The sequence below is a fragment of the Dermacentor albipictus genome, chromosome 9, assembly GCF_038994185.2.
Source record: "Dermacentor albipictus isolate Rhodes 1998 colony chromosome 9, USDA_Dalb.pri_finalv2, whole genome shotgun sequence".
NCBI lineage: Eukaryota > Metazoa > Arthropoda > Arachnida > Ixodida > Ixodidae > Dermacentor > Dermacentor albipictus.
In genome coordinates this window covers 64660245-64727136 of record NC_091829.1, presented here as the reverse complement: position 1 = coordinate 64727136, position 66892 = coordinate 64660245, and the positions used below count along the sequence as shown (strand labels likewise).

The 66892-nt window shown below is 47.3% G+C and overlaps 2 protein-coding genes and 1 non-coding gene across 3 annotated transcripts; all 3 read right to left on the bottom strand.

Annotated features, from left to right (window-relative positions):
* Positions 1-15122: 15122 nt before the first annotated feature.
* LOC135921871 (U6 spliceosomal RNA) lies at positions 15123-15225 on the bottom strand. The gene has a single exon (XR_010570658.1). It is a non-coding gene; the product is annotated as a U6 spliceosomal RNA (small nuclear RNA).
* Positions 15226-23639: 8414 nt separating this feature from the next.
* Positions 23640-42955, bottom strand: LOC135921869 (thioredoxin-like). The gene is made up of 5 exons (XM_065456267.2): positions 42779-42955; positions 38226-38330; positions 35808-35870; positions 29118-29183; positions 23640-25015 (listed from the first exon to the last, which is right to left on the bottom strand). Exons 1-5 carry the CDS (start codon positions 42803-42805, stop codon positions 24953-24955), a joined length of 324 nt encoding a protein of 107 aa, XP_065312339.1. The 5' UTR covers positions 42806-42955; the 3' UTR covers positions 23640-24952.
* Positions 42956-52185: 9230 nt separating this feature from the next.
* On the bottom strand, positions 52186-58703 carry LOC135921828 (isocitrate dehydrogenase [NAD] subunit gamma, mitochondrial-like). The gene is made up of 3 exons (XM_065456174.1): positions 58212-58703; positions 54707-55003; positions 52186-52871 (listed from the first exon to the last, which is right to left on the bottom strand). Exons 1-3 carry the CDS (start codon positions 58452-58454, stop codon positions 52245-52247), a joined length of 1167 nt encoding a protein of 388 aa, XP_065312246.1. The 5' UTR covers positions 58455-58703; the 3' UTR covers positions 52186-52244.
* Positions 58704-66892: the final 8189 nt, after the last annotated feature.

Here is a 66892-nt window from a genome sequence, read left to right as displayed (position 1 = left end):
GCTTACCGGTGGCAGCTATGAAATATTTTAGTGATAGTGAACGAATGTTACCGGGTAGAGAATTACAAAGCTCTATTGTACGTGGAAAAAGAAAAAACTGTACTTGAATGTGTTATTACGGGCATAAATAGATGTTATGTTCAAGGCGTGTGAGCTATGGGTACAACTTGCGTTAGCAAATGCGATGTAGTTACAATCAGAAAGACCAGAGGTGGAGTTGTTATTTGCATTATTAATTGCATATAGAAGGTTCATGCTGTCACCAAGGTGCGAAGAAACTCTGCCGTAATACCGACTCCGGCTGTGCTTCACGTTTACGAAGCCGCAACCCGCTCGCTCATAACTGCACGAGCGGATAACCCTGTGCTCGCGGACTTTTCCGTGGCAATAAACGGAAAGCTACGGAGCCAAAGCGAGCACAAGTGAGAGCGCTTCTGAAAGTAGTCCCACATTTCGATCGGCGTTAAAAGGATACTAAAGTGAAAAATGAGTTCTTCTGCATCAGTAAATTACCGTTCTACAACACCAAAAACACCACTCTTATGGCGGTAAGACGTTTGGTAAGCCAGAAAAAGCGCAAGAACGAAATACGGGTGGCGACGCCTACTTGAGTTCCCGCACCTGGGGGCTGTGACGTCTTGGATTTTGATGGCATCTTCTAGGGCCTACTAATTATATATAGCGGTACAAATTGACTACATTGTGTTCTAAAGGTACCAGATATTAAACATGGCAAGTTTCGAGAACCTTTACTCAGCCAACGCGGCCCAAATGCGAAAACATACTTTGGAATCCCTGAAGTCACGCTGACGTACCGGCGCTGGGGTTTCGGCGCGAAATTCAAATCGTGATACTTGGACCTTCATTTCCTCCTCTAATAACCATACTATTTTTTTTTTTGAAATGACTGCCACCAGGGTTCTCAAACAATGCTTCATTAGATTTATTGCTTCGCTTTAGTGTCCCTTTAAGCTGGGAAACGGAAAAGATAAGCACCTTATTTACGCACAGCAAAATGAGACAAAAGAACACACCGCCGAGTGTCTAAAAAAGCTGACTTTTTTTTGCGGCTTTTCCGAAACTTCCGCGTCTGGGCAAACGCGAAACCGTCGCACCTGCTGGAAGCTGCGTCGATTCTGCGTCTGTTCCGAGAAACGAAAAAGCGCTGCCGAACGCTGCCGGACTACTTGGCGCAGTAACACATGCGCAGAAGCTCCGCCCCCGCAGCTTTTCCCCAACTTTCGCGTAATTTCCTGCGCCTCGGGAAATTATGCAGAACTGATTTGCCCGGTAATCAGTGTCCCCGCGCATCGTGTTGCCTATTAATTCGCCCTCGCTGCTTTATAGCCTCCTGGCTAGCTCAGATGGTAGTTCAACTGCCCCGGAAAGGCGTTGGTCCCAGGTTCGAACACAGCGCCAGTACGATTTTTTTACTCGACTGCGAAGCCTTTTTTTTTTATGCGAAGCATACTAGCCGCACAACCACGCTCTTCCTTGCTGCGCCGCGCGCGGCCGCGTAGCTACCACATGACGTCATAACAGCTGCAAAAGCGGAGGCTCAACTCGTGCGCTCGCTTGCGGCCGCGTAGCTACATAGCCGGGTCTCAGCTCGTGCGCTCGCCTGCACGAGTTGTTTCTTCGTCTAGCCGAACCAAATATAGCCAAGCAACAGCAGTTCACCAGGCTAAACAGTGGTTCAACAACTAAAATAAAGGCTAGTATGCTTCGCATCCTGGGTTTAACCTTAGCTAAGCCACAGCCATTTTTTTCTTTTGCGTTCGCAAGTAGTATAGTCGTGCAGATTTTTTCGGCCGCTGAGCGGACATGAGGCAACTCCTTTCACTTGACGACTCGCGTGCGGCGCACTTGGCAACACAAGCGACCGCACGTAAACAGCTCGGAGCCACGCGTTTATCGCGCAGATATCGCAGGCAGTCGTCCAATGTGTCGCAATGTATATACAACACGCTCAGCGTGCTGCAACGAAATGCTTGCATCCTTGAGGGCGCCGTTGGACAAATGAGGGGGCGTGATAAAGCTGGCGCACGTCATGACTGCAGGCCGCGTCCACGTGTACATGTATATACCGGGCCGGACTCGAGAGATCGATCGAAGTATACAACAGTTCCGAAACCATCGACGAGGATTGCCAATGTAAGCGAACATAATTAATTAAATTCTAAGAATTCTTAAAAAATAAAAAAAATAAGCAAATAAAGTTTGATGCGCGTTCACAACGCGTCACTCGAAGGTACTCGAATTGGGAAATTTCCGCGTCGAATCGATTACGCACGTTCGAGAAAAACGACTTCCGGATATCGAATCGAATGTCGAATGTATTGTTTCCAAGCACAGTGAAATATAAAGCTTCTGCGGAGTGTTCTATGAGAGCAAGACAGGTGCTCATTGACGCCGTTATGTACACGGGTTATGTAGAGGCACATTTAAATACACGTTATGCCGTTCGAAAAATGGGCAACGCGTAAACTGAGGAGCGCGAAAGCGCGAGAAACTGCCTTCAGCTATCATCTGCATCGCGACAATGCGGCAATGAAATGAATACCAGCATTAGGAAGACGATAAACATTGCAGTTATATAAGTTTAATGTTTCTTCCACGTAACCTCTCACCACTGTAACTCAGTGGCCCATGGCGTAGCGCTGATGAGCTCGATACCTTCTTCCACGATGACTGCCCTACCAGCTAGCTCGACTTTCTGCAGTTTTTGAGCTCGAGGGTTCGATTCCGGCCGAGGCATTTTTGATGGGGACGGTGTGCGCGTACTTAGGTTTAGGTGGAAGGTAATGAATCCCAGGTGGTAAAACTTTGATCCGGAATCCCCCCACGACGGCGTGCCTCGTGGGCATGTTATGTTTCTGGCGCATAAAACCCCAGAATTTTATTAACATTTTTCCCCATATAATTACAGCCGTCTAGGTCAGGGATGTGATCTCATGACTTGGTCGTAAAACACTAGGCCGAGAAAGTCAACGAGAGTCTCTGAGAACGAAACACGATCACAATGCGCATTCGCAAAAAAAAAAAAAAATATCGCCTTTGTTTGACTGTTGTATTTCAGCGGCATTTTAGTCGAGGGCGAATTTTTCATTTCGCTCATACTTCTAGTCATATATATATATATATATATATATATATATATATATATATATATATATATATATATATATATATATATATATATATACACACATATGCTGAGATAAATCTCCTAATTTCACTGGCAAGGTGTTTGGCAATCGTCAAGCATGCTTTACGCTATTTTCTTTCAAAGAAAACTTCACTGCATACCACTTTTGAATGCGAAAATTTTATGTTTAGTTATATCACCATGGCCAGACAATCTCTGTTCAATGCACCTTTAGGTGACCTGAAACCATTCGGAAAGAATAACTTTATAATCGTAAGAGTAAAAATATTATGTTAGAAACGCGGCAAAACCTGCCAACAGAATGGTACGCCTCTGTACGTTCTTTTCATTTTTTTCCTTGTGTTTAGGGCTTCAGCTACTTATTATAAGGTCAAGTACCAGCAAACCCAAACTTCTCAATTTTCCTGCCTTAGTTTCAAATACGTAAGCAAAGCTTGTCGCCCGTTTTTGTTACGCGATAGATCTAATTCTTCTCGCTGGACGAACCTCACCAGCCAATAGTGCCTGCTATCCTATGGTACGAGCAAACAAAGGAAGAGACGGGTTATGCCAACACCACACAGATAGCAAAAGGTCTGTTCCCTCCGATCCATGACCTCATGCTACTTGGCCCGAAATTTCCATTGTCAAGGCTGGTGTCACAAAAGCGGTGACGACAAAATTACCGCGGCTTACCCGGGACCATCCGCATTAGAATCTATGGCAGTCGGGCCAGGTAGTATGACGTCGTGGATTGGAGTGAACAGGCCTTGTGCTATCTAGGTGGTGCTGGTTGGGCTAACCAGACTAACGTGCAAAGGGGAGCTGTGTCACGGTGGAAGTAACCAAGTTTATCTGGCGAAGGTAATAATATTTGGGGTTTTACGTGCCAAAACCACTTTCTGATTATGAGGCACGCCGTAGTGGAGGACTCCGGATATTTCGACCACCTGGGGTTCTTTAACGTGCACCTAAATCTAAGTACACGGGTGTTTTCGCATTTCGCCCCCATCGAAATGCGGCCGCCGTGGCCGGGATTCGATCCCGCGACCTCGTGCTCAGCAGCCCTATACCATAGCCACTGAGCAACCACGGCGGGGACGGCGAAGGTCAGCACTGCCGCATAAGAATACGCAACTTCGCTTTGCCCACTAATGTTGTCCGCTCTGCTACCAGACTTTGCAGACATTTCATAACCTTCGCAAGCCTGTGGATGGGTGGTCGCTGGTACACACTGAAATGTAAACGATAGGGCTTCGATGCGAATGTGACCAATATTACGGTATTGCTGGAACTTGTAGTTACGCCATAGGCAGCTGAAAACCGTTTGCACTGCTCGTAAAACATGCTCAAAATGTTCTTCAACGCTTGCATTCGTAATTTATTGCAAAGGCATGCCGTAATTAAGCCAGACATTCTGAATTTTGCGCACACACTACCCAACACGTTCCACTTGGTTTCCTCGACTATAGGGAAGGTGGCTTGTCTAGTTTATCGAGGACACCGGAGAAACCAAGTACATTTCTTGTATCACTCACGAAAAAAAAATATCGCAACAACAAGGTTTCAGTAATGATTTCCGATGGTTCTATTCAAGTCAAAAACATGGAAATTGTACCGCAAAGTACACTTGAGATTTCCCCTGTTTTCACTGACTTTGAAGTTGGCGTCTTTTGCCGTTGTTTTATGACCCTGGGAAGCATTGTGGACAACCGCAGCGTGACACAATATAAGCGCTCTGCCTCAATTAACCGACGAGACCGGCAAACGCAACTACCTGCATTGTACAACACATAAAATTTGGGTGAAAACGAGTCCTGAGTAATTATTAAATTATGGGGTTTTACGTGCCAAAACCACTTTCTGATTATGAGGCACGCCGTAGTGGAGGACTCCGGAAATTTCGACCACCTGGGGATCTTTAACGTGCGCCTAAATCTAAGCACACGGGTGTTTTCGCATTTCGCCTCCATCGAAATGCGGCCGCCATTTCCGGGATTCGATCCTGCGACCTCGTGCTCAGCAGCCTAACACCGTGTTTGAGCACTGAGCACTGAGCAATGAGCACTGAGCACTGAGCGAACACGGCGGGTAAGACGAATCCTGAGTAATTATTATCAAACCACATAATCAACATACACTTCAAACTTTCGATGCGTGTCGCTCATAGAGTGGCCCCCGACTCCTGGAAGCACATCATCTCTGCTTTCCTTTTTCTTTAGTCCTCTGAGGCATACGGAAAGACTTTGGAACATTTCACATAACGCCTCAAAACGGGTCGAAAACGGGGGTATAGCAATTACCACTAACTCCTAAATGACACAGAAACTTGACAATTTTCCTTCATATTGCCCCTGCTATTAGCCACATTTTTCTTCTCTGAACGTAAGTTTCGTAGGTTATGTATAGTTCTCTCCAGAAACTCGTGAAAGCTGGCACACAGCGTTTTCGAGCGCTTCTTCATGTAACCGCGCCTCAACAGCTTCGCTGTAAAATCTCAGTGTTTCGCTTGGACTGGCTAAGAATCGAGAGCTACGATAGCGAAGTTTAGCGGCGCGCTGAAGGCGTTATGATGACGTTGCAGCGGCGTCTGCGAGCTTCAACTTCCCCTGCGGCACACAAGACGAGAGAGAAGGACAACCATACGCGCTTCTGTCTGCGGCCGCTTGGAGTCGCCCCAAGATGCTGTACGGCCTCGCTACCTAATTAAACTTAGTCACGGTGGACCTCGCTGTCCAGATGGACAACGTGCAGAGAGAGAGGAAAAAACTTTATTTTCATGTTGGCTCGTGTAGGTGTAAAGGCCCTCAGTCCAGAGCATCGACAACATGCAGATGTCTTCGATATAGTGTGCATGTCAAATCAGTTCTGAGGAATTCCGCAGGGGAGGAATGTTCATTAAAGGAAAGTTCATGGAAGGAAAGGGAAAAAGTTCATCGACGATTGCGATGCTCCATAACGCGAAATTTGAGCGCAGCTCTCTGCGTATTTTCATTTCGCGACATATATTGGTTGGCGCGGAATCTGTCTCGTGCGGCACATTGCAAACGGAGCCAAGTGAGGCTCGACTGCCTCGCTAATCGAGAGATCGCGAGAGGCAGCGCGTGGGCGACGCAAGGGGGACAGACCTCCGCTCATGCGTGAGGTCTGTATGCAAGGCCGAGCGTGAAAGAAGCCAGCGAATAGACGCGAAGTGCCTCAAGCCGCCAGTCGCGCGGCAATTTTGCGTGTATTCGCGGGCTGCTTTCACGCTCGGAAAAACACTTTTATGTAGCACGTATTGAACAACAGAATGCGGTATTATCGGGAGCTTCTCGTGCTGCTCTGCAATTTTCTCATTTGCACTTTTCACATATGAATATATTATTTCAGAAGCTGAATAATTAATTAAGACTAATTATGTAATTAGGCGGGATGCAACACATAATAGTGAGTATCTCCAAGCGACGGCAAACAACATTACCTTGGTTCTGTTCAGCTGCGTGGCATTTCCATATATTTAAAGTAGGCTCAACTTACGTGTAACACCCCGTAGGATTGCGTATACGGTGAACAACGGCAACAGACCCTTCGCGATAGAGAGCTCTAAATTTGGATCATCCATTAGCATGTTGCATAATACCTTAGCCCCACTGTGCGTGTACCTGTTACACCACTGACTAAAGGATCAACTCACCATGATTGCGTAACAACATGGCGTCGCTCAGGCCAGTCCAGATGGTCCAGACCGGCCGCTTCAGTTCGAATTCGCGCCCATACGCTATTCGTCGTGACGGCAAGAAGTAAATGGTAAAACTCGGATGTCGCTTTGTCCCACCTCAAGCTGAGGTCAAAGTGCTAACGATGTTTTTTTGTCGTTAATATTCGGGTAAGTCAGCTGTTTGTTTTAACGGGAGGTGGCAGCAGTGCTGGTATGCGAATGTGTTTTTATGCGAACCATACTATAGCCGCACAACCACGCTCTTCCTTGCTGCGCCGCGCGCGGCCGCGTAGCTACCATATGACGTCATAACAGCTGCAAAGCGGACGCTTAAGCTTCGCCTTCAAGAGTGGAACGCGACAGCGTTCCCGTCGACCCGCCAAGGGGTGTAAGACAATGGGCTACGGCGCAGCGACTACGCGCCCCGCATCGGACGCGGTGAGCGTCGAGGAACGCAGCGTTCGGCGCGGCAACGAAATGTGCGCCTGAGCAAGCGACGCACGCCTGAGCCTTAGAAACAGCTCGTTTCTAAGGCAACACCGCGTTCAATAGAGGCGCTTTTGTATCGCTTTGAAGCATCGAACTCGTGGCTCAGTGGTAACGTCTCCGGTGTCCGCAGAAGTAACGTCTCCGGTGTCGCAGAAAAGCCGGTAGTAACACCGGCTTTTCTGCGACACGAGCTCCTTAACGCTGTCGCGTTAAAATAAAGGCTAGTATGCTTCGCATCCTGGGCTTAACCTTAGCTAAGCCACAGCCATTTTTTTTTGAGACCGAATCGAATACTAACCGAGTAGTGCCATAGGCGAATCGAATATTGAATAATTGTCGAATATTTTCCGAATAATGAACAGCCGCTATCACAATTATTATAAGACGATGATCCCATGCCCGTATTCTTAAGGTTAACTAGCTTTTGTCACTATATGGTGCGCTATGAAGCATCGTTTATTGAAGACACAAATGGAGCACTAGGAGCAAACAAGTGCGAATTCTCGCCCCTGTAAAGTATGGCTACCTAAGTGACATAGCCTGCTCCACTGTGCGATCTGATGTTTTATGTCTATCCAATGCCCGGAGAGCGAAAATTTATCGTACTTTTGCTCCAATTTGACGTTTTTTTTTGGGCGCAGTTGACGTTCTGAAATACTCGAAAAGTATTCGAAAAATGGACCGCACCTACGGATAGGGATCGTTCGATTCGAAAACCGAATAGGACGCTAGTCGATTCGCTATTCGAAAGTTTGGAATATTCGCACACCCCTATACGAATGTGCCGTTTGTTCCTGTTCTGTGTAGGGGCTGCTCTATTGATTCCATAACACGTGTTTGTACGTAAAAGTGTTAGTGCCACCCGCTGCTGTTGCGACCCGGGGCCGACTCATAATGTGAATCTGAAACAATAAAAAATAATAAACACTGCCACGTTTCTCTTTTTTTTCTCGAGTTTTAGCGACATTAGCAAAAATACTCCAATTAATGTCGAACGTACGGCACATCGCCGTGTCTCCCTAAATAGAGCGAGTGGCGCTCTTTCTTTTCAGTGAGGTTAGCCTGCAAGCTTCCATTGATTGACTCAGTTCAGGCTAAACTGTCAAGCAAAAAGAGATTTTCAGTTAAAACGCGGCAGCCAGTTTGTCTACGAAACTCAGTATACAAAAATTCCCCGAAAATGTTAATTTACGCGCAATACAGCATTTTGGCCGAAATCAGTAGAACTTGAATTAAACCTCTGCAGACATCCTTGTTAGCGATTACGCAACGCTAAATATCTGTAATAATTAATTGATGAGAGCGCAGTACATTTAAATGTTACGCGAAGTGCATCTCGGAGCTACAGGTTGCAGCCCGCCGCGGAAAGAGTGGACCAATGAAACGCAGACGCCATAGTCACGTGGAGAAGCGTCACTGGGAAATGCGGCGCCTGACGCGGCTAGGTATCACCAGAGAGCGCGCTAATATCGAAGGCGTCAATGGTCGCATCGACGGATAAGGAACCGACCAACGCTGTCGTGCAGCGCGTCTTCCCCTTTCCACAGTGCGGGAGGAGTTTCCCGCGCCTACAGCCCAGAAAGTACAGGACATACATCCGTGTGAAAGGACACATCCAATCGGTATACTCAACCGACAACTACACACTCTTAAAACGGTTGCACCCTTTGGGTGTATGTCCCACAACGATAATCGTCATCTGCCTTGCTTGCGTTTCCTTTCTTGAAAACTCGGCGCTCGCTACTTTCCTGTTGAGAATGCTACCTCACAGTGATAATGCGCATGCCGTTCGTGACTGGGAAGTACCGGGCTCGCAGCGTTAAAGAAAGGAAATGCGGACAAGACAGAAGACGTTTATTGTTGTGTGGCAAGATACGACTCAAAGGGTGGAAACTTTCCTTAGAGTGTACACCAGCAAAGTGCAAGCTCAGAATCTACTCGTTACCCGCCGTGGTTGCTCAGTGGCTATGGTGTTAGGCTGCTGAGCACGAGGTCGCGGGATCGAATCCCGGCGACGGCGGCCGCATTTCGATGGGGGCGAAATGCGAAAACACCCGCGTACCTAGATTTAGGTGCACGTTAAAGAACCCCAGGTGGTCAAAATTTCCGGAGTCCTCTACTACGGCGTGCCTCATAATCAGAAAGTAGTTTTGGCACGTAACACCCCATAATTTAATTTAATCGGTATACTCAACCGACAACTACACAAGCAAAGTGCAAGCTCAGAATCTACTCGTTAAGCCTTGCCAAGTGCTATACGTTTGTAGCAACAGATTTCAGTGCGAAAACAAGAAGCGATTTTGCTGTAATGAATGTGCGCCGATCAAGCGTTCCCTTTTATAATCGTTCCAACTGCATCTGATAATTAATGGCTGCCACAAGGAAGAAGGAAAAGAAATGAAAGAAAGAAATTTACGCAACCGCGGCTCACGCGATATCGCCGAAGACGTCAATGACCGCTCATCGGCTCCACTGGCCTCGTAAGCCGTAGCCGCCGGGGTAGCGCAAGAATGGCTCCTGGCACCGCGCGGATCGTTTATCTAGGCGCAAACACGCACGATACGAGGAACAGCGCGAGATAACGCGATCGCGTGGCCCGAGCCAACCTTGACAGAGACGCGCTGGCTTCGCGCGCGGTTCGACATATCGCGCAAGTCATGCCACGCTGTCTCTGATCGGGGATGAGGGCACCCGATAAGAAAGTAGGTGGGAAAAAAGAAAGATAGAAAATTGTGGTCGTCTGCTCATAAGATATCGAGCTAGACGCTGTGGCATGCTAGCTGCGCTTGTAGTGTATATACGTGGACGTCTGCTCGGGGCGCACCTTGGCATCTCCAATCTACGAGACGCTTCTTGAACGAGCTGGACGCCCGTGCACGTGCGACGTCATCATCACGGAGCGCCTTATCGCAGCGCCGGAGATGGTGTTCCGTTCCCATTTTTGCTCGGCAGGAATTCAGGGCCACCCAAGAGCTGTTGCTTGGGTGGCCCACACACACACATGCACTCATACACACAATCACAGACTCGTACAAACACCCACCCACCCACCCACCCACACACACACACACACACACACACACACACACACACACACACACACACACACACACACACACACACACACACACACACACACACACACACACACACACACACGCATGAGCACAACACACAGAGACAAGCGCGCGCGCAACACACAATAACACACGCTTGGAAGGTCCAATCTGTCGGCTTTCGGCGACACGGTTTTATTGTATGGCCTTCAATCACCGCAGCAGGGTGACTGGCGGGCTCTCCATTAGGTTGTTTGTGATACCACGTGACCGCCAACTCCACCGTCGGTGGTGACGTGACGAGTCCTTTTTCACGCCCAAAGCCGCGCTACACTTGACCCGCGTTAATTATTTGTGGCATATTCGAGGAATCGAGGCTCCGCACCGCACTTATGGAGTCGATCGACAGATACCTAAAAAAAAAACAAAGAAAAGGAAGAAAGAAGAAGAAACGGAAAGGAAAGCGGGACAAAATTCTTGTGGCATGCAAGAAGAGAGTGCTCTGGTTAGTATAGTTACTGAAGCGTAAATAAACGCAATTGCTCATATAATGCTCGCCGAATGCTTACATCCAACGCGCCGGGGAGTACGGTATGCCGGGAAGTAAGTCTATCAGCACTTTTGTACGGTTTGACGTTACACCGGTGCGAACCCATGTGTGTATGCCAAACGCGTCACAACAGATGCCGGCGACTTCGCGCAAACTCCAAGCGAGTCTGAATTCACAAGCGCTGTCACCGTAACACTGCGCGTACTTCCACTCTCTCGCTATATCGTCCGTCGTGCTAAGACCGCCGATGTAAACGGACGTGGGCGGATTCGCAGAAAGTGTGCGAAGCAGCAGATGTATACTTGGGCGGGAAACAGCTGGTCTCCATCATGACTCGTACCAAAACGGCAACTTTAACGTTCAATAAAATCAGTTATGAACGCTACGAAGAGGACGGCGAAGTCAAGGCGAATGCAAGTCAGGACTATACTATGGCACAAGAATCTTTCGAACGAGTGCATCTGGTCCACTTAGGATGGCGCTGAGACAGCCTATAGTTCCAACTCCTCATGCATTATACCGCGGAATTAAGAGAAATGGACGATACACATAAGCTAGAGTTTTTCGCAGGCGACACTGAGGCAGCAACTTCGGAGCCACTAGCAATAACCATAAGCTATGTTTAAATTATGGCGTTATGTACGTGCAAAAACCAGGATTTGATTCAACCTCGGAGTCACTAGCAATAACCATAAGCAATGTTTAAATTATGGCGTTATATATGTGCAAAAACCAGGATTTGATTATGAGGCACGCCTTAGTGGGTATTATTTCCGACGACCAGAAGGCATGTAACTGTCGTAGTTACAGATTATCTATCGGTATGTGTGTCGCTTTCCACGGCAACGAATACAGCTATCTACCCGCCGCGGTTGCTCAGTGGCTGTTTGCAGGAAACCGGGCGCGCCGCTTTACGGCCTCTGAGATTTGCGCGCGCCGGCACGCGCCAATCTCGGTGGCCATAGTTGCTCTAGGAATGGTAGAAATGCTGGATAAAGGGTTCGTGCTTGAGTTTTCGCGCAACACGATTGTTTCCTGCTATCTTCAAGTTATAATCACACGCTATCCTGTCTGTAGGTTGTGGTTAGGTTGTATTTTATGATTTTCTTGACGCATGTTGCTTTGAAGGCTAAATGCCAAACACCATGAGCGCGATTTTGTGCGCGACAGCGACGAGCGACGGATCGGGCCGTCGCGTGAACAGATCGCTCGGTCCTGTCGCGCGATCGCTCGGTTCTGCAAATATAGAATTCGTCGCTCGTCGCCCGCAAGTACTATGGGCGACTATCCAATAGCGCGAAGCCGGAACTGAATGTACATAACTCCAGTACTTCCGATTGCCGCACGGAACGAGCAAATGACTGAATTTTTATACGTGCAAGGATAAGAACCTACTGCAAGACTTTCGGAAATATTTTATGCTGCTTTTTATAGTAAAACACATCAACTTAAGTTAATAAAGCACGCGTCGCGCTAGTTTTGGGCGCTTATATTGCTGCTCTCATACCGGCAACACTGGGGAGACGCCGCTCGAAGTATAGTAGTATTCTAGTTCACTATAGTATTCTAGTTCACTATAGCTCGAAGTCATCGCTCGCATGGGGTAAGACTTGCAGGCGACAAGCGAACGCGAAAGCCATCTCCATCGCATCGCTTGTCGCTGTCGCGTGCACGATCGCTTGCATGGGCCTTTCGCGCCACGCGGAGAGCCTGGGTGGTTGTGGACTCGAATGATTTTTCGCCAAGCGATAGAGGACAGGCAAAGCAGCGGGTGAAGATCTCCGGGGAAGGCACAAGGAGGAAGGAGGAATAAAGTTTTCACTCACTCCCTCACACACTCGCCAAGCCATAGGTTGAATTTCTTTCTCTATGGCCAAGAGTCGTCCGACGCCAACATCGGATTTTTCGCAACACGGGGCCCTTAACGCCATCCCTTTAAAATCGTAAAGTACAACCTACAGACATTACAGCGTCGGATTGTAATTTGCATATACCAGAATATATCATTCTGTTACGCGGAGAGTAAAACGCAAACCCATTTTCCATCGCTTCTATTCATAGAGCAGCGTGGCCCGCTCGGTTCCTCGCAACACCATCCAGATGGCGCTCGCCTCGGCGCATCCGAAAAAAAAATCGAAAATTTTCAGAAAACGAAGCTACGAAGTATACAACTCTGTAACTCAGCAACGAAAAATGATAATACAATTCTGTGAATTGCATATAATACATAGTATGCACGTGACGTCACATCAGCTGCTGTCGTCTGCTTCCGCTACCTTCCGCCATCTTGGGGTACCTTATCAACAGGCGCGCGCATATGCTTATAGGTTCCTCAAGATGGCGCTGCCGTAAACCGGAAATGCGGTTGTTTGCTTTAAATCAGAGGTACAATCAGGACTCGACGGGAACCAAAGGTCAGTGGGTCGCCTCGCATTGGGCGCTCACGGGAAGACTACAAATGAAGCTGTGCAAGGGGATATGGGCTGGACTAGTTTTGAAGTGAGGGAAGCTCGCAGTAAAATTGAGTATGAAGAACGGCTGAGGAATATGGAGGAAAGTAAATGGGCTGGGAGAGTGTTCAGGTATCTGTACAGGCAAAACATTGATTCACAGTGGAGGAAAAGAACTAGGAAGCTTACCAGCAAGTATGCGGCCTGTGGGGTGGGCAACACAGCAACAAAGAAGGTCAAGCGGAAAGTCAGAGAGGCTGAATTAATCTCATGGGTGGCGGCAATGGAAAATAAACCTGCCATGAGTAACTACTTAAGGGGAAAAAACGAAATTAGGAAAGAAACCATTTATGATAACTCAAAGGGAAGCTCGTTACTTTTCGAAGCGAGATCGGGATGCCTTAGAACACGCACGTATAAAGCGAGATATAAGAAGGAAGAAGAAGCATGTGCTTGCTGCGGTAAAGCTAGGGAAACGACGGAGCATATTTTATTAGAATGTGAAGACATCTATCCAGCGGTCGATTTAGGCACCACTGGCCTCCTTGAAGCCCTTGGGTTCAGCGGGAGCAGTGGTAAAGCAAACAGGTCCGCAATAGACATCAGTAAGAGGCGATTGGAGGATTGGTGGAAGAAAAGTAGGGAAACGACAAAGGACGGAGACGTACAAAAGCACAGTTCGCAATAGGGTATCAGAAAATTTGGACGTGGTAGTTCATAGTGTGTTTTTTTTTCTCATGGGTTAACCTAGGTAGGATATTAGGCAGCATAGTAGCAAGAGCTTGGTGGCGCAAGCCACCGCCCCGTTCCAAAGGGGACGCTCATAACATCCATCCATCCATCCAGTCACGGTGTATCATTGAATGACGTACGTGCATACTATGCATAGCACCGTTCATAAAGCTTTCTATAAACGGTAATGTATAGTACATCTAAAGCGGACAAAATTGATATGTTACACATGAATATAAAAAAATTTAATAGTGTGGAAATACAGCTTTTGCAGAGCCCTAGTAACCAACGTGACAAATTCATGTAAGATGTAAAATGATATATCGAATTTGTCCGCTTTGGATGGTCTAACGGATGCCGTTTACAGAACCGCGATATCTGTTCTTGATGCAAAGCTATGAATTCGTAAAGTTCGTGCTTCTACTTTTTTTTCAGACTGTCGAATATTTAAAAATCTTTTTAACAATATTCAAGCCCTAAATCGAAATTCCGCTTCCAACAGTCTCAAGAATTTCACTTTCTCTCTCAAGTGCAACCCAATTCATTATAATCGGTCCAGGAGTTATCTCAGAAAAACGTTTTTGCGTTTTACATGTATTTGAATAGGCCGCGTCGGAGTTCCACCCAAGCAGAAGCTTAAGCCCCCTCCAAATTTTCGCGTCAGTATTCGACAGTAACGCATCAGAAGACTCCATGTACGTGGGTAGCTCTGACGTGAACAGGTTCACGTATAATTAGAACTCCCGCAAGTGCGTCAAAAATTGGCAGAGCACGAAATTTTATGAACGATAACAACTACAAGAAATGGAAACAGAAGTACCTGTAAAGGGAAAGTGATGGCTTACTTGGTACGACAGGCAGCGGACCGACAGCTGCAAAGCGCAAAACGGACGGGAAGAAGTCCGCAGAACTCAGAATCAGGTTTGACAGGCCGCAGACCAACAGCTGCAATACGGAAGACGGGAAGATTCATTATCGAAGTCCACAAAATTCACGAAAAAATGTGGAACGCTTCACGATTTTGCGTGTCATCCTTGCGCAGGGGCCATGCTAATCTTCTCTGTATCGTTCCAATTTTAGTATATGTACTTTGGAAGTACAATCCAGCAACTTGCCTTCCTGTATATATAGCCATACCGTTAAACCCCCCTACACGCTGGTGCCGAAAGCCAGGTTGAACAAAGTTTTGAAAACGTCTATCGACAGACAAGTTTAATCTTTGGACCATTATGTACAGGAAATGAATTCACGTTAACTTTTTTATGTAAATTAAGAAATGAAGTTATCATTACTTTATACATTGCGTTTACGTTCCCACATAAAACTGCTCCAATGTCTTCGGCGGTCAAGTCAGCTAGTGCCACCTAGCGAACTTCACGACAAACAAACTTGGCTGGAGTATGGCTTCCGTGATTGGTACGGACGGCGCAATTTTAGAGGCTGGGGCCCGCGCCGTTTAAAAATTCAGAGTTGTAGGGCGTAGTGTTCGTGTTGTCTGTTATGCACCGTTTTCTCGAGCACAATAAACAGGTTATTCAGCGGCTTTTCGTTTCGTCCTATGAATAAACATATAGTTCAGGTGGTGTTTCGTGCAACGTTGATTTCATGCATATCGATCCACCGACCTTTCGAGATATTGCTGCATTCGTCTCAGTTATCTAATCCGAATTTAAAGCGCAATAAATAAAAGAAATAAACAATGAGACCTGGCCTAGACGAGCACTCAGAGCCCACGCACATCTTTGCCGGGCTTCTCACGTTCCGTACAAATTAGGACCGTAGGATGTGTAAGAATGCAGCGGTAAATGCACCTGTTCCGCCTTTAGGTTATTTCCATGGCGTCATGGTGAAGCCGGACGTCCTTTTCGGCGTCTCCTGGGTACATGAAGGAAACAACTAATGGTACATTCTATCGGTTCCTACCTCGCTCCAACTCGGTTTGCAGCGATGCGGTTTGCAGCGAGATTGGGGCCAAAAAAGTCTGCCCCATTCGAACGTGCTAGCTAGCAGGTGATCCCAGTTCCAGTACACTCTACTACAATTACAATAAGAGTAGCCACGGGATCGAGTTCCTGTCGGATCTCGGTCGCACTCCCAGCTCGAAGGTAATTTCGCCCGGAGAGCACTCTGAATGAACCTGCTGAATGTGTGCTGAGCGCTCGATTTAGACCAACCAAATGTAAACCGCACCGCGAGAGCGATCTCGAGCACTCAAATGTGACCTGCCAAATATGTACCATAATGCTGGAGTGTCATGTGAAGGAAGTGAAACGGGAAAAGGGCCACCCAGCACGTTGACCGTGCATGTATGTCGCGGTCGGTTTTTGTGTTTTCCACCAGCCGCGCTCAGTGAAAAGACAATAAACCCACCGTGGTTGCTTAGTGGCTATATATATGGTGTTGACTTGCTATAAGCACGAGGTCGCGGGATCGTATTCCGGTAACCGCGGCCGCATTTCGAGGGGGCGAAATGCGAAAACACCCGTGTGCTTTAGGTGCACGTTAAAAACCCCAGGTGGTCCGCATTTCCGGAGCCCCCCACTACGGCGTGCCTCATAATCAGATCGCGGTTTGGCATGAATAACCCCGTAATTGAATTTTTAATTGTTGAAAAGACAATACATGCATGCCCCTCCACCAACTAGTACACCTTGAAAAAAAAAAATTCTGGCAACGCCACTAAGATGGACGAGCGAAATTTCTGGCGAAGAGTGTTTTTTTTTTTTTCATAAAGCCTAACACAACAATCGTACATACTGGTAGAACAAGCCCAAATTAGCAAACTTTACAGAAATTTGTCAGTTTGCAGGCACACAATTGAGACGGCATGTTGTGCATTTATGAACTTGGAAATAGTATCACAGTGCAATTTATATACGTACACCTATAAATATTCACCAATACCTACCTGTCTTGAGCTACAGGGCAAGATCAAAGAATGCGATTCCGTTTTTTTGTAGGATATATCTTGCTATGTTTTAAGCAAGTAAGTCTGCAAAGCTTTGATATTCACGTATAGATGTGTTGTGTTGTAAATACCACGTGCTTAAGTTAGTTCATTCGATTCCAAAACGGCAGCTGGGCTCTTCAACGTGGAAAACACTGCTGACACGAACAGATTAACACAAGATGAGCACTATCTAACAAATAAAGTTTATTAAGAGAAACATACATATACGCTCACACAAAAATATAAAGTTCAGGTATTAGACAGTGTTCGTCTTGCCCTTTTTGTGTTTCCGTCACCTTCGGTGCTGATTTCAAGTGTGCCTGTATATTTCAACTAGCCCAACTTTCTACCTTAGGGCAATTAGTCTCGATGCTCATGTGAGACATGACTGTTTGCACACTCAAGGGGCATAAAAAAAAAAAAAGTCGGCATAAGAAGCTGCGTTTGTGCATCTATCCCCTTCAAGTCATCGATGATTTGATGCTTCCCGTGAAGAATGAGGAGCCTGTCATGCTTTTTTCTATGAAATTGTGGACACTTGCAGGGAACCCAACAAGGAAATATTACAAAGGTGGGCGACTGTTCTTGGCCACACGTTTTGGTGCAAAAGTTTGGGGCGGTTTAGTAGATGAACAGATGCTGTGTGCAGTCTTATGCTGAAAAAGGCACACCTTGATCCATTTTATGCCCTCTTCTCTACATCCTCCACCTTATTTGGTGGTCACACAAACAAAGAACAACTTGAGATGCATGGCACCTCATCTTCACTGCCCCCGTAGACTTGAATTAAGGCCAACTGCAACGAAATTAGTAGCTGCGCAATGTATAGTTTCAGAGTATACAGATATAGCGCAGCCTGTGCACAAAATCTTACATTTGAAATATGAGTGAACGCGTCACGAAAGGTTCGCAAAGTAAATGTTTTTGAAAGCGAAACTTAAAAGCTAGAACACTGGATTTACCACCAGCTGGAAATGATGCACAAGTAACGCACGAGCAACTTCCCGGCATGGTCTCCACGATTACGTAGGTGCTGCCTGCAGCGCGAAGAAAAATACGAGGCCACATTCTGGCACTTTTGTCCCATCTGCTAGCCACCAGGTGCGCGCATCGTCTGCTTAGGCACCTTACTAATTTATTATCAATTTACTCAAAGTAAAATTTTGTTGCCATTTGCCTTTAAAGGGACGCAATGGGAATATTATTTATTCAGATTTGTGCACCTAAATGTCCCAGCTACAGCGTTCGGCTAGGGGGGCAACTTAGTTGATGGGAAAATTGTGCAAAAAGCCTTTCATCCTTAAAGGCAAATTACTTAATTAAGAACAGAAAAAAATTTCATGTGCAGTGCAGGCCCCTGTGCAGTGCTGATAATCTCGGATGTCATGTGCTCTGCCAGGCTCTCGCAAACGTAATAAGTCAGAGGGAAGGCACGCAGGAGTGTGCCACATGACCTTGATTACCAAGTACTACATGGGTACCTTAGCAAACAATACTAATTAAATTGTGAAAATTAGCACTAGTGGAGCCATGAGTGGGGTTCCCAAGCATGAACAGGATCAGAGTCCAACACAATAAAGACGGCCGTTCAGTGTGAAAGGTGGCAAAAGCTGACACCGTAGTTTTTGCCAGGAAGGATCAGCTAGAGTAAAACAGATAACTTTTTTACACGGCACAAAACGTCTTTGTCCCATTTCCAATGCAAGGTGGCTTACCCTGTACAATGACTTTGGACATTTCCCAGAGAAGGACGATAAGTACACCGCTGTGCAGTAAAATGGTATGGGCAATACATGCGATGGAAGAGAATCATTGTGAGCAGTGTGGACTGGCGTATATTGTACAACAGAAGTGAACATGTCACATGAATTACTGCGCTGTAACTGCTCACTGGCATTTTCTAGTAAAGGTAAAACTATGGAACCAAAGATCACACTGTAGCATCGCTGCTGGAATTGTAAATTTACTAATTTGTTTTCCAATGCAACCCAGCAATGCGCAAATGTGACTTGTACTGCATTGGTTGAACAACATGCAAGTGTCCTACGCCACCTAATTTCAGACATCATATCAAGGCCATTGAAAAAAATATTGTTATTTCAGTGCGCCTGGTTTCTAAACCTTTGTTTGTGATTGTACGGAAAGTCTCTCAAGTCTCTATAGACACATTTTGATCTGGCTCTTTTGAGGTTCAGCATGTGTGCGGTTGTTGCAGATTTATCAAAAGAAACATGGCATTCACATAGTGTGGCGACCCTTCATCATGTACTGGCTTGCCCAAAGACTCGTGGCCTTATGACAAGCACCAGTAACAAATGACTCGAATGTGCAATTTAACATGGCGGCTACCTCAGTAAATGCTACACAAGCCACTCAAATGAAAAGGAACTGAAAGTAACCTTAAACTCGCCAAACTACTTGATGCAGCCGCACACCAGCCGAAGCTGTGCTCTGTAGCTTCATCCTGATAGCCAAAAAATCTTGTCCAAGTGTAGTAAGGCTACATTTGAACACCTGCAAGTACAGTACTCTTATAAAAAATAGAGAGTTTTGGCTCGTCTGCTCTTTACAGAAATACTGGCTTACGGTAAACGCAGACGGCAGCAACAATGTTGGTCGCGACATCTTGTGATGCTTTCTTCAACAACACGTGAAACGCTTGTGTCACTCGAGCGTTCTCATCCAAGCAATCATAAAACAAATGGGACCACGTGTCAACTGCATGGCTGCCAACACTTTACACCAGCAGATAAACTGTGCCACAAGATGGCGCCAACCAGACTGCTCGCGCTTATGGCCACAGTAACCCAGCATTCCATGAACGATAACTATGTATATTAGTAGGTACAAGCTAATAATCTCTAATAATGGAGTCAGAGGCAAAAGCGAGAACGCAGACGCATGCAACTTTTCAACTGACACACAAAAGAAAACTCCATTACAAGCACACATAGCCACAGTGATGCTCTTCCTCCTTTGGTCGTTGGCAGCTAAAGTTATGCTGGCCTATGTAGGTACCGTGTGTGCAGCTTTCAATTGCACTATTGTTTGGCATAGGGGAATTTACAGAGTAGTATCCAATATTTCCAGGTTTTTCGTCACAATTTTGATGAAAGTTTTCTTATGACCCCTAGCACTTAGTTTCTAGGAAAAGAGAAATGATGCTTTTGCCTCTGCAAGTTGCCAAGTAACAGTTCCTTGCATACCGTCATAAATGCAGGCTAAAAGCAAACCTTGAATCCAACTACAATGTCCGGTTGCCCATCAAGAAGCGTCATGCTTTTCAAAGTTAACTTTAATTACAGTAAACTAAATTCTGGAGTTCTACGTGGCAAAACCACAGCCTGTTTATGAGGCACACCGTAGTAGGGGACTCCGGAATTATTTTGACCACCTGAGGTTCTTTAATGTGCACCCAACGTACGGCACATGGACATTTCTTTCATTTTGCCCTCATCGAAATGCTATCACCATGGCCGGGATATGATCCCGCAATCTCGTGCTTAGCAGCGCAACACCAAAGCCACTAAGCAACCACAGCTGGTCCAGAGATGACTTGTTTGCAGAAAATACTTGAATTCTGGGCTTTTACGTGCCACAACCACAATTTGATTATGAGGCACGCCGTAGTGGGGTTCTCTGGATTAATTTGGACCACCAGAGGAGCTTTAGCGTGCCTCCAATGTATGGGACACAGGCGATGTTGCATTTAGCCCCCATCGAAACGGGCCCACCGCGGCTGGGATTCGATCTCACGACTTTGTGCTTACAGCACAACACCATAGCTGCTCAAACACCGCAGGGGTGCAGAAAATACTTAGCTCCTTCCATGCCACGCTACTATCCCGAATTCTAAGCAAAATTGGCCAATTTGTTTTTAATGATTCTGGTTGCCAACACGTTTTCCTTCCACAGAAATAATAAATTTGCTTCTGCTTGCAGTCCTCAATGGATTCTGTGCTGCCATCTACCAAAAACACGACGAAGCACTGAGATGAACCTAGGCTCAGCCATGTCACTGGTAAACAAGTGAAAAGTACCATGGATGAGCTGAGCCCATCCTTGGCCGTTTCAACAAGACAAGTGGACGAACCCAGCTCGTCTAAGGAATGGGGAGGGTTAAGTTGCGACATCAAACATACTTTGCAACACACTACTGCCTGCGTTAAGCCGGAGCCCCATACAGGAGCCACCACTGTTTTTAATTGTGTTAGCAGCTGCATAAACTGGTAGCACCAGTGTTCTGAAAAAAAAAAAAAAAAACGATGAGCCACATGGCTTTTTTTTTCCTGTGCTGAAATAACATCCACTCTGTGGTTAACTAAAATTCACCAACTATGAACAAAGCATGTTATGCCACGAGAGTGCATACATTTTTAGAAATGGTGTCAAACTTGTCCTACACTTACATATTCTCACTTACAAAAACTGCTCTCAGTAGAAATATCCCTCTCAACACCTTTTAATTAGTTAAACCTCGATATAACGAAGTATTTACATTTTCATAACGCCTTGTCCATAAAACACCATGTAATTAGAACCTCAATATAATGAGGTGCATTTGTATGCGGTTTCAATATAATGAAATTTCACTTCTGCAGCAAAGGAATGCGAGACAATAGATTGACACTTCGCGGACGCAGATAGTTAAATGATTGAATTACAAGCAGCTGCTTGCCAACGCACCTCTCTAGTCGGGCATGCCGCGACAAGAGCAACCGCCAAAGTGAAGCCGCATCATGCTCCGCATAAAGTCCAAGTGTGATAAGATCCTATCGCGCCCTGCGTACTTTGTGCATTAGGCACGAGTGAAAGTGTGCGAGAAAGAAATATGGTGGCTTCGTGGCACGAGTACCGCCTCCATGCACGAGCAACGGGAAAGAGTGGGAGGGGAGCGAGATCGCGATAACATGATCAAGTGCGCACGTCTCGGCTGTGGCTGAGCGCATACGCAGCCGCGCACCCTGCTTTAGAGGTAATCTGCCGCTTGTGTAAAGTGTGGACATGCCGAGACGGCGTGGAATCGTGTAAGCTGTCTTCCCGCGCATTTAGTACTGAAAGTTGCATGATCTCGAGTTTCGGCGTCTCGTTGGGAGAGGCAGACGAAGCATTTGCTCTTTGCTGCCGGCGCTTTTCATGATAGCGTCGTCCCAGCGCGGGCGATGCCGTCAGCCGTGGGGGCCGAGTGCACGCGAAAGCGTGGCTCGTTTCACTTAATTCGTACCGCCTATGTGAAGATATATTGACGCGGCATGAAACCGTATCCTTCGTCGCAGACTCACAAATTTGCCAAGATACATTTTCTCATTCAAATTTGCTTTTTCCGATTGCCCAATAACTAGGAAAATTCTGCGGCCCCTTTCGGTGCAACAAAAATCGATCGGCTAGTGTACTTATATGCGTAAAAGGTCGAATTTCAATACAGCAAAATTTCGTTATAACGAAGCAAATTGCAGATTTTACCTACTCGGTTATGTCGAGGTTTAACTGTACTTGCACTTCGTGCCCCTTTAAGCTGGGTTGCGTGCACGAATTGGTGTTGGATTGAACGCCTACATTTGATATATCCAAACCCTTTCACAGGATTTGGTACACATCCTAGAACCTCGCTGACACATTCCCGTTTGTTAGGTTTGCATGGCTCTAGCACTGAAAAACTAGTCTCATTTTCCATAGGGTCGCGAGTGTTAGCTTCCCGTTTACCTTGCCATTCCTGGTCGTTGCATAAAAAACTGCAACAGCAAACCAGTGATGAGGTGTTGTAAGGCGGCGGTTCATAAGTTGACTGCTATATGTTAACCTCTGCACATTGCCGAGAAAAATGATCACTAGGCTCAATAAAATAGTCATAGCTAGAGATCACCGATGGACTCAACACAGCTCCCATTGGAAGCAAAGTGTGTCTGAAGGCACAGACGGTCATCCCCCACCCAGGTCTAAATGTGATGACCTTAAATACCTTGCACACTTCGATACACACAGCTGCATGGAAACTTAATGCTTCAAGTGCTTGAAAAGAGGCCGTCATTCAACCCGAGCGCCAGATGAAAAACATGATTTATCGTAATGCACAGCTACAACTGCTTCAAAAGAGTTGAATGTTCAGTCGAACCACTACATTGACCTTAATTAGCAGAATTCAATAGACCGGTGGCTTTCTATCAGATTTAAATTTTTCTGCCAGAGTAGCTTTCTGCCTCGTCTGCAGGGCTGCTGCAAGTGTTATCGTGCATATGTAATACTGGATCATGCTTTTCCTGTGGCAACCTTAATGTAACAGGGTTTTGTTGTACTACTTTCTAAGCCAGAAGACCAGATCAAGCAGGTTTCATCTGGACTTTATTTCGTTCTTTTATCTCTCAAGAGCCTCATTGCGTTTAGAAAAAGTTACTCTGGGAACTAACGTGGCCACTCCTTTTTCTGACATTTCTCAGACTAAAATTTTGTGACAGTGTAAAGGTTTTCCACAACAGCACACTGTTGCACTCCTATCCATTAGTAGTTGCTTTTATCTCAACTTGGTAATCTGCATGAGCCTCACATTAAAAACAGCAGTAAATACAGTTTCAAGTGCAAAAAACTGCTTTTTATTAACAGTACAAAAAGTAAATCAATGCCAACACACATCACAGCCCAGCCACATAAAATATGGTGGAAAAGAAATGCTTTGCAAATTAACCAGTCGAATCACAGCACCAGAGAAGTTCTCATCAAAAATTCATGTAAAATCCATAAAATTGCATCACAAGAAACTTTTGCGATTTACAACCACTGCGATTAACTGCGAACCTCGAATAAGTAAAAAATCGCCCGAGGCTGCTGCATAATGCCGTCACTTTTCGAGCCAGTAATACTTCAGGCGATGCTAGCTAAACCTTGCCACTAGCGGATAGCAGTCGGAACATCGAAACTGTAAAACTGGTCCAAAATGGAACACTATGTGAAGTAGAAACAGAACAAAATGCAGCCAAGCGACGTCGTGGCCGTTGCAAAGTGACCTACACGGGAGCACTGCTCAACCAAAGCTGAACTGTCGTTCTTGCATGGCATAAATATAAAGCAAGTTGAAGGCTACGTCAGTTGCAAAGTGCACGTAGAACTGCTGTGATTACGTCGCTGGAGATCTACAAAACTACCCGTCGCATGACAAGCCCGCAGCAATCACTAATACTAGCATTACAAGAGGCTATGCAGTGTTTAAAAAACAATGTAACAATGGGCTCGTTTTTAAGCAACATTCCAATGCTTCACAATGTAGCCACATTAATGTGGCTAATTACATTAGATTAATTACATTAACGTAATTTCACTCAGGCACTCTGAATGAGGTGAGGATGCGCAATCGAAGTTGACTAAAGCTGAAAAAGAGTCGGGATTAAAGGATCATTGCTCAGCCATAGGTGCAGTGACAAGTCTGAAGAATTCCAAGAACAAGTTAATTCTAACAGGTGACAAACAAACAGGTGAATGTACAAGGAGCAAGTATCTGCATCAGCCATCATTGCATGCTGACAGACAGCAGCGAATTTGAGGGTTGGCGTGACACCGTCAACAGGCGCTGCTGAAAGCACGTTAAAGGCAAGTCACTATTGTGGACGGCAGCAGAGGCAAGCGCAATGCACTTACTGCATGTACGAGTGAAAGCTAAAGCATTTTCCTTATATAAGCAGACATATCTGACTGTACGAGTTTTGGCTGGACCTTTCTTTAAATGGTGCAGGCCGCACAGGTATAAATTTGAAGGGCTGGCATATGAAACAAGGAAGCCGTCGCTGAGCTAAACGAAGAAAAAGGCAGTTGGAGCACGCTCGTGAAAAAGCGACCGGGCTTCTCCCTTTTCCTCTTCAACCCGTGGACCAATGGTGTTGAGAGCTTGTTTACTTGTGCTTCGCAAGCATCTCCTTGATCATATCTTGGTTGGCCCCAGAGATTTCATCAAGCTTAAAGAAAAAGAGATAAGTGCACATCAGTTTAGATAACAATCAAGAAGTCAGCATAACTATTAACAGTTCCTGGTCCAATGATTCCTGTAGGAATCAGTGTTTCGCAGGAAATTTCCAACATTGGGAAAATCAAAACAATTTCCAGAAATGTAAATGTCAGCAAATTACATACTTAAGATAGTTGTAAGCGCTTTGACGAGGACAAGCGAGTGGACACACGCAAGCGCTTGTGTGCATCCACTTGCTTGTCCTGGTTGTTAGTGCGCTTGCCAACAAGGCCATACATCAACGTTTGTCTAATACGTAATTTGTAGACTGAACCACAGATAAATATGGCTGTCCTTGAAATTTCACTAATGTCCATGCTTGCATCACGCAGTGGTTAGGCCTTTGCTCTCCATTTTTCGGAGCTTGTTGCTGAATGCATATAACCTGCTGTGGATGATAAAAACTGGGATACATAGCACAAGAAATGACAAGGACGAAGCAGGAAGATGGGACGAGCGCTAGAGGAATAGCATAGGGAAGGCCCAAAGTACTACAAATGTACTTCAGCAGGGAAGAAGTTTGGGCGTGTTGGTAGTTCAATCGTAAACTGGGATACATAGTGCATTAGCGCTCGTCCTGTGTTCCTGCTTCATCCTTGTGTCTTTTTTTTCGCCATGTATCCCAGTTTACAATTGAACTACCAACACGTCCAAACTTCTTCCCTGCTGTGGATGACACAAACGGTTTTTAAATAATTCCTGGCTGTATTTCAGATCATTAAGATTGCGAATTAGGATGTCTGAAGAACTACATGCTGCTTACAACTCTGTTCATCACCAGACGCTCCAATGGGAACTTACTGACCTTCATGCTGCCTCTTGCTGCAATGGAAGATAAGTGGTAAGAACACAGCGCACACGAAGCTATCGGCACTCCACACACACTGTCTCCATCGCAGATCGCTTTCAAAATAGGGCCCGCGTGGCCAGGCCATACGCAGCCGCCGCCAGTGTACGGTTGAACATGGCTCATAATGAATGATAGTGGCTCATAATCATCGGAATGTCATCAGTGCAACTGAAGCCGCCACCTGCAGTACCGAGTCTGTGCAGCACTTTGCCTGTGTCACCTTGCGCCGCCGTCCGCAGCAGTTCGTGTTGCCACAGCGCTGTCGTTTGTACTGGTCGGTTCAAATTTGATAACACTGATGATGACAACGGGCTGTGTGGAGATAAATAAGTGGCACAATGCTTACGGCACTGCACTTCTCCGTTTCACAATTCTTTCACGGTGTGTCGCAATTATACCAAACACAGCAGCATATGACGAAACAGCAGGTTATTGATTACAGTCGAATACCGGCACAACGAAGTCCACTTCAACGAAATTTTTGCCGCAAAGATTTTTTCGTTCTCCGTCAGTGTCTCATAGAACATAATGCATCAAAATTCTCTCCAAAACGAACTGCTTCGCGTCACTCTTTTTTGGCGATATTGCTGCGGCGCACCAAGTATGAAAACCTTTGGTAGTGACTTTTCCCCATTTTCATCGTCGCGATTGAGATATCCAGTGTGTGGTGCAAAAGCATCTTGAAGTAGGTGAAAAACAGTTGACGCCAAGGCAGAAGAAAATTTCGACTTGACCGATATATCAAGATACAGTAAACCCTCGTTAACTCGAAGTTGTAAAATCCGGGAAAAATTTCGAGATAAGCAGAGTTTCGAGTTAAGCAAAATGCCGAAAATTTCAGTGACCGGGTCACTGAAGAAACCAGTGACAACCAGCACTGCTAACAAACGCTCCACACCACGAGGGGAGCTTTTGCAATAAACGCTGAATTCCCAGAAAAACTGAATTTTATTGTTTTGGAAAGAACTGGGCGATGCTTGCCTGCTTGGCGTTGGCATTCGGCGCGAGAAAAGCGTCCTCGAGCTGCTGAACGCACCGCATGAGCCGTTGTTCACTGCCGCTGCATTCAACTTTGTTGCGGAGCAAACGTAGCAAGTTCCTTGTTTCTGCAGTTGTCGGCACTTCTCTAGGTGGTTCTTTGTCAGCGTGATCACCATCGTTCACTGCCATTTCAACAATGTCGACGTCGGACAACATTCCGGTAACGGGCACGTCAGATTTGTAGAGCGCGTACTCTTCAAAAGTGATTTCGCCGTCTTCGGCATCGCTGGTGCAGCCGGCAGCTTTGCGGACTTCGTCGCAAAGTTCATCGCCATCACTGAACTCGTCAGTGTCTGGCTCGAGCGATTTCTCGGCGCGCGAAAATCCTGCGTGCGCGAAACAATTGGCAATCATCAATGGACGCACTTGTCGCCAGGCTTCGGCGATCAGGTGGACTGCACGCAGCAAATCTATTTCATACTTCTTACCACTGTTGTAAGAGCACAAAATGCGGTGCAGGAGACTCTTCCTGTAAAACCTGTGAGCAACCTCAATGACTCCTTGGTCCATCGGCTGGAGCACGGACGTCATATTAGCAGGCAGGAACTCCAGCGTGACCGCCTCCAAGTTGATTTTTCTGTGGCCGGGGCAGTTGTCCACAACGAACAACACTTTCCGGCCGTCCCTTGCCATTTTGCGGTCAAGAGCATGTACATACTCTTCAAAGAGCGCTGCAGTCATCCAGGCCGTTTTATTGGCGCGGTAAGTCGCACCTCTCGGGAGCCGTACATTTTGGAAGCACCTTGGATTGAGCGACTTACCGATAACAAGCAGCGGCAGTTTTTCATCGCCGGTGGAGTTGGCTCCGAAAAGTATCGTCACTCGATCTTTGCGCTGCTTAGCGCCTGAGCACGCTTCTCCCTTCGGCGTGTATGTGCGGCTAGGCAGCATCTTGTAGAACAGTGCTGCTTCATCGAGGTTGAAAATGTCCTTGTCCGCGTAAGCCTTTTGCAGCTCAGCGAGGCGGTGGTTGCGCCAGGCGTCTGCAGCCCCTTCATCAACAGTGCTGCTTTCGCCGTGGATAGGCTTCGAGGCTACGTTATTTCTTTTTTTAAATCGTTCAAACCAGCCATTGCTGTAACTGAAGTCTGTGTGGCCCATCTGCAATGCCAGAGCGTCTGCCTTCATCATTTGGGTTGTCACGGGAAGGTTGGCTGCCCTGACATTCCCGAGCCACAGCATGAGTGCTGCTTCGACGTCCGGGAATTTCGAGACCCGAATCCGCTTCCGCTTGCTGGAAAAACTTTGCTCGAAGCCATCGAAGATCTTCTGCCGATTTTTTAAAACTGTTGATAGCGTCGACAAGGGGATGCCGAATTCTTTGGCGATGCTCGTTTTGGATCTTCCTGCTTTCTCCAGTTCCTTGATTAACGCGACTTTTTTCTCCAGTGTCAGAGACTTGCACTGCTTGGGGAGGGACATCGTCGTCGTCCGTTGACCACACACCACACACACACACACACAAAAAAAAAAAATCGCAGTCAACGCGTCGTGCGCATAGCGCGACGAAACAAAGAACAGAATCGCACACGCACAATTACGTTCGCACGTGCGAAATGCGGTGGTAATTATATCCGTAATTTGGCTAAAAACAAATAGGGGAAAAGACTTTCTGATTCACCCTTGTATTTAGATAGAAGCTCCTGAGGTAAGGATTCCTTTTAATCAGATACATTAATAAGAGTTTTAGCTAGTCCATAAACTTCTTGCTGCTTCCGATTCAGTGGGTGACCGGAGAGGTGCATGGCAGCAACAAGGCTGGTAGCGACGTCTTCTGCCAATATTCCGACTACCATTGCTGGTGTCAGTTTTTTTGCCTGGCACAAAGCTTTCCCATTTTTCTCTACCTCACGTAATATGCTCTTCGGCAGCCATGGCGATGTGCTTGACTAGACAGCAGTGCCCTTGGAGCAGATGTAAGTGGCACGCTGCCAGACTGCGTGCTTTGTGCAGGAACGAGAAAGTAAGAAAGTCATGTGGTGCAAGAAAAGTGGCACACCGGCAAAAATTAGGAGGACTCATTCCTGGCATAATGTTGCTCCAGACGGCAAGTGTCGCACCACTAGGTAGCATGAAGAGGCAGTTTGGCACGAGCTCGTGCAATACTCAAGCTGTTGTCGACTGTGTGATCATAACAAGAGAGCTTTCAAAGTTGTCTCACCTTTTCCTTATTCTTGATGAACAGGAACGTTGGCATGCATGAGATGTCATATCGGGATGCAACCTCCTGGAAAAAGGAAAAGAAAAACGAGAGAAGCTTGAGTTAGGACTATAATCCAGACAAGACCACAATTGGCAAGACTGTTACATGGATGAAAGCCATCAGAAACGCATACAGAAACAAAACAGACAAATGTTCTTCTGCACATACGTCTGTTCCTATTGTGAATTCAGAAATAATAATTTTGGAAATAGCGCACCTAAACGTCTTTGCCTACGCAAAGATTCATGCCCAGATTGTATTCTCTCGTGTGCCTTTTCATTGTTTAGTATGCCCGGCGGTTTGCCTCAAGCTAAAGTTCTCCAATGTTTCAACAACTATCCAAGCTAGAAATATTTCCAGTACTGGTTCATGTCTTAAAAAAAAAAAAAAAACAACAACACAACACCTGTGTGTGAACCTCGTGGACTGCTATGAAGTGCGCATGGTGCCTCTCAAGGAATGTATTGTCAATAGATGTTCACGGAAGTATCAAGCGTGAATGTATATATTAAAACAACATTGTTATTTATGTCCTGCTTCTATGACTCACTGGGACCCGTTCAGCAGGGATAGTGCTGGCAGCGTTTCCCCACATATGCCTTGTCACCAATGTAAAACTTGCTTTGTATCTGTGGAATGCTAATGGCAACAGCTGCATTTCCATTTCACAAGTAACCAGAGCCACAATGCTGTGAGAGAGTCCACTGGTATGGCTCCCACTCACACTGGCAATCAGGGGTCCAGCAAGCCATCAGCCTTCACTAAACGGTGGCGTGTTTCAAATCGGGCCGCTGACTGACAGCCTGATGCGCCAAGTGTGCCTTCCTTTTGATGTGCATTGAAGGGTGTACAGCAATGCGAATGCTTGTGCGACTAATCGGACGTCAAAACTCTGAAATGTTACTGCTGCATGCCAATAAAGAATGCAGCCTAAGTTTCGTACAAGTGGTGGCAATCTTAAACAGGTGACAGCCTCTCTGTGGAATGTTAGAATATGTGGCCCCCTGATTTAGCAACTCTCGTAGGGGCTAGACAATGCTCTCGAACACCTGAGCCAAACATTCGTATACGCACAGCAGCAAGTCGAAGTTAACTCAGAAACTTGCCCTCTCCCTCAACTTCTCAAGATCTCTGTTATCCATGTTCAATGTGCCATACCAATAAACAAAACCGCTAGTTGCCAGATTTGCTTGATTTCATGACTATCAGCACGAAAGAAATGACACCTTCGACCTTTGGCAGGACCAGGAATGGCAAAGTCTCATGAATGACAAGACGGTCGTGACATCGTTTTCTTCCCATTTTTATTTGCTGTGTCATCATCCATGCAAATGAATAAGTTTATACGGTAATTTCTTGTTGTCCTATTTGTTTATTACAGCGAAGCTGGCAATGGCTGGACGCAATCTGGCGGATTGCGTCCGCGCATGGACTAAAAATTTTTCATACGTGGGCCGATCCCGAAGACAGTACAATGCTAGGCCGACCAACGGTGGAGAAGCAGGAATTCAGCACTCCCCATACGTGGGCCAATCCCGAAAATAGCACAATGCCAGGCCAACTTACAGTGGAGGTGAAGCAGGCATTAAGCGCTCCTATACGTGGGCCGATCCTTATGATAGTGCAACGCCGGGCCAACCCAGGGCAGAGGTGAAGCAGGCATTAAGCATTTCCCATACGTGGGCTGATCCCGAACATAGTGCAATACCGGGCCGACCCGCGGCGGAGGTGCAGTGCGCCATTAAGGGGCCCACATACACAGCTTCGCTGGTCATCCTTCATAGAGTGGAAGGGCGCTTAATTTTTTGTTCTTGTTGCTTTTTTGTACAATTAGGATTTTTTAAAAACGCATCTTTATTTTTTCATTTTGGCTCATCCGCGATCTTTACAGTGTTTAAAGTGTCAGGAATATTTCTAAACAATTGTGAGCACCTTTCTTGCCAATAGTACCTCTCTTGCTTTGGCTACTAAAGGGCATCTGGCAGTATCACCTAAATAAAATGTAGATGAATCTGGTAGTCAACCATGTGATTATGTCAATACAGTTGACTTCTGTTAATTTGAGCTAAATTTGAATGCACTGGAAAGTCCTGGCAAGAAACGATAATATGGAACTATGGAAAGGAAAATTCTTTAGTTTGAATGCAAAAGCATGCTACTTCGGTTATTTCAATCCCTCAGTGACTACAACTTGAAAAAGCTTCAAACATGAACTTAGCACACTGCAGCAATGATGACAGCGGTGCCGACGATGTTGCCAACAATGCCTCGCTGGAGTAACTGAGTGCAGCTGATGTTGAGGCTGGGTTCAACGCTACTAAATTTCACTATTCAGTTCACCGCTGAGGTAGGTACTGTAAAAACCGGACTATAGGTCGGACCGGAATATAGGTCGATCCCCCAACTAACGAATTCTCAAAATGAAAAAAAAAATCTTTTTCAATGGCAAAAGTACCGAAAGACATGACACCCTTACCTTGAAACAAATGCGACTTGGGGGGTTGCACAATGGTGACAGTATTTATTTAAATGCTGCTCGCATGTGCACCTGGCCAAGTTTTCAGCGGTATCGCGCGACCATCGACACGCGTGCTTGTCAACACCTTATTAATGGCGCTGAACAGCGAAACAAACGAGATACGCGCATGTGTACACATGCCCTTACTTTCGCTATTTCACCGCTCCGTGCCGTGACGATAAGGTGCTGACAAACGCGCGGGTCGATGGTCGCGCCATACTGTTAAAAATTGGCAGGGTGTACAGTACACAGAAGGGCACGAAGTGCGCAAGCGCTACTCTGAATCAGAGCAACGCCTTTGATCAGAGTCGGATGACGAGTGCTTCTCGCTGCCCAGTCCATAGGCGCGTGCGATCTCTACCGCTTTCAAACGGATGCATTCGGCAGTCACAGGCAGCGATCTTACATGCAGCTGGCGGACGGACTCCGCAACCTTGCCTTCCAGTTCTGCAGTCCGCTGAGATCCGGCACGAAATGACGTTTTCTTTTGGTTGCTGCAAGTTGTAATAGGTTGCTTTTGCCTCCGCCACTACCGAATGCTCTTTTTGGATACTGCAAGTTCGCGCTGTTCCTCCAGGTTGTCGTGGGCTTCCGCGTACTCAATCGCCTTTTTCTTGAAGGCGACGGTGAATTGTCGTCGGCTTCCGCACTTGCTCATTTTGAAACAAAATGAAAGTGCAGCCTTTAATTAATACAACTTTGCGACAATGGAAACGCAAAATGCCGGTGCCACAGCGTCGCCACGCCACCATAGACGCCGCGCTGATGGCCACGGCTGTTTACTTTATCTGCCCATTGTTGCAAGACTTCCGTAGTTTTTCCGCCAATGTCCGGTATATAAGTCGAGGATCGACTTTTCGCGATGGTTTTTTGAAAAAAGTTCGACCTATATTCCGGTTTTTACAGTAGCATTTAGATATCAGGGCTCTTTGCCGCATGCTGGTTGTGTTGTGCTTGAGGAGCAAGAATCGAAATGACATTACAGACTACTCCAACGAAATACAGTCGCCGACCGTTTATTCGGACCTCACGGGGACTGTGAAAATGTCTGAATAAACAGATGTCCGAAAAAAGCAGATTAAGAAAAAAAAAAAAGAGGAAAAGAAAAGAAAAAACAAACAAACAAACAAACAAAACAAAAGAAGGAAATCCTTTATTTCCACGCACTTATTCCGGCTCGGCAGTAGGCTTGAAGAAATCGTGAATGCGCCGTTGCATGCTGTTCTGTTTACGTGCAATCAGATAAGCCTGAATCTCGGAGAGGGCCATACGGTCACTATAGGCGGCTGAAAGCACAGTGACTGCTTGTACAGGCTCCGCATGCGATGGCAGTGTAGCACATGGTGCGTCATCTTCCGACTCGGAGTCATAATCCGGCGATGCAGCAGAAACCTGACGATTATCTCGCCGTCATCGAGTTCTGCACATGTCAGTACAGCATGTCAGCATCTGTGAAACTGTCAAATGAGACAGTGTCCGGAATTGCAATGCAACCGCTGCGCAGGTCTCCACAGAACATTTTCGCCGTCAGTAGAGAGCACATCAGTAGGCGACAAATCCTAGGCCTCCCGGCACCCACTTGCCGGCTTGCCCCACCGCAGTCTGCGCAGGCACTGTCGGCGCCATTAGACACTTGACGCAATGTTTGTGTATGCCGCATTGGATCACCGCAACCTCGACACAGCACACAAAGCAAACACCACCACGCCGTCACGCCGACAGTCGTACAAACGAAAAATGTAGCCTACTCGCAGCGTCGTGCACGAAGAAACAAACAAATCAGCTGCTGGATTGTCTTGACATGGCTTACTAAGCTGAGACCGAACTGCTGTAGCTATGAACCAGGCAGAAATGATGATGAGCGGCAATTTCCAGTAGCGCCACTTTGTGGGGCAGCAAGGAGGCTCCGTTCAAAACAAAAATGGTGCTCAGCTAGTCGAACCATGCGCCGGTCAAAGTCGGTGCATGGTGCTCTCGATCGAGTTGGCTCAAGGAGTGTCCGAAAAATCAGACAACAGGTTGCAAGGTGTCCGAACTTTTGGCAGTTGTTATACATTATGGTCGATGGGGAGAATGGCGGTGCCGCGAAGCAGACAAAATAATCTAGCATATCCGAATTTTTGGAGTCCAGAAAATCAGCGGGCGACTGTACTTTGATTTGGTCATTTCGTTGCAGTTGATTAAATCAACCTTTTTAGACAATTCAACCATGCCGTGAAAGGATTGAATTCACGGGAGTTACCTGTATTGTGGCTTCTGAGGTCAGGCAGCACAAGGAGCCTTTGCTTATGCCAAAGCCAAGCACAATGATGCACTCTAAAAAAAGTTTGCACCCTTTCGGTTGTATATTTGCCACAGAACTATAACAGTCATCTGCCTTGCTTGCGTTTCCTTTCTTGAAAATGCTGCGCTCGCTACTTTCCTGTCGAGAATGCTCTGTCATGCTGATAACTCGCATGCCGTTCGTGACTTGTAAGTACTGAGCTCCCAAGAAAGGAAATGTGGGCAAGACAGATGACGATTACAGTGAAATCTCGGTACAACGAACTTCAGGGGACCGCGGGAAAATGTTCGTTATTCTGAAAGGTCGTTATAGTGAAAGCCCAAAAATTAGCCATAACAATAGCATTTCAGTAACGCAAGCGTCCTACCTTTGAAACGGTACCTCCTTGAACTCGTTTCTCACACAATGCACACGTGATCGTCAGACAAGGCACATTTATTTGAAATAGTCCGTGATCGTCTTCTGACGGGTGCAGCACAGACTCTACAGCACGAACAATTCCAGACCGTCCGCATTCTTATGCATGCCTTCGGTCGCTGTGCCGCTTTTGGCTATAAATATGCGGAGTTTTCGCAAGCAGTCCAACGCATCTGTGGCCAACACGGACTCGTCGCGGTCTTCGGGTGCTTCCGTAACGTGCAGCAAGATTCTTGCTGGTGCTTAAAGATTTTCTCCTTATCTTTCAGAATCGTGGCGATCGTCGACCGCGCCACTCCACGTTCTTTAGCCACGACGGATTGTTTCTTCCCATCTTCTATCTCGCGAAGAATCTCTACTCTCTCGCTCAAAGAAAACTGCTTTCGCTTCTTCGCCGTGGTTAGAGTTGTTGAGCTCATGGCAACGCGAACGCCGGCACGCACTTCTAACACAATAATATAACCAGAAGAAAAACAAGATGGACAGGCCTGATACGGGTGACACGTGCGGGTGACAGCACGCGAACAACTGAGAAAACAAGCAAGAAAAACGTGATGCGTCGTCACCTCCGCAACAGGGGAAAAAAAAAAAAACACTTCAGCGTTAATTACTACTTTTTTTTTTCTTCTGCCGCACCATCTCAGGTTTTACCCGCCTCTCCACTCACAAAACCTGGTGCGTCGTTGCCTCCACAACGGAGAAGGAAAAAAAAAAAGTCTCCGCCCGCATCTTTCTCCTTCCGCGCCATCTCAGGTTTTTGCGGGAAGCAAGTTGCAGGGCGGCCCGCTCTTCGCGCTGCGTCGTCTGCTAGCTTAGAGCTCCGACTGCCGTGACAGATACACTGAAATCTAAGAATCCTCGCATTTCGGGATATGAGTTCGTAGTACTGAGGCGTTGTTAAGATGACACGGAAATTAAATAACGATCGTTATTCTGAAATGTTCGTTATTCTGAAGTTCGTAGTAGTGAAATATTTTTACATTGAAACTATAAGCAGTCGGCACGGGATTTCATAAAAGTTCGTTAATCTGAAATGTTCGTTAATGTGGTGTTCGTTGTAACGGGGTTTGTTGTGTGGCAAGATGTGACCCAAAGGGCGTAATTTGTTTAACAGTGTAGGTGGAGCGCTGCAAACACCTTGAGGGCAGTTGAAACATAAAAAAGGCAGCTGCCAAAATGTACCACAGGCACAATTTGATTGTAATGAATTCTGGGGTTATATGTGCCAAAATGGACTCCAGATTAACTCCGACCACTTGGGTACATCCCTTAATGCACACTTGAATGTAAGGCCACGGGCATTTATGCATTTCACCCTCTGTTGAAATGCAGTCGCCGCAGCCGGGATCAAACTCTCGACCTCGAGCTTAAAGGTGCAACACCATAGCCACTGGGCTACCTTGCCGGATTTGTGCAAGAACTTGCTTACCTCATTCTCATCAACGTCCACTTTGAGGAAGATGACCACGTCGCTGAGGATTTCTGACTGTTGCTGCAAGTACAAAAACAAAAAAAGGTGTTAGGCACATTATGCAGAAAGCACAGTGAACACCATGCCTGTTTGCATAAGTACAAGCACAGATACAAATTATGTGAGAAGTGACCGGAGGATCTCAAGATAAAAGAAAGCTATCATTTTATGCAGACTAAGAAACAGCAGTTTCACCCGAAGGAAGCATTGACAGCGATGGCAACGTCTAGCGCTGTACTCCTTGAATGGTGTTCCGACTATACGCGGGTGTGGCATGTTGGCATGACGCAGCACGCAGCTCTTGCTGGGAAGAACAGACAGCACTCTGGCAAATATGAGGTGTCTCACAATGCTGGCGTTGCAAGCGGCCCCAGCGGCATCGCACCTTGATGGCGCATGAAATTGACAGAAAACCGTCAGTGCTCGTGCACAGGAAATATTAAAGAACATTAGCTTGACGTTTACTGCTCAAACCAGAGCATACACATCGCAGCTCAGCAGAAACGCTAGTGCTTCTAGTGTGCTTATGCACAACGGTCAGGGCAGCAGAGCAGGGCAGAACACTAAGCAGTATGTTGACGGTGTGTCCACTTCACCTAATTGTTTTTTTGCAGCCAAACGCATTCTGTGCATCTGAAGACCCTGCGTGAGCTACGCAGCGTCACAAGTAGCACAACACGAAAACAATAGCAACACGCCCGACAGCGAGAATTCGCCTCAAGCGTCTGTATGAGTGCTATTGTAATAAAATGCCCAACATTACTATAGCTGTAAGCTTGTTACGGGTGTCGTTAGGCACTATGTTAGAACGTTCAAGCAGAACCACGGTCCCGGATAGTTGAGTAGGTAACTGGTGAATTGGGAGGGTTTAAGAAACACTGTAGACAAAGGCACTCAGCTTAGACTGATAAAGTATCCTTTCTGCACTGTTTACCCAATTTTACGGCAATAGGCTGGTCCAAAGAAGAGAACGCAAAGGTCGAAGTTCCATTTTATAGGTTTCGCGCTAAAACCACATCGCTGGTATGTCAGGATGATGCTGTAGATTTCGAAGTATCTTGTATTCGAAGTATCTGTGTAGTTGAATTGTGCGCGGCAAAGCATAATATCAGAAGAGCTCAGCTATAAATATCACTTACTTGTTGCTTCAACGTGGCATTAATAAATTAAATCAAGATTATTGTTTGATTTTACTTTGCAATTTCACGAAAATATGCACAGTCGACCTTCAAGGCTGGTGTTCAGAATACCCACGTTATCTCGGTGCGATGGACCACCACTGTCGATTATCACAAGATTGCTGGATCTTGCCATGATACAGCAAAAAACTCTTGAAGCGGCCTATGCTAAACACCGGCGACACAAATAAAGATGATGCAGAGATGAAACTTGTACCGCCTGCAGTTTAGTTGATGATGACGATGCAAGATGCTTCAACCTTGCAACGTTGTAGCTTGTAGCACCTTGTAAGCATGGCAGCGGAACTAAGACAATGCATTTGGCTCCATCACATCACTCTGCCGTTCACCATTTCACCACATCTCTTTTTTAGAGAATTGGGTGCTGTGCAGTGACATTTTTTATTATAGGGTGCTGCACATCTGCTGCATGTCCTGCAATGGGCTGTTACACCTGTTACAGGGCCGGTTTCAAACTGGAAGTTGTAGAGCATGCCCTAGAGCATGAGAACTGTGCCACAGGATGGCATTTCACCCAGTGAGTGTGTGCTACTAGAGAAAACAAGTTGTTGAGCTTAGAGCTACAACGAAAAAAAAATATATGGGCACCTCGAACTGCCTGGATGGCACGGAAGACGATGTGCTATGGGCCGATGATGACCCTGACTTAAGTGGCCAGCGGCATGAACACTTCCAATTAAGATAGAGACCGATAGAGACCGGCAGCATGTCATGAATAAAAATACATTTTTGATTCACATCGCGTACGTGTATTTACTATAAAGGTAAGGTTGAGATACCAATTTTCTGTTCATGTCGCACTCGCAGCTATCACTGCCAACCCTACTGTGATAAGCACGCCGAATTTTTCAGTGACCTCAGAACATATGTTTTATCTGTTGGTACATTTCTGAAATTTTTTTCTTGGAACGTATGAATGAGGTTCTGCTGTATATCTAGCAGTGGTCCCACATGAGCACTTTGGTTCCACAGCCTTACCTGCATAGCCACAGTCTGTGAGCATAGACATCTACAAGTGTCAAATAAAGCTGACTTGATCCGAGTTTATGCCCACCGCATACCACCTCTTTCATTTTAAGATTACCACCTGCCATGACTATGCATATGTTAAACCAATGGAAGAATGTTGCCAAAGAAACTTGGAAGTGAGGCGAAACTCTGAAGTGAGGCAACAGACCTTTAGGAAGGGCTCGATCATCTTGCATGGCCCGCACCAGGTGGCGTAAAAGTCCACCACCACCAGCTTGTCACCGGCCTCCTCGAGCTTCTTGTCAAAGTCCTCCTGCAATGTGCAAATTGAAGGTGTAAGGTCAAAAAAGAAAACTTACTCGCATGGGTCATATACACACCAAAGCTGTCACTACATCTCTTCGGAAACAACAATTTATTCAGCCGAGAGCATACGAGCGTCCTAGACTTCTGCTCTGTGCCAAAGGCTGTCATGGTTGGGCACAACAATAAATGGTATCTAATGTGTCCAGAACAACGAGGTTCCACTGGCTATAGTTTAAAGACGAACTGATTAGTGGAAGACCACGTCTTGAAGAAAGGACTAGTAATCTGAAAGGCATCTTCAAAAAGTGGCTCAATGCCACTTTCAATTGTGCAGTTTGCTTTACATATTGCAAAGGAATACTCTCCCTTCCCACTGTAGAATAATGTGGCCCCATAATAAAGTTATGCAACTTTTCCCACAAGAGCCTGTTAGCAATGACAAACAGTCATTTACCAGGTGCATGTTCGTTAAGAAAGACAGTGCTGCATTACAGAGTGCAGGAAGGGACACTTGCACACAAAAGCATAATGTGTGCTACTTATATGGCTACTTATGCATTGACCTAGTTATGAGTTTGTTCCCATGTTCAACACTTTGTAGCATCTTCTGAGACACTGATGACAATGCGACAGCCCAGATGCTGTTGTTTGTCTAGTGAAAGAAGAAAGCTATGTGCACACCTGCCGCCATGTGAACTACAATTCCTAAAAGTTTCATGGTCATAACACCGTAAGGAGGATCTGTGTTTTCTAAACGTTTGCCCTGAGCGCACACTTTTAGTGGGATACACGCATGCTTCATTAACGGTGCTTTATATTTATCTTTGGATGCAGCACGAAAGATGCAGCAATCTTGGAACAGCACAAAGTGAGAAACACGCTGTTCTTCGATTGCAACAGTTTTTTTTAACAGCTGCTGTTGCTGATTTGGCCTGTTTCAGGAGCTCGTCTGAATAAACTGGCTCTAAGCAGGCACCCCTCTGGTGTCCTTTTACAATCAGAATTCCAAGACTATGGTCAGAGATTGACCACTCGCACATTTCCCACAAAGAACTTTTGCAAAACCTGACAGATGATTAGTAAAAGAAAGCCTTAGAATGGGCCCAAATTAATAAAATTTACAAAAAATTCATGAGAGTTGACATGTAACTTAGATCGTGGTCGCAATGCTGGAGAGCTTAGGTCTCCTTAATCTCCTTAATCTTTATTTTCTTCCTTAAAATTCTCTATTTAACTTGTACAACGACCTTCGACTGTAATCTCTTCCCTGCCTTTTCTTTCCACCAATAGACTGCTGACCAGTTGATGCTTCCATCCAATTTAAATCCAAGTGCTTCTGCAAGGTTACTTTACCTGCAAGTCTCACTGGGTGAATTTCTTCGCATTCCACTAAATAAGCGGCCAATATATAGAATGCAGGTTGCACCAAAGCGGGATATATTACCACATGATTGCATTAAAGCTTGAGCTGATGGACAGCACCTGTGATAGTTTCTTCTTTTTCATCCTTGTCTAGTTGCGCTGACAGATCACAAACATTCTAACTCACCAAGTTCTTGCTACTTATGCAGAATTTTTTTGTAAGACTAAAGCAACTTTTGTTAAATCGTAGAATGAGCCCAATTTCACAAACTATGAAACATTCTGGAGATTTGGCAAGCATGCTACTCGTAAGCAACGTCTCTCAGATCAAGCAACAGGGCAATAATGTCTGCTTTGCAGTTCACTAATACACTAAACGAAGCACAGACATCTGAACCACAGCTGCTGTATGCATGCTGTCAGACTTACCACTACTGCCACTTTCGAGAAGACCATAAAAGAATACAGGTCGGCAGAATAAGTGGATACTCATTCACAAATATTTTTGCAGGCTCTGTGCCGATTTACACTCGCTGGCACTCGCATTCCTACCCGTTCCCACTCGGACAATTACGCGAGTGGCAAGATGTGCGGCCAAGCCCATCACAGTCCTCACTCGACACAAACACCCCCTCCCACCCTTTCTCTCTTGTGGAACCCAGTACTAAGCGCACACCAGTCAGGCAAGACTATCCGAGAGGATGGCAGAGTTTGTCCTAGGGCCAATGCCAGTCACCTGCAACATTATTGCCTAGCCTGTCGTACCCTATCCCTCACTGCATGCGAAAGTCTCTCGCGATGAGGAGGTAGTTTGGAGTCATCTTAGAATAAGCACCTATCTTCATCTTAGTCTGCACCCTCATTTCAATTCTCTACCTATACCCTACTCTCATTCCTGCCCACACTGCAATGAATGCACTTATACCATACAGTCTGGGCAAGTCTCAATGCTCCCAAACTACCACCCCTTCTTACTCATACCCTACACCAGTGACAAGCAGCACTGTCCTGGTTGAGCAGGCACGACGGGTGTTTACTGCTGCTGAACTTCTTGACAAGGAGCGTACTCGCCATCAGGTGAAGCAAGAACAGCTTTCTCCCTTGTACTCCAGAACAGCTAATGACTCATTTAGTGTTACTTTCCGTCATACACTTTTTTCTACTCCTTGGCCATTGGCAAGCACTTACTGCAACAGATATTTGTGCTCGTATAGATCGAAGGGCATGAACCGACTAGATCCCAGATGATTATGATATAATCTTCAATACAGCTTATAAGAGATTTGCCAGTTCGGACACCAATTCAAGCCTTTTTTTTCACTGCAACCGAGGCTTCATTTACACTTAGCACCTAAGCACTACTACGTTTAAGTAATCTCCATTACGTTGCAGCGCAGCACAGCTATAAAACACTAAATGCCTGAAAAGTATTAGAAGAGAATGATTTCAACATGTGTGACTAAGCTAACCGAAAGGACTGACATTGAAGAAAATAACACTACTGCATTGCTGTCTGACAGGCACCGAGATTGTTGAAAATGCCTGGAAGAGACCCAAGCATGGCAGCATGGGCTACAGAGGAGAGAACATGGGGAATCGCCCGACGACAAGGCATGCCATACTGCTTGCATATTTGTCAGATGTTTTATTATTTTCAGGCTACAGCGGTTAATTCATTGGCCATTTCGATTCAGGCTGCACACCAACGCAGCTTACAGAGTGTTGCTAATGGCGCAACTTGGTTAACAGGAAGTGAAGGCTAGCTTTGAATGCAAGAAAATGAATAAAAAAAAAACATGCATGAATGGATGGCTGTATGGCCTGGCTGAGGTAGGAGGTGTGGTGGGACAACACACACACCTAAAGTGAGTGGTACCCGAGTTGCCGAAAGGTTTATGCGCAAACGGATGCTTCAAAGAGTCGGTGCCCGGTGAGCACTTCAGGAAAGGTGCCGGGGTGCAGCGCAAACACGGGACACTAAAGATAGGACAGTCGTCTGCAAGCTGAAGAGACGCGCGGCGCCCAGTCGGACGGCCCGGGTTGTGCGGTCAGCGCGATAAAAGCTGCCAGCAGATAGCGTTGTTTCCATTAATTCCTTGCGCGACCAAAATCGGAACGTACCGCGGCCAAGTTCACTTAACGCAGTCTGACGTCGCTCCGCGATGGCTCAATTTTCAAGCGATTTCACTAAACATGCGTATCCGGGCGCAAACGCCCACGGTGGCCGCTGAAGCAACAGAACGCGCCACGTAAGGCAAAACGCATGTGCTTGACCATTGCACACGAGACTGACACCGAGGAAACACGGAACGAACCAAGCGGATACATATATATATATATATATATATATATATATAGAAAGCAGTTAACGGAGTGTGCTAAGGAAGCAGCCGGAGAACCGTCGCCGGTAACGTCACATCCGAGCGACAGATGGGTGTGAACGGTTAAAAGCAAAAAAACGCTGGCGGGCACAAGAGCGCAGCTGGCAAGGCCAGCGTTTTTCTTTTCGATGGCTTTCTGTTCCGGTTTTCCTTTCGCTCGATTCGTTCCATCGCATCTCTCGCGGCGCCAACGGGGCGATCCCAAGAAAGACCTCGCGTAGCGCCAACTGTAGGCACAGATACTATCGAATAAACGCATAAGCCTGCCACGAATCAAACGCGTACGGCTCTGAATGGGTGCGAAAACAGAAAGGGCGGTCGTGCGGCCGGCGAAAACGCGCGCTTTCAAGAAGGTATGAATGAACGCCGCCCCCACCCCCTCGCCCGTCCCTCAACGGCCTCAGGGCGCAGCTATCAGATTTCTCGTGGAAAATAACGTTCCGGGCGTTATTCAAAAGAGAGCACGCTCATCTCGTGGAAAGCCAAACCAACGACTCTGCGCGCGTCACGACGTTTTCGCAGTCAGCGCAAGTCTTGAACGAGCCGCACGAAGACGAACTGCACGCAGGAAAAGTCCGCGCGCATTTAGGCCTACGCACCGACATCGGCACCGGAAGAAACAACCGAATCTTGCAAGCGCCGACGTGTTTTTGTTTGCTTTCCCGGCTGGACCAAACCGCGGAACAAGTCACTCGACTTCGGGGGCTCTCACCGTGCTCTCGACGACTTGGATGACCATATTGGCGGCGAGTCTAGCAGAGAGACCGACGACTTTTAACAAACGCAACACGTAGTCGTGCTCACGAGCTGCACACCAGCCAGCGAAGTCTACGGGAAGGCGCGCGGTTTTTTTTTGTCGTTTCCTTCGCGAAGGGCGGGAAGGATGTACGGAGGACTGTGGCGACGTCGCGATTGGCCCGGTTTTGGTCACGCGGTTCCGGCTTTCTCTTGGCCGGTTGCCACAGCAACAGACGCAGCCGATCATCCGGGTCAAGCACAAAATCGATCCGCTCGAAACCGAAGCTAGAGCACTGCAAGCGTACGCTTCCTTATTCCCTGCAACGAGTAAAAAGATGCACAAATTGCGGCTGACCGTAAATCAATCCGGCATGTCCACTTATTTCTCTTGCTCCTTGGACACGCGAAATTCGCCTTGTCTCTCCAATGCGGTGACATTAATCTTTGAAGAGGTCAGCGCACGGTCGCTCGGCTACCGGTTATATTTGTCATTTCCGCGTGCTTCTCTCACCAGTTTTCCTCCACGTTACAAATGCACGGATGTAATGTAACAAATAAGTATCGCCCTGAAGCATGGTCACATAATGCTACTAAAGCTTTCCGGCCTAAAATAGAGTAACAACGTCCAGAGCCTGAATACTCGACTCGCGTATAAGCCGCAAAACTATGGTTGAACGCAAGTGTAGTATTCTAGTGCTATAGTCGCGGCAAGGTTTAGAGACGGACACTACATTTTCGTTAAGGGAGAGCGCCTTTATTTCAACCTTGGCGCGTCGGCAAAACTAGCAGCACGATTTTTAACATGTACATAGACTTCCTGGATAGTTGGCCCACTGTGTTGAATCGCTTGCTTTCCCGGTAAATATTACGTGTAAATTAATAAGGCTGAAGAAAGAAAAATAGAGGATACTAAATTTATAAAATCTCAGGAAAGTGGCGAAAGATTTTAGAGCGGAAATATGAAAGTTGAAAGCGCGCGAAATTTAAATCTGTTCCTTCCCATGCCTAGGCGCAATTGAATCCGCAGATTGCAGTTCTTGGGGCTCTGTGAGGGGTTGGAAGTTGGAGCGCATATATTTTGTGTATAGTTGGTACCCAACTATCAGCTCACTTAAATTCATTTCTTACAGAACCTGAAATGGGCTTCAAACTAAAGCAGCAATCTTGACAGAGCCCCAATAACTTCTCAGCAGTGTACTACATATCCGACCAACAATTCTCTTTCTCTCTGTTAGGAGAGAAAGAGAATCTGTAAGCGACGCTCCCTTCATTAGAAAATCATAACTTGATTTTCCATTAGAAAATCAAGTTATGTATGCATAGAATATCTCTTAGAGTTGACAGAGCAAAAGCACCCTAAATAAAAGCTTATTAGTAGACTAGAAAAACAGCAGTGGACGCGTATGATGAACAATGGTAGCATATTTGCAAAAATACAGCTTTAAGTGGGCCCAAGATAGTCTCACAATTAACTGCGTACAGCCAGTACTTTTTCAAAACATAAGAGCGTATTCAGTGTGTCAAAGAACTTAAAAGGACAGTGAAAAAAAAAAGAACGCACCCTAATTCGATTTAGACCACAAAACATTCTTTCCAAGTAACATGTCGATGAAGGAAGTCGCCAGTCACTAAATGAAAAAAAAAATGTCCTTGAAGACACCAAAAGGTCGCTAAATCTAGCGACAAAATCACTAAAATGGCAACGCCCAGTAGCCATGGTTTCTTAGTGCAAAAGTACACTGGAGGCTATGCTTAGTGGCTTCGGCGTTGCACGAGGTCGCGGCAAGCCACCCTTACCGAGAGAGGAGGTTCAGCAAGCTAGAAAAGTAGCAGACTACAGACAGGTAGCGACGCCGCCTTGAATTTCCCGCAACAGGTAGCCATGACGTCATGGCATTTGATGTCGTCTGCCTGGGCATAGGTAACTTTTTATCACTAAAGCTGGGCTATACAGTGGGTTGTAGAGGCACCAATGGGTGAACTGAGAGAGTTTCAAAAACTTTCAGAGAGCCACCAAATACAATACATCATTATCATCACCACCTCCACCATCATCATCCTCCTCCTCCTTCTCCTCCTATTTTATATCCACCGCAGGATGAAGGCATCTCCCTGCAATCTTCAATTACCTTTGTCCTGCAATAACCGGTTCCAACTTGCCACAGCAAATTTCTCAATTTCATTATCCCACCTAGTCTTCTGTCGTCCTCGACTGTGCTTCCCTTCTCTTGGCACCCACTCTATAGCCCTGACTGTCCACCGGTTATCTAAGCTACACATTACATATCCGGCCCAGTTCCATTCTTTCTCTTATTGTGAATTAGAATATTGGCTATCCCCGTTTTCTCTCTGATCCATACCGATCTCTTCCCGTCTCTTAACGTTATGCCTAACATTCTTCGTTCCCTCGCTCTTTGGTCGGTCCTTAACTTAATCTTGAGCTTCTTTGTCGATGTCCAAGTTTCTGCCCCATATGCTAGCACCTATAGCATACATTGATTGTACACCTTTATTTTGAATGGTAGTGGTAAGCTCAGTGGCGTAGCTAGGTCGTCTGGCACCCGGGGCCCATAGGTCTTCTGTCACCCCACTCTCCGGGTGTAGCCGGCGGATAGAGGAGTGCCTTCAGACGTATATGACACCCCCGCCCCCCCCCCCCCCCCCTCACTGGCCCCTTGCACCCGGGGCCCACGGCCCCCCGGCCCCCCCTGTTGCTACGCCACTGGGTAAGCTCCCAGTCAGGATCTAGCAATGCCTGCCGTATGGCACTCCAATCCTTTTTTATTCTTCCGTAAGTTTCCTTCTCATGATCAGGGTACCCTGGTAATTGACCTAGGTAAACGTACCCCTTCACAAACTGTTGAGGATGACTGGCGATTTTGAACTCTTGTTCCCTTGCCAGGCTGTTGATCATTGTCTTCTGCATATTACTCTCAATCCTACTCTTAAGATTTCTCTGTTAAGGTCCTCAATCATTGTTCTAACTCGACTCCCGTGTTGCTGAACAGGACAATGTTATCTATAAACCGAAGGTTGCTGAGTGATTCGCCGTTGATAGTCACTCTAAGTCTTCCCAGTTTAGTAGCTTGAATACTTCTCCCAAGCAAGTAGGCTAACGGGTCTATAATTTTTCGATTCTTTAACGTCTCCCTTTTTGTGGTTTAGTATAATGTTGGCATTCCACCAGTTTTCTGGGGCCCCTGCCGTCGATAGACACTTGGTATAGAGAGTAGCCAGTTTTCTAAGCATTATGCCTCCTCCACCTTTGATTAAATCGAATGTTATTCCGTCTTCCCCAGCCGCTCTTTTCCGTTTAATGTCTCGCAAGGCCCTTCTGACCTCATCGCTAGTTATAGGAGTTTCTGTATCCTGTTTCTTACCTTTTTGAATGGAGTTATTTGGAGTCCTCTCGGTACTGTACAGGTCAGTATAGAATTCTTCTGCTGCTTTTACTATACGTTCCAAATTACTGATTACATTACCCTGCTTGTCTTTCAGTGCACACATCTTGGCTTGTATTATGCCACGTTTTCTTCTCACTGATTTCATGCTGCGTACATTTTTTACCTCTTCCTCAGTTTTTCTCACGTTATAGTTTCGAATATCCTTTACTTTCTCCTTGTTGATCAGTTTTGACAGTTCCGCGAATTATGTCCGATCTCTTGAGTTGGACACTTCCATTCTTTGCCGTTTTTTTATGAGGTATGTCGTTACTTGGGAGCGCTTACCTACTGAATGCTTTGGTGCCTTGCCTCCTATTTCAATTGATGCTTCAAAAGCCAGTCTAGTTATTTCATTACTTCTATGTCATCTTAATCCCTCTGTTCTAAGGCTGAATATTTGTTTGCAAGCACCAGCCTAACCTGGTCTGCTTTTACCCTTACTGCGTCTACGTTGGCCTGTTTCTTCTTAACCAATTTTACTCTTTATCTCTTCATATTGAGGTGAATCCTAGACCTCACTAAACTATGATCATTGCACTTTACCCTACCTAACACTTCTACATTCTGCACTATGCTGGGATCTGCAGAAAGTTTGAAATCTATTTCACTTCTTGTTTCACCTTCAGGGCTTTTGCAGGTAAACTTTCTGTTGCTGCGCTTCCTGATGGTGTTCATTATTCGCAGCTTATTCCTTTCCGCAAATTCTGCCAACATCTCTCCTCTAGTGTTTCTAGAATCGATGCCTTAGTTACCAATTGCTTGTTCTCCAGTCTACTTTTCCCCCACTTTCGTATTGAAGTCGCCCATGACTACAGCATAATGAGTTTGTACTTTTCTCATCAGTGATTCATCTTCATAAAACTGTTCTATTTCATTATCATCATGATGGAGGTTGGAGCGTAGGCTTGTACCACCTTTATTCTATACCTCCTATTTAGTTTTATTATGACTGCTACGACCGTCTCATTAATTATTGCTGTGGAATTCGTCAATGTTCCCCGTTATGTCCTTATGGATTAGGAATTCTACCCTGTATTGCTTCTTATCCGGGAGTCCTCTATAGCAGAGGACGTGTCCGTTAGTCAGCACTGTATAAGCCTCACCAGTTCTTTCAACTTGCAAGAACTGGCCAATGATAACCCAAAAAGTACCTGATAGTTCCTCAATGAGTCCTGCTAAGCTAGCTTCACTCGAGAGCGTTCGTGTATTGTAGTTTGCCAGGGTCAGTTTCCAACGGTGGCACGTCCGGGTCCAGAGATTCTTAGCACCCTCCGCTGCGTTACAGGTCTGACCGCCACTTGGCTCAGGTGCTCCGCAGCTGCTGAGCACTGAGGGCCATTAGTTGATTGAAGGAGTCATCAGAGAGGGAGTGGCCGAATGCTGCACCAGGGAGGCCAATTCATGTTCTGGTGAGAGAGTGCCTTTTGTTGAAGCGTAGTGGGTCATCTTAATGTGCTTACAATAGTATAGCCTCACTGCATATCAGCATTTTGTGCCGGTGACAGGCGCCACTCCAAGCCTCCAGATGTAGTTTACGTACTGGAGGTAAATTCAGAATAAGAAAAAAAAGAAAAACCAAGATAGCTTAGTAAAATTACCCTGTAGGAGGCGAGGACAACCTATGGCGGAGAAGTCCAGCCCAGAGGTTCTTAGATGCCTAAAAGCTCCCTTGATTTATCGGCGATAGACAGGTTTTATGGATAAATCAACTGGGTGTTATATAATCATTTTTTCAAATTCATGACGTCACACTGACGCATCGGCACCGATACTACGGCTTAGAATTCGAGAATTCTTTAATTTCTCTTCTAATAATCAAGATATCCACGCGAAATTAAGAAATATAGCTTTGACATTATACCCTATAGATCTGTAAACTGACATTGATGTTCTTCATAGTGTCACTTTTCAGCGTTTCTCTTGTTCTCTCTCAAAGATCTTAGGCTGCATAGCGCAAGCAACTGTACATGATTTTTGTCTTCGGCCTCAACGAAGCCTTTGGCTATGTGGCGTCAAGACAACGGGTGCCCCGAAAACTGGCAACGAATGCAACTGAACTGAATCGAGTTGGATCTTTCTCTTTCTTTCTTTCTTTCTTTCTCAGCTTCGAGACCGGAGTTTCTTTCCGGCGAGTCGCGGTCCTGGTTTTCAGCCCGCTACCTTCTTTCGAAAGTTGGCGAGCGAACCATGCGGCAGTTTTGTCTCAGTCAGAAGCATATAGCTCGCTTTGGGCACAGACGTAACGCGGAGCCTGAACCGCGCGACTACGACCGCGGCTTCAGCGAAGCGTGCAATGTTTGTCACCGGCCGTGGTTAATGAGGCACAGCGGGCAAATCGATTGAGCAAACCGCGGTTAGAGTCCCACGGAGCCGCTTCCAAAGATCCATACATATACGAACCTTCATGACTGCTCCGTTTCATGAATGCTTAGTGGAAGCTGCGCAGGTTGTGCTGTGTCGTCCGGCGGTGGTTTTGCAGTCCAGTTTTTTTTTGTGGGATTATCAGCCTTAGGGTACTTCACGCGCTTTCCGGGGTCTCACTGTCTATCTGTCTATGCCACTTACCATTTTCCCACCAATTTTGGGCACTCGGTAGTCTATGGTCTATTCGGTAGCGCATGATGCTGCTGTGTCGAGGTAACAGGGTTCGCAACCAACCGCAGGACCAACTTGTGTCCCAGGGCGTGTGCTGCTCGACAACGAAACCTTGGTGACACCGACTGGGTCACTCGGACAGGCCGCCATTGGAATATGAACCCGGCAATGTTTAACGCTAGAACGTTAGCTAGTGAGGCGAGTCTAGCAGTGCTATTGGAGGAGTTAGAGGGCAGTAAATGGGATATAATAGGGCTGAGTGAGGTTAGGAGGACGAAAGAAGCATATACAGTACTAAAAAGCGGGCACGTCCTGTGCTACCGGGGCTTAGCGGAGAGACGAGAACTAGGAGTCGGATTCCTGATTAATAAGAATATAGCTGGTAACATACAGGAATCCTATAGCATTAACAAGAGGGTGGCAGGTCTTCTTGTGAAACTTAATAAGAGGTACAAAATGAAGGTTGTACAGGTCTACGCCCCTACATCCAGTCATGACGACCAGGAAGTCGAAAGCTTCTATGAAGACGTGGAATCGGCGATGGGTAGAGTGAAAACAAAATACACTATACTGATGGGCGACTTCAATGCCAAGATAGGCAAGAAGCAGGCTGCAGACAAGGCAGTGGGGGAATATGGCTTAGGCACTAGGAATAGCAGGGGAGAGTTAATAGTAGAGTTTGCGGAGCAGAATACTATGCGGATAATGAATACTTTCTTCCGCAAGCGGGATAGCCGAAAATGGATGTGGAGGAGCCCGAACGGCGAGACTAGAAATGAAATAGACTGCATACTCTGCGCTAACCCTGGCATCATACAAGATGTGGACGTGTTCAGCAAGGTGCGCTGCAGTGACCATAGGATGGTAAGAACTCGAATTAGCCTAGACCTGAGGAGGGAACGGAAGAAACTGGTACATAAGAAGCCGATCAATGAGTTAGCGTTAAGAGGGAAAATAGAGGAATTCCAGATCAAGCTACAGAACAGGTATTCGGATTTAACTCGGGAAGAGGACCTTAGTGTTGAAGCAATGAACGATAATCTTGTGGGCATCATTAAGGAGTGTGCAATAGAAGTCGGTGGTAACTCCGTTAGACAGGATACCAGTAAGCTATCGTAGGAGACGAAAGATCTGATCAAGAAACGCCAATGTATGAAAGCCTCTAACCCTACAGCTAGAATAGAACTGACAGAACTTTCGAAGTTAATCAACAAGCGTAAGACAGCTGACATAAGGAAGCATAATGTGGATATATTTGAACATGCTTTCAAGAACGGAGGAAGCCTAAAAGCAGTGAAGAAGAAACTAGGAATTGGTAAGGATCAGATGTATGCGTTAAGAGACAAAGCCGGCAATATCGTTTCTAATATGGATGAGATAGTTCAAGTGGCTGAGGAGTTCTACAGAGATTTATATAGTACCAGTGGCACCCACGACGATCGTGGAAGAGAGAATAGCCTAGAGGAATTCGAAATCCCACAGGTAACGCCAGAAGAAGTAAAGAAAGCCTAAGGAGCTATGCAAAGGGGGAAGGCAGCTGGGGAGGATCAGGTAACAGCAGATTTGTTGAAGGATGATGGGCAGATTGTTCTAGAGAAACTGGCCACCCTGTATACGCAATGCCTCATGACCTCGAGCGTACCAGAATCTTGGAAGAACGCTAACATAATCCTAATGCATAAGAAAGGAAACGCCAGACTTGAAAAATTATAGACCGATCAGCTTACTGTCAGTTGCCTACAAACTATTTACTAAGGTAATCGCAAATAGAATCAGGAACACCTTAGACTTCTGTCAAGCAAAGGACCAGGCAGGATTCCGTAAAGAATACTCAACAATAGACCATATTCACACTATCAATCAGGTGATAGAGAAAAGTGCGGAATATGACCAACTGGGTATGTACTACTCTTCAATGAACATGTTAGAGACGCCGATTTGGGTTAGTGGGTATGTAACCCAGGTTATGTACTGGTATGCACTGGAAAGGAGATACACAGCCCATCTTTCACGACTCGTGACGTCATAGCTTGCGCGCTGTCACGGTCAGCACGTGGTCTTCTAGTTTCGCTAGACCAAGGCTTTTGACCGACTAGAACACGCGTATATATGCAGTGTCCTCAATGCTTTTGGCTTTCCACAATCATTCGTTGATTTACTCAGAAATGCCTGCACTGGCGTACACCAGCACAGTGGCCCTTGCTGGGTGGAAAAGCGCCCCCTTTCCGTGGACTTCGTCAGGGATGTCCTTAATCTCCTGTACTATTTGTCCTCACGCCGTCTTGGAACAGCTTTTACGTGCTTTAGAACGAGAGCGAGAGCGAGCGAGAGAGAGAGAGAGAGAGAGAGAGAGAGAGAGAGAGAGAGAGAGAGAGAGACGTGTGTGGGTGCTTGCGCTTCCAGGCAAGGTTGCCAAGGCGACAGCATTCGCTGATGACATTACATTGTACGTTGCCGATGAAGATAGCCTGTCACATAGTTCACGTCTGCTCGTTGAGTATGGTACAATATCGGGCACTGCTCCCGATTTTTCAAGATGCCGAAATTTGTTCAATGGCTTTCCGGAATCTAGATTGAGCTCACTTCTTCCTTATAAACAGACACAAGTTTTCATAGTTTAGGTTTGTGCATAATCATTGAGACACATCTGACTGCATTTTGTTGACGGCTCTTGAAGAAATAAGGCAAAACATTGACAAGGCAGAACGTTTCGGCTATAATTTTCCTGCAGAAATTTCTAGACGGGAGCCCCGTTCACGACGGCATTCTTCGTAACGTACTACGCAGTTTCAAGACTACGAAAACTCACAACTTTCAAGTACTTTGAAATTTGATTTTATGTTACGACGAAAGTGAAAACATTGTGACCGCCGTCGCTTTTCTTTGTGCCCCGTGTGCTGCAATTTTCTGCATTATCACCATTCATCGCAACATACCCTTTATTCCGAATGCGCAGCACCGATGAAAACTTGCTCAGATTGGGCTTCCCCGCTTGGCGCCGAGCTTGGCATTCCCGCAGAGCTTTTGGCATGTCAGAACATGCAGCCTTTGTGCCAGTGCTATCTCCCTAGCTGGTTCTCCTCTACTAGTGACGCGTCAAGGCGTTTTGGACGTGTCTGGTCATGCGCACTTCGTGTCTTCCTCCTCCTTCCAAGGACGTGGCGACTATAGACTGGTACATTTGGTGTGCGGTGTTCGCTCGTGAGTTTTAATTAACTGCTCAGCTATGTTGTTACCTCCTGCACCATCACTGCACCATCGCTGCAGCGAGCCCTCCAGGCCCGGACCTAGAGTCGCGCCACACCATTGAGGTCCTGGTGGCTAACCCCATGAAAGAAGAACGTAGGTAACTGACTTGTATTTAATGCTTTCGCACGCGGATCATCGCCCGGCACTGTCCGTCTACCGGGTGTTCTTCCGCACTTCCTCCACGATGCTGTCTACGACGTCAATCGTGGTGGCCGAGCCGCCGATGTCCCGCGTGTGCACCTTGTGCTCGTTGATCGTCTTGAGGATGGCGTCCCGGATGACGTACGCGTGCTCCATGAGCCCCAGGTGCTTGAGCATGTCGACCGCCGCGTACAGCGTGGCCACCGGGTTGGCCAGGTTCTTGCCGACCAGCGGCGTGCCCGTGTTCCTGGTGGCCGTCTCGAAGACGGCGAACTCGTCGCCGTAATTGCGGCCCGAGGTGACGCCGGCTCCGCCCACCAGGCCGCACGTCAGGTTGACGACGATGTTGCCGTACAGGTTGGGGACGAGCACGACGTCGAACTGGGACGGGTTGGAGACGAGCTGCATGGAGCAGTTGTCGACGATCATGTCGTTCATCTCGATGTCCGGGTAGTCGCGCGCCACCTGCCGGCACGTCTCCAGGAAGAGGCCGTCCGAGAGCTTCATGATGTTGGCCTTGTGCACCACGGTGACCTTCTTGCGGCGGCGGCTGCGGGCGTACTCGAAGCCGTAGCGCGCGATCTGCTCGCTCTTGGTGCGAGTGATGACCTTGATGCTTTCGACCACGCCCTGGGTCACCTGCGCGCGTTCAGAAATTAAAAAAAAAAGATACAAGACGCAGTGCTGAAAGGTGTTTTGCGACCTGAACCCCGGAATAATGAAACTAAAGTGCGACTAGAGAAATTTAGTAAATATTTCTGTTCTTAGTATTACCACCACATAAATTTTCCTGTTCGCCACTGCTGTGAATTTTGGCCAGAGAAAATAATTTGACCAGCATCCCAGTCATAAGATCGATTTTTCACAGTCGCAAGTTGTATGCGGCGGTCTAGTGCATGGTTAAGCAAGCTTCTCGTAAGAGAGACGTCCTGGGCTCGAATCCCATGCAGTGCCGCCGGAAACCCACCGTTTTTTCTAATGGGTAGAAATGTCCCGTGGCCTGGTGGTTAGCTGCTTGTGGGGGTTCATATCTCGAAAGGGGCCCACAGATATTTGTAGGCGCGGCTCTGGGCGCCCCTTGTCCTACAACTGCTATAGACATCGGTCCTCTCTGCTTACGCTCACATACAAGCGCGCTGTATGTATATTATGATGACCCATGTGTGGACCGGAGCCACCGAAGACCCGAGCCACCGGTTCTTCGAAATGGGTTGAAGATTCTACACAATGGGGAACTGCATCGAGTCACTGATTCTTTACTGTGTTGCATGCGTTCTGCGAAATAGTGGGTTGTTCATTACTGAAATGGTTCTTGTGTGCCATTTTCATGCTGCCTATATGCTTTTTAGTACCAGTTTCCGTGAAGGCTGACGAGAATATGCGATATAATCACTTACTTTTCAAAACACATAACTCAGAAATTGTGAGCGGACTACTTGTACACACATACATCAAATAATCAAAGTAATCAACATATTATTTAAAGAAGCGTGATGTACTCAAAAGAGTGGCTTCGAAGCCAGTAAGTTCTTAACCCAGCCTCCTTACAAGTGTTCCCGAGATTAGCACAGTCTCGAGGTGTCAGTAGCCGTAATACAAGGCGAATCAGTGTCCTAGTCGCTATACTGTTTCTCGGTGTCCGTGCGGCCGTGGTGACACGGTCTACCTGCAAGACTAATTCATTTCGCCGCACATGTCCAATACGGACATATCAAAGTTCGTGCTTGTGCTAGGGTCGCCAGCATACAAACTCATTGAACAGGCGCTGGCTGCGACTCGTCGATCGCGACATGTAGATACAGACATTACTTCAAAGTGTGCGCTATAAAAAACCGGAGCCTATATAATTAGGAATCGGCCCACGTGATAACAATACATTTCTTCGTATCCGCCGTTGAAAATAATGCGCTGACTAAAGGAATTGCATTGTCGCTCATACACTCGTACGAAAGCGCAACCCTAAGGTGATAAAGGGTGCTGTCGTGAGGTAATCACGACCATTACCACAACGGCAAGGACTTCAGCAGGGGTTTATTCTAAATGCTCGCGGCGCCCCACCACCACCACCACCACCACCACCATCATCATCATCATCTGGTTAATGTCTCGTACTAGCCTTACTTTGTCGCACGGCATTTTATGGCGATATCTTTAGGCCTAGTTTTTGGAGGATACACGAACAGTCGAAAATCCGTAACTACAACCTATACTAATTGCCTTATTGTGCCGATTGGAGCATAATATCGTGGAAGCAACAACGTTGCAGTAATGCAATCAACGTTTAATTTTTGCAGCTTTCAGCACGACGTCGTTAGCGTCCGTGCTTGCGCGCATGCGCACAAACCTACCTCGTGTTCGAGGCAGCTGTACTCTCCCTAGGTGTTCGGGCGTATGATGACAATAATGCCATCAAGATTTAATTTTTTTGCAGCCTTCGGCGCGACGCTCGTTAGCACCCGTGCGCACAAACCTACCTCGTGCTCGAGGCAGCTGTACTCTCCCTCGGTGTTCTGGCGTATGATGACCACGTCGACGTTCGGGTGTCGCGTCTTGATGGCCGGGTGGTTGCGGCAGTGCACCACGTTCACGTACAAGCCCAGCCGGTTGCGCAGCACCAGGTTGCGCGGCTCGACGCTGGGGCTGTACGAGCGCGTCTCCACGTTGCCCTTGATGGCGACGCCCGTGCGCCGGATGGACGCGATGGCGTAGTCCATGGACGCCGCGTCCTCAGTGTCCGTGGCTACAATCACCTTCTCGAAGTCCACCGGCACCTGCGGCAAGGCGGGGTTCGTGGAAATGACCGATCGTGGCCGAGAGGGTTTGTTTCGAAACGTTAGACGGTCAAATCAGTCATTTCGTTAACGAACAGCGCGACGCCCCGCAGCCGACGGACAAACATTCAGATAACGGGAGCGCTGACTCACAACTAAACGTTTTTTTTTTGCGCTGATATGATCACACATGCACACACACACACAGCCACTTGGTGCATGCCAAACATGCAAGGAAATCAATGCAAATATGCGTGAGGAAATCGTGCCATTATATCGGCTGGAAATCACGCCATGTATGTTTGTATCACTGTGCCGGTGCAATAAAGCATTTCCTTCTTTGTCAGCACTCCTGCCCTCTGAACCTTCGTCTGTTTCACGCTGTTCGTTTTCGATGAGGTTGCCTTGCCGGCCCACTCAGCTTGCTTTATTGATCTAGAATCAATCAGTCATTCCAGTGCTTCCAATTAAGTTTTTTATTGGGGGAAACCCGGATGAAAAGAAACTGTATAAGGCACCTTGGAGCTGCTTGAGTGGTCTCCTCACAAAGCAGCACGATAACTATATTAAGAATGAAATGCTTTTAGCTACCGTTGTAGGCTACCTTCAAGTGAACTTGAGCCAAATGCTGGCACTCAAACGAAAACAGAACAAGATCATGCGGACAACCAGTTAAAACGTAAGAAAATGTGGTCTCTGGCTCCCAACCCTTTGTACAGTACCGAATTACATGCACTATTTACGGTCCAAACAAGCTACAAAAAATATTAATTCTGAGTTCCTCCTAATGTTTGTTCACAATATCACTCAAGCCATAACTTCTTGTACGCTGAAGTTTTCTTTGTTATTTCCAATAGCGACGTTGCAAAGGCATGCAGATACAGGACACTATACACTTCACTGTCATCTTTTGGTGCTGAGACAGGGTTGCCTGTGCTCGGTTGAACGCCAGCGATGCTTGAGTTCCGCGGCGCGGGTTTTGTATCACCTTGACAGATGGCGCCACGCTGCATGGCGTCTCCTTCAGGCGTTTTTATGCGAAGCATATTACTAGAGCTCAACCCAGCTCCTCAGGCGCGGCGGTGTCGCCTGCAATACCACGTGACACCGTGACGTCACGACAGAGGAGAAACGGGGCTCCAACTCGCGCCGTCGCTCGCGGCGTCGCCCCCCCGCATCGGACGCGGTGAGCGTCGAGCAACGCAGCGTTCGCGCGACAACGAGATGTGCGCCTGAGCAAGCGCCGCACGCCTGAGCCGACGCCGACGACACCGGCTTTTCTGCGACACGAGCTCCTTAACGCTGTCGCGTTAAAATAAAGGCTAGTATGCTTCGCATCCTGGGCTTAACCTTAGCTAAGCCACAGCCAGTTTTTTCTTCTAGCTGCGCAATGTGCCCTCTCTCCCTGAGGTCTTTCGCTGCCTGTGGTGACGCCTTCAGCTGGTTTTTTTCTTCTAGGTGGACAGCGTCCATATGGACCAGCGCACAGTATGGCCTGGTGTGGTGGGATATGCCGTTGCGAACATGTACTACACCCATCTTAAGATTGCGACCAGTATCATCTTTAAACAATCTGCTTTGTCGGTTGCCATTTCATGGTTACATCTAATCTCAATTATGGGAGAGGCAGCAATTTTTTTTCGTACATGTATTTCATTTGTCTAACAGTACTACACTATAGGTATACCAATCATTCTATTATTCTTCCAACAGATTCTTTGAAATTCGCCTACGGCTGGCAGCGCAGTTCGGTCTTTTTCATGTCCAAGAATCGGGCATTACTTTAATCGCAACTTCCTTTGCTCTTATCACAATTTCATTTGCTGAATAACGAGGATTTCTAAGCGAAATAATGAATACTAAGTTTGTACAGCATAGGGGAAATTATTTGTACTTATTAAGTGAATTAAAGAAATGATGAATTAATAGAAATAAAAGTGGGTGAAAAAAATTACGGATGGGATACGAACTTGAACGTTGCGAATCAAATCAAATCGCGATTCGCTCTTTAGTGTGAATGCAGTTTTACATTCTCTCAAGTGGAGCATGGAACACGGACCCAACTTCTTCTCCCCTATGTTTCGCGAGGGACCTCTCACAACACATATGGGGCGCGAAGACGCGAGTGACAGCGGTGAAGTCAGCGTGGAAGAGCTCGGGGAAAAAAAGAACTATGGTGTGGTAGAGCTGTTTCCTTTTTTTTACGTCGCAAGTGACATTCCTACTGTTCAGTGTTACAGTAAAGGACATTTACCAGCGCATCAATTTGGAGGCGAAATCGATCATTGAACATGAAGCAGTGGCGGTCATTCGTGTTGTTCGAGGCAAAAAAACAAACAAAGAAACAAACAAAAGAAGCCAACGTAATTCATTCTCCCGCACTGTATGCTTGTACACAAGCAATATGTCCATCACACACATGACATCAACATAACATTTACACAAAGTATAACACGGCATCTACATCACCTAACATACTAATAAAATTAATATAGAATCTCATAAACATCAACAAAAATAAATTTTGTTTTACGTGCCGAAACCACTATCTGATTATGAAGCAAGCCGTAGTCTGGAGGACTTCGGAAATTTCGGCCACCTGGGGTTCTTTAACGCGCACCTAAATCTAAGTACACGGGTGTTTTCGCATTTCGCCCCCATCGAAATGCGGTCGCCGTGGCCAGAATTCGATCCCGTCACCTCGTGCTCAGCAGGCCAGCACCACAGCCACTGAGCAACCACGGCGGGTATAAACATCTACACATATAGCATTAACGCAAGTGTTTCTATCGAAGAACATTCGTGTGCACCAATTCCCACCCTGCGCGCGATCAGCATACTTTTTTTCGAAAGGAAAAAAGAAAAAGAAAAAAAATTGGCTGTGGCTTAGCTAAGGTTAAGCCCAGGATGCGAAGCATACTAGCCTTTATTTTAGTTGTTGAACCACTGTTTAGCCTGGTGAACTGCTGTTGCTTGGCTATATTTGGTTCGGCTAGACGAAGAAACAACTCATGCAGGCGAGCGCACGAGCTGAGACCCGGCTATGTAGCTACGCGGCCGCAAGCGAGCGCACGAGTTGAGCCTCCGCTTTTGCAGCTGTTATGACGTCGTATGGTAGCTACGCGGCCGCGCGCGGCGCAGCAAGGAAGAGCGTGGTTGTGCGGCTAGTATGCTTCGCATAAAAAGAACGTCTCCGAGATTCACCGACCTTCCCGTGGAAGAAGACGGTCTCGACGTGGTTCATCATCTCGGGCCCGATGCCGTGGCCGGGCAGCATGGTCACGAAGTAGCGGCCCCCGTACTTGGTCATCCTGTACGAGCGCTCCGACGCGAAGCGCGTCGACGACCGGAATCCACGCTGCTCGCCGTCGACGCCGGCGGCCAGCAGCCGACGTCGACACGCCGACCAGGACGACGACGCGCGGAGTCTTTGCAGGCGGGACATCGCCATCTCTGCGGGCGTCCGGTCGGTTCGCTCCGTTCCCCGCCGTCGTCTTCCTCTTCCTTAGCGACTCGTCCGTCGATACGGCGGCAGGTTTCGCAACGCGCTCCACCACAGGAACCGCTACTGCGTCATATAGTTTCCTACGAAAATTTTTGTAGGAAACGCTATGTACTGCGTGGCCCCTTTGCGTGTGACGTAAGGCGGCGTCGTTCGTGTTCCGGGGTTTCTCGAGAGGGAACGCTTGTCAGCGTCGTCCTTCAGACGCCAGCTCCGGCTTCTTCAAAGCGCGTGCCCCGGGTTCACCTGTTTTGCCGCTGCGACGCGTTCTCTAAAGATCCTATATTTTCTGCTCTAGAAAGCGAAAAAAAAAAAATGGCTGTGGCTTAGCTAAGGGTAAGCCCAGAATGCGAAGCATACTAGCCTTTATTCTAACGCGACAGCGTTAAGGAGCTCGTGTCGCAGAAAAGCCGGCGTCGTCGGCGTCGGCTCAGGCGTGCGGCGCTTGCTCAGGCGCACATTTCGTTGTCGCGCCGAACGCTGCGTTGCTCGACGCTCACCGCGTCCGATGCGGGGCGCGTAGTCGCTGCGCCGTAGCAAAGCCACCTAGAAACAGTCTCTGTAGCACGCCGCAACCTTCGCTTCTCATTCCAACGAGCAGCTCTGTCTCCAGGAGGCATCTCACCTCGTGAGTGTCTAGCAGAGGCAAGCGCAGCTGCTTATATACCGCCGCGACGCCGCGAGCGACGGCGCGAGTTGGAGCCCCGTTTCTACTCTGTCGTGACGTCATGGTGTCACGTGGTATTGAAGGCGACACCGCCGCGCCTGAGGAGCTGAGTTGTGCTCTAGTAATATGCTTCGCATAAAAAAAAAAAAACATTGGCAAGGGCTTAGCTCGGCTATGCCAGGGCATACGTAGCGAAAGCTAAGGCATAGCATGGTTAGCCTTGGTTAATCTTGATTGCGAGTCCAGGTTTGTCTGGTTGTCTAGCTATGTTGCGGCGTTTGGCCAGTCGTTCGGCGCGCTGTTCGTCTGTTTCCTGGGCGATTCGTTTCTTCTTCATCTCGTTCCGATGTCAATTCCAGGCATCCTCCTGCTTATCAGAATTGTCGGCGTCCATACTGCAGCCTCAACTGTGGTTGCGGTGCACGCGAGCTCTCCTTTTCAATCCTCCGACACGTTATCAGGCATGCGACGCAGCTGGCGAAGCGAGCGGAGGCGATCTCAACGACGAGGAACGCGGTGTGACGTCATGTGCCTCCTCGGAGCACGCCCACGGCGAAATAGCAAATACGCGGCCAGTAAAGCTTTCGCTTTAAAAAATATCTAGGTAGTTTAGCTGTGCTCACCTAGTCAGAGCACTGTGCAGTGGCTTGATCATGGCGCGTTGCTGCTCGAGATTGCCTCAAGACATACGACAACGCGCTCGGACTTGTGGCCCCTGCCTGCAGGCGGGCGAAAGAGCGAGCGCAGACACGCTAGGCGTCTCGGCGTAGTCTTAGTGATGATGATGATAGTGATCTAAAGAAAGGAAAGACCCTTGAGTAGTGTGCCTGTTTTGAAGACAATGTCTTCCTTAGCGAGGCACTACCCCTTTCCCAACCGGGTGTATCCGATTCTAGCCTTGTGGGCCGATATTGAACACTGCGCATGCAGTTCAAAGTTTTGACAAATGTGATCATGACGACTGATGATGATGACGTGATGTTTATGACGAGGACGACGAGGATGATGATGACAACTGGTGACAAAAATCCTGGAAAGCGATTCGACCTTTAGCTGACGTCGACCAAACGTCGCACGATCTTGCTCTCAGGGTAAATTATGCGTTTCACACGGTCCATTCTCACCCCTAATTCGCCGCGGGAGACTTTGTATCTCGGTCGACTTCGACTGGAACTTGAATCGCCATTCAACGTTTTTTCCTTTCCTTTTACTGGCAACATTCGCAGCGCATGTGTGCTGCTCAGAGTTGAGTAGGGAGTGTTCGTGCGCAGTAGGGAGCATGTACAGGCGCCGACAAAAGGGGTATACTCCACGCAGCGGGAGCCGGAGCAACGGCAAACTGCATTGCAACGCCATCTACAGGAGGCATCTGGGATCATGTCTGCCGATAAAAAAGGGCACCCATTGGCTGTCTCGATCCCAGATGCCGCCTGTAGATGACGCCGCAATGCAGTGTGCCGCTGCTCTGGCTCCCGCTGCGTGGACTACGTGGAATATACCACTTTTGTCGGCGCCTGTACATGCGACTGCGTTTGCATGCACGCTCTCTAATACGCACGCTTACGCGCAATCTATTTATTCTTAGTGTGGTGCACGCCCTCGAGAGGGTTCATGCCTCCGCCCATTAAATATGCAGGGCAAACCTTTCCGTTAGGTATATCTCAGATACAAAATGGCGGTCTGTCAAATTCGGTGGCAAGTGACGGAAGAAACAGGGTAATGGTGCCGGCTACAGGACGAAAGAAATGAACGAACGAAGCGCAGGCCGTTCACTCCGTTTGTCCTTTCACGAGCGCTCGATCCTGCTCTATTCGATTATAACATGTATCGACCATCCCAAACTTGAACTCTTTTGAAGCGGCCGGACTTTAGGAGAGATGTCACATCCTTAACCCCGCCACGCCCAAACATATTTCCACAAGAAAAGAATAAACTTAGGACATGATAACCTTTATCTCTGCTCACGGAGATTACATTTGGTAAACATAAAAAAATATCTGAAGTAAAATTACTTAGTAAATCAATTAGTACTTGGTTTACTGAGCTATCTATCACTGAAGTTTTGCTCCAGCGTGCCAAAACTTACTACATACTGCTTTTGAGTCAAGTTCAGCTGCGATTGGCGCTTAGGTACATTTCCTTCTATACCGTGTTTGAATGTCTGGTAACGCAACGTGCTACTCCCGTAGATGCGAGGAAACCACTGGGCACCTGTTGGGTATTTGACTTCGCTGCGACGTCCAACGCCCCCTCTCTGCGGACAGCTCTAAACCGGCTGGGCTCGAACACCCTTTTCCGAGCCAAGGGTACCCCGGCTCCGGTACGGAAGAACGCCGGGAAGGAATTTTGCTTGCGGAGGCTACATGGGGCAAGCAGAGAGTGTCTATGTTGGCGGTGACGCTCGTCTCCTGAAATCATGGGTTCGCGGTGCTGAAATATTTCTATCTCGTCACACGCTCTCCGACCCGTGGCAGGAGAGGTGGAAGCCGCACCCACCGACTATTCGGCCATATTACAACACTACAGGCTCGAGCGTCGGTTGCACTCTCCACCGCACGCAGAACTCAGCAGAGAAGAAAGCACGATTCTTAGAGGCCTGCCAAATAACACGCACACTCAAGGAACGATAATGCACCGCCTCTACCCGACGCTCCACGGCTACCTCTGCCCACTCTGCAACGTACCCTGGCACACTTGCTCCTGGAATGCCCGTCGCAGGAAGGCAGCGAAAAGCAACCAGAAGCGGATGCGAAACAAGCACAACAAGCAAACGAAGACCACCTATTCGAAACCTGGTAGGCCAAGCTCGCCTTCGGGGACCTGGAAGACCAACCACAACTCGTCGCCAGGGCCAGGAGGGCAGTTGAAGCCAGAGGCAGAGGGTTCCTGGACTAAGCAGCCTTCCCACCTTAGGGTGATCCCGGGCCTCGCTCGGGACACTGTTTCGAATAATAAGCCTTTCTTACTCTCTCCCTCTCTCTCTCTCTCGACTAATAATGAACCAACTTGAAAACTTATTGTGGCAGAACAACGCTTAAAGGGCACGTAACAATTTCCAGCGTATGACCAACATTTTTTTTATGTGGCATGATGAGGTGCCGTTTAAAGGTAAGAATCTAGAAAGTACCATTTCACTCCCGCACAAAACCACCGATGTGTCACTCGTACCCATTTATCACTTTTTTTCTTCTTGATGTTTTATTGCGACTTTTCCGTAGCACTTTGCACTTGTTTAATCTCTCCTTAAGCTTATTTAAAAAAAAAGAAGAGGATGGAATTAGGGAACGCCGCAATAGCTGGGCCTCGTTACTCGAACAAAAAAAAAAAAAGCTTTCGCGTTACAACAGGCAATTTCAGAATGGATTACGTATGAACTAGCGGGGCGCCACTGCAGATAAGCATTCGCCATTGGTCGAAGAGAAAAAGCTGTAAATAACCACGTGCGGTGTTTTTTTTTAGGTGTTCAGTTTCATGAAAACCTTCGTTGGTCTTGTCATGTTCACTATATTAAGCGCAATATTGCACATTGTATTGGTATGCTTAATAAGTTTCGCTTACTGTTGCCTCGTTATAAACGACGTCAACTGTAGTTTAATACTGTCCATTCGCGACTGCATTACTGCCTGCTTGTTTTGGGCACCACTACTAGGTCTAACATGGAAAGCTTCCATCGATTACAGAAAAAAAGTGTGCGCCAAGGGACCGGACTGCGCTGTTCGCCGGCTAAATCGGAGCTTCTGCTCTACAAGCCCATTCAGCGGGGTCGCCCTCCCTAACACCAATCTCATCACCGACCGTGTGACGCCATCACCCTACGCCTTCAAGATGGCAGTCCTATCCCACACGTCACTAATATCCGGGTCCTCGGTCTCACCATCTCTACCAACGGCTCCAACGCCTTGGCTCTCAACAAGATCTGTGTCCAATCTCAAAACACCCTACGACTTCTTAAACGTATCTCTAACCGACGAGGGGAACTCAAAGAAGAAAGCCTTCTCCACCTCGTCCAATCTTTTGTCATATGCCACATTACCTACGTTGCTGCGAACCTCAACTGGTACCGGGCTGAGCAAAACAAGCTCGACACCCTCATACGAGGGGTCTACAAGCAAGCACTTGGCCTCCCACATTGCACCAGCACTGAACTCTTCAACCAACGGGGAGTTCACAACAACCTTTCCGAACTCATTGAAGCCCAACAATACTCTCAGCTTGAACGGCTCACTCTTACTGAAACGGGACGCTTTATTCTATCCACGCTTGGCTTCACCTACCATCAGCAACAGGGCCCCAAACAACCGATCCCGACCGACATCCGTAGCTGGATCTACATATACCTTATCCCTAGAAACATGCACCCTGAATATAACAGGGCCCCGTGCCAAGCTCGGGCCCTGTATCATAAAAGCCCTTGCTCATGTACCTGGCGTCACATTTGTTGATGCAGCCCAATATTTCTATGGCACTCGATTTGTGACCGTCACCACACGCGATGGAGTCCTACACCACACCTCCAGCGTCATTACCCCCACTGCCGAGACGGCTGAAGAAGTGGCCATCGCCCTTGGCACTCTAGATCCCACCTGTCACACCATCGTGTGACTCTCGCTCAGCCGTCGCTAACTTCAGCAAAGGCCGTATTTCTGCCCAAGCTCTTCGCATCCTCTGCCAGGCACCACACTCTAAAGACAGCATAATCTCTGTAACATGGATCCCGGCCCATGCTGGCCCTGTCCACCCACACTTTCCCAATCTCAATGAGGTCAACCACTCCATTGCGAGAGGCCTATAGTCAACCGTGCCGGAGTCACTGGAGACGAGTTGGACACCACGGACAGTCTGACCACTTATAACACTCTCGTTAAGGCCTTTTACCTCAGTCGCCGAACCTTCCCCCCGCCTCACCCCAAGTTCAACCAGGCGCAGGCTACCACCCTGCGTCTGCCACAAACAAACACGTACCCTTCACCCGCCCGCCTCCACCTTATATTTCCAGACGTCTACACTACCCCCAACTGCTGGTGCTGTGGCATTCACCCGGCTACGCTTCTGCATATGCTGAGGGAGTGCCCAGCACAGTACACACAGACTAACACCACGACTCTCTCGTCGAGGTTGCATGAGGCTCTGCGGAGCTCCGCCCTCGACGACCAAACCTGGGCGACCCAGCACGCCCGCGAGGCGGCGGCGAGGCAAGCCCTCGACGTCCCTTCGTGGGAGGCTTAGGCCCGGCCATCATAAAGTGCTGGTTGTCCAATAAAAGTTTATTCCTCCTCCTCCTCATTGAAAACCTACCACAACGTGAATCAACATCTATATGTTTTACGCAGAATCGCATCCTGGACATTGAATCACTATATAAACTGCGATTATCAGCGCTTGCATTTTCAGATTTCGAAATTGATACACAACTGTTCTCTTTGAGGTATAGCAAACATGAATCCCATTACGAATTTAGGAGAACCAATTTCATCAAATTTACATCTAGGACGAATTACGGAACGCAGCTATCAAGTTGGCAAATTCCTAATCTGTTAAACCTTTATCCTGCTCTGATTGATATCATGAAAACTTGTTTCTCTTTGCCTGCTTTCCGAAACCAGGCAAAGAGATTTTTCTTGAATCGGGTATTAACAAGTCAGAATATTTTTCCTTTTTTTTTGCCAAGTGAACATGTTTGTCATGGGAACATGTTTTTTATTGTCGTATAGGAGATCCAGTTAGGATTCCTTGCTTTGTTTTTTTTTTCGGTCACGTGAGCATGTTTGCAGTTATTGTACATATTTATTTAGATCGATTTGAATGTACAGTGTATGTATATTGCTGTATGTGAATTGTTCTAGTCTTCCTGTAAAAATTTGCTCGTACTTCGCAACTCACCATGTCGAAACTGCGCCTGCGTGAATTCAGGGTGTCTAGGGCCTAGTCAGGTGACCACGTGTGTCACCTTTAGCCCTCTTCACCCGGACAACTGTATATTGTCTAAATTTCAATAAAGTCAAAGTCAACACGGGTCTGTAGTGCCACCCTCCCTCCCCCTTTCCCTTCCCTTTAGCTACGACCCTGCCTTTGGGGTTCGTGTGCCTCAGTGCCCGGTACACAAGTGTTTTCCCCATTCCACCTCCATCGCAATGCCGCCGCCCGGGCCTGGAGCCCAACCTGCGACCTCACTTTGAGAAACATAATTAAACAAGAAGAGCACCGATGTTCAGGCGATGCTGTGGAATATACGTACACGAAGGGTGGTTAAAAAATTGTCTCTCAGAATGGAATCGACTCCCTGTCTTCTCTAAGACTGGGTTTACCTTACGCTCAAAGAAACGTACAGCACCCCCCCCCCTCTCTCTCTCTTGCTCTTGGAATCGCCGTAGAGTACACGCACTACTAACTCATTCTGGACGAAAGAGGCAATTATTGCATTCAAACATCGTTAATAAACACACGGTCCCCTAGGTGCCACGCCTGTGCAACGTTTGAGCGAGAACGATTCAGTGGTTGAATCTGAATAGCCTTTTACCCCTGTCTCCCATATGGAAGCAACGTTGGGCACGAAACGCCCTTTTGGGCCGCCTTTGAATAGGCGGGCGCCCCATATATATGCGGTGCGAAGAAATTCGCCTTCTTTCAGAGACGGCCGCTTGCCGCAGTCTTTGCGGCGGATAAGTGTGCCACCGGCAGAACAGCCGAACACATTGAAGAGCGGTCGTCTAAAGCTCGCGTCGGCAACACCTCTTGTGCGAGAGGCGCTCTTTGCCGCAGTAGCTCGAGCTGCCGAACTTGCGACGGCGAACGCTAAGGCGCAGTGACGACCCAGCTCCAGTCGCGTGCAGGTTGTTAAGCTCGGAAAGCGGGCAGGGACTACCTGCCCCCCTCCCCCTTACCCCCCCTCCCCTCGCCCCCGGCTCCCGACACACGCAATGGGCTCGAGCTACCTTTTGAACGAGGAACACTCAAAGCGCTTTGTTGACCGAGACGCGTACGCTTTTACGAGAACGGGGAGGCCTGTGACATCTGCACCTCTCCTTTCGGAAAAAAAGAGAAGAAAGAAAGAAAGAAGGAAAGAAGAAAAGAAGGAAAGAAAAGACGCGGTGACGTACTTTAGTGCCCCCCCCCCTCGCCCCTCGCCCCCCCCCCCCCCCCCCGCCTTGGGCGGCTTACAAAGAAGCCACGGTGGACCCTCGGTCTCAACACGGTGCCCTTTGGCGAACTCGGAAGGACAGTACTCGGCCTTCGCCCCAAACCGCGGTCGTTAATTTCTTTATCCCCCTCAAAAAAAAAAAAAAAAACGCGGGTGCAGAACATGGGTGTAGAACACGAGTGTTCGCTTGTCGGCGACGCGACTCACAAGGCTGGGCCATGGCGTTTTACGGCCTCAAAATCTCGACGTTTTTTTCCACGTCCCTTAAGTCTTGCGGCGAGCGACGAACCGCCGTAGTCGAAACGTTTCCACGAACGGGACTCACTGGAACGGGACTTGCTTTTCGGCGTTAGGAGAGCTCGGTTGCGGCTGTTTGGCGTTTCAGGAGCACTTGAGGACGAGCTTCGCCTCACGACATATCGGCCCGGCGCTTGCTAAAAGTCGCGGTGGGGAAAAAGAGTGGGAGGGGTATCCTCACTCGCTGGGTACTCGCTTGCACAGTGCGCCTGTCCGATGAAACGGGCAGCCCATTTTCCCTCGGGTCCTCTTGAGCTGCGTTAGGCTGTAAAATAGTAGGCTGAG

Excerpts from the sequence above, each read along its gene's own strand:
- LOC135921869 (XM_065456267.2), bottom strand. The coding sequence starts at position 42,805 with ATGGTCATCCAAGTCGTCGAGAGCACG. Across the intron at positions 38,331-42,778 it reads TCCAAGTCGTCGAGAGCACG|GAGGACTTTGACAAGAAGCT; the intron begins GTGAGAGCCCCC and ends TGCACATTGCAG. Across the intron at positions 29,184-35,807 it reads TGGACGTTGATGAGAATGAG|GAGGTTGCATCCCGATATGA; the intron begins GTAAGCAAGTTC and ends TCCTTTTTCCAG.
- LOC135921828 (XM_065456174.1), bottom strand. The coding sequence starts at position 58,454 with ATGGCGATGTCCCGCCTGCAAAGACTCCGCGCGTCGTCGTCCTGGTCG. Across the intron at positions 55,004-58,211 it reads CCGTCTTCTTCCACGGGAAG|GTGCCGGTGGACTTCGAGAA; the intron begins GTCGGTGAATCT and ends GCCTTGCCGCAG. Across the intron at positions 52,872-54,706 it reads ACAGCTGCCTCGAGCACGAG|GTGACCCAGGGCGTGGTCGA; the intron begins GTAGGTTTGTGC and ends GAACGCGCGCAG.